This window comes from Salmo trutta, chromosome 7, assembly GCF_901001165.1.
Source record: "Salmo trutta chromosome 7, fSalTru1.1, whole genome shotgun sequence".
Taxonomy (NCBI): domain Eukaryota; kingdom Metazoa; phylum Chordata; class Actinopteri; order Salmoniformes; family Salmonidae; genus Salmo; species Salmo trutta.
In genome coordinates, this window is record NC_042963.1 from 10,672,683 (window position 1) to 10,743,846 (window position 71,164).

At 43.8% G+C, this 71,164-nt stretch overlaps 1 protein-coding gene across 1 annotated transcript; it reads right to left on the reverse strand.

Annotated features, from left to right (window-relative positions):
• Positions 1 to 1,895: 1,895 nt before the first annotated feature.
• On the reverse strand, positions 1,896 to 57,937 carry LOC115196924 (junctophilin-3). The gene is given in 7 exon segments (XM_075074286.1): positions 1,896 to 3,267; positions 4,942 to 5,924; positions 14,054 to 14,178; positions 36,594 to 37,177; positions 37,179 to 37,396; positions 56,141 to 57,363; positions 57,420 to 57,937. Coding segments are annotated over 6 exon segments (2,373 nt in total). The 5' UTR covers positions 56,523 to 57,363; positions 57,420 to 57,937; the 3' UTR covers positions 1,896 to 3,186.
• Positions 57,938 to 71,164: the final 13,227 nt, after the last annotated feature.

Here is a 71,164-nt window from a genome sequence, read left to right on the forward strand (position 1 = left end):
CTGTCACTCTGTCACATGTGCTCAGTGTGAACCTGCTTTCATCTGTGAAGAGCACAGGGTGCCAGTGGCGAATTTGCCAATCTTGGTGTTCTCTGGCAAATGCCAAATGTCCTGCACGGTGTTGGGCTGTAAGCACAACCCCCACCTGTGGACGTCGGGCCCTCATACCACCCTCATGGAGTCCGTTTCTGACCGTTTGAGCAGACACATGCACATTTGTGGCCTGCTGGAGGTCATTTTGCAGGGCTCTGGCAGTGCTCCTCCTGCTCCTCCTTGCACAAAGGTGGAGGTAGCGGTCCTGCTGCTGGGTTGTTGCCCTCCTACGGCCTCCTCCACGTCTCCTGATGTACTGGCCTGTCTCCTGGTAGCGCCTCCATGCTCTGGACACTACGCTGACAGACACAGCAAACCTTCTTGCCACAGCTCGCATTGATGTGCCATCCTGGATGAGCTGCACTACCTGAGCCACTTGTGTGGGTTGTAGACTCCGTCTCGTGCTACCACTAGAGTGAAAGCACCGCCAGCATTCAAAAGTGACCAAAACATCAGCCAGGAAGCATAGGAACTCAGAAGTGGTCTGTGGTCACCACCTGCAGAACCACTCCTTAATTGGGGGTGTCTTGCTAATTGCCTATAATTTCCACCTGTTGTCTATTCCATTTGAACTACAGCATGTGAAATTTATTGTCAATCAGTGTTGCTTCCCAAGTGGACAGTTTGATTTCACAGAAGTGTGATTGACTTGGAATTACATTGTGTTGTTTAAGTGTTCCCTTTATTTTTTTGAGCAGTATATGTATATATATATATATATATATATAAACAAATATAGTTTTATTTTGTTGCCTCAGGGCAACATTGTGCAGTTAGGCTACTTTTCAGGGCAATATCATGCTCAATGAAAGACATGTAATTTGATGGATATGGATATTTTTGGCAAAATATCCACTGACATTCACAGGCAATGGACACAGCGACATTCTATGGGCGAAAGTATCCTAATGGAGCAGTTAGGATCACCCTCTGATAGTGAGGACAGTGAGCTGGAGGACAGTGACAGCGAGGAAGAATCAGATTTGAGAGGCAGTGAAATACTAGTTTATGCCCCCAACTTGTATTTCCTGATGACAACAGTGTTTTTTTCTACTATGTTCCTCTTAATAAATGTTCTAAATATATCAGATTTTCCTTGGTGTTTTAGCGACAAAGAAATCTGGGTGGAGGAGGAGAAAAGCCTAAATCTTCCAAACAATAGGATGGAATATTAGCAGTAGAGGGCTAGAGGAGACATTTATATTTTTCCCCAAAAAGGTTTATCTATACAAAACTAAAACATACATGAGCATGCATTTTAGATATTTTTTTTCAACTTTATAAAACAAGGCAGTAGGCGTTTTTTCAGAAGTCTTGCAAATAGCTCAAAAATATTCTTTTTTTCTGTCTTGGTAAATCATTTGTTTTGAAAGCAGCAGTTTTAAACATAACAGTCTCTGAACTTGCACTAGGCCTCTTACAGTACGACCAGCCAGTGCCTCCAGACCAGACCAGGTGTGTGGGGTAAGGTTTGGGTAGAAACCTTTAGACATGATACTGTAGAGAGAGAGAGAGAGAGAGAGAGAGAGAGAGAGAGCGAGAGAGAGAACGGCTCTGTAGGGGACAGAGGAGCAGATAGATGAGAACTGACAGAATGTTATGCGCTAGTCCTCATATAAAGTTCAACCTGTGCGTTAAAGGCCAGAGAGACATTGAGAACGTTTTTTTGGAATGTCAATATTTTCTATGAATATAGCTTATCATCATTCACATACCACTGTATGTGTGGGAGTATTGTACCTGTTGTGTACATGGTATTGTACAATGTGTGTGTGTGTTTGAGAGTTCTTTCCTTTAGATAATTTGTTCATTTTGTTGTATGTTGACTATAAAGAGAATCTTTCACATTAGAAGCCCTTTCAGACAAAACTATTCCTACTCCAGTTGCAGACAGATTAGAGTTGATATACAGTCGTTCTTTGCACATGGCTCAATCTTGGTAACCCAAGTTGCTAAATTTGCAACAGGTTTACTAACATAGATAGGTTTTATGGTGCTATAGTTGTTAGAGGCAATTTTGTGTTGGTCATCCCGGTTTTTCAGATTGTAAACATGTCCTGTTGCTAACTAGGATCTGTAGTTGCAAAAGTGTTTTTGTAGCCCTATTTTATTTAATCATATCTATATATATGGTGTTTCATTGTTCATGAAACACCTGCTTGGACATTCTCTGGTCTATTTGGGGAAGTCTTGGTTAAAATGGTTGGTTGTAGGAACAGGGGAGCATGGTGTGGTATTAAATAAAAGGAGAGTTACATGAAACAAATAAAGGGGGTAACAGGATATGGCGTGATGTCATGAGGGGACAACCGGGAAGGGAGGAAGGGGGGGATGAGAGACTGAATTAATAATTGGGAAGGGTAACAACGTGTCAGGAGGGAGAGAAGGGGGAGGGTTTGGAGGGCAGTGGGTAGGACAGGGGTCCGTTTCCCATCCCTGTAACCTTGTATTACCTGGGTGGACAACACACCTGGGTTCAAATACTACTTGAAATCTTTCAAATACTTTCAGCATTTGCTTAAGCCTGCCTCGACATTGCAACAGACAAGCCCAATCAAGCACAGCTAAAGTATTTTAAATGATGTCAAATAGTTTTTGAACCCAGGTCAGGTGGACACAGCCATAACCAGACTAGATACATTATATCCTGTCTCATTCGACCCGCTACACCATTATACAAGAAGTGCTCATCTGAGTCTACCATTCCAAACAAACTAAACCAAAAGAACATCAGCAATATTAACAGAGAAAAGGCAAGTAAGGAATAAAAAATGATTTAAATGAATATATCATGTTAGCAAATTAATAAGTTAAATTATAAGTTACAAACCTTTTTTAAACAATGATTTAAGATGAAAAACAGGTAATGTCAGGGAGAGAAAGAATTACATTTTTTTTTTCATTTTTTTTTTGCAGATCACTGCTTATCTGAAATCTGGGCATTGGGAACCAGCTTTATCCCCATATTGTTAATCCTCTTACTGTACTCTTTACATAGTGTCAAATGGCCAAGGGCTGTATAGTCATGATAATACTCATAATATGTTATAATAATAGCATAGATAATAATAGGAATTAATAGGCAATCCATTTTTAAATAAAAAAGTGAATAAACAAAATTGCGACTCCAATGTTGAGCAAAATCACCATGGCGACCAGAATTGAGCTGGAGCCCTGTGGAGGAGGGAGGGAGAGAATAGAATGTGTTAATTCAGACTTCACACACACAGCTCTACCTGTACACACACACATAGCTCTACCTGTACACACACACATAGCTCTACCTGTACACACACACACATAGCTCTACCTGTACACACACACACACACACACACACACACACACACACACACACACACACAAACACACACACACACACACACACACACATAGCTCTACCTGTACACACACACACACACACACACACACACACACACACACACACACACACACACACACACACACACACACACACACACATAGCTCTACCTGTACACACACACACACACACACACACACACACACATACACACACACACACACACACACACACACACACATAGCTCTACCTGTACACACACAAAAGCAAAGGCACAGCTAATGTATACTTTATTTAATGTTGGCATTTACTCTGTATAATTAGGTTCATTTGAGAGATACTGCCTTTTTCATGTACTGTAAATGAGTCTCTCAGTGTTATTGAGAGCCAGCATGTTAAAACAGCAGACGATTAGGGACATCTAACTGATGGGCTTTTGTAACTCTGCCATGGAAAATGTATAGGACTGGAACACTCATAAAAGGGAAAGAGCATTACCTATGTAATTATCAAAGCAATTACTTAAGTTGAGTCCATAGTATGACATCTAAAATACTTTAAACTGTAATTCACATGCTCATTGGTAGCCTCGAACAACAGCTATGTTTACTCTACACCATGCAACTGAATGATCATTCCCGAAGGATATGTACGTTGTGTATAATTGATGCATTTCATATGCCAGTGACCCTGTCTTTATGGTGATGCACTCTCCATGCCAGACATGTTGTGTAGATGTCTCAGTTCACTGATCCCATTTGTCTGTGTGATACGTGGACATTAGCTCCATGTGCCCTGTTGGAGTATCCTCGTGGATATCTGTATGTTTAACTGTGCTGCTGGAATAGATTATAGGGGAGAGCTTTGTGCAAAAGTGTTCTACAACGCGATCACTTGCAGAATCTGTGTCTGCTTATGCATGAATGTATCTGTGTTTCATGTGAACCTGTCTTACACAAGTCAGCTGCATTACTCGCCTCTCTGCGGCTGCAACCCCCCCCCCCCTCCAGTCACCATCACACGCCCACTGATTGGCTACTGCTGAAGCAAGGCATAAGCTGTTTCCTAGCAACAGAGCGTGGGGCAGCCAATGCGGGGATGCTTTGTGGAAGGAGCTACTTTGCCAATCTGCTGTTACTAAGGTGCAGTGGGAGATAGCTAGCTGAGGCTGTGTGGTGCGGTGGAGGGGATGTGGGAGGTTAGTGTGTCCAACCATAGCGTCTGTGTTGTGTAGAGCACCTGCCTATCAGGAGACTACACCATGGCCCCGGATGCTCCTACTTACTACTGTACATAGCTACTGTATGAGTTCATTGTATTATTATGTCTGTACATGGCACAGTGATGATACATTCATAGCTCTTCTATCATTGATTACAGTACAATTGTGTCTGAATGCTGTGTAAATGCAGTTAACATCTGCATGCAAGTGGTTACTCAGGCGTGTGTGATTTTCTGCATGTGTGCACAAGCAAATTATATGACTAAGTGTGGCTATGAATGTGTGGGTGAGAGGAGGCGTCCTTACCGAGTTTGCTTTGAGCTGGGTTAGTTTCTTGTCGTCGTCGTGTTCTAGTGCAATGGGTGAGGATTTCTGTGGGGGGGAGAGGGTGAGATCCCTGCGCAGAGGCCGAGCCTCCAACTTGTCCCCCTTGCTCAGACTGTCCAGCTTTTGCATTGAGTCTGGGGCCGGTCCCTCCTTTCTCTCTTTGCCCTCCCGTGCTCCTGACGGCCGTGCCGCCTCCCTTTCCCTGGCCTCCCGGGTCTTAGAAGGCCGCTGTCTCTGCAGCGTGTGGGAGCGGGCCTCGCCACTGTGACCATGGCGCTCCTCTCCCAACCCATAGGGCTTCTGGGAGTTGGAGTCCATGGGCTGCAGAGGCCTCATCTCCATCTCGTAGTTGCTCAGCTTCTCCTCATCCTGCTCCAGCAGCCTCGTGTCACCGCTGTGCGTCCGCTGGGACCTCCACGATGCCGACGGGCAGTCCGACCATCGGTCCCTGGAGGCCTTGTGATTGGACGAGCCATGCTCTCGAGACTTGTGACTGGAGGAGGCGTGCTTATGGCCGTTGGTGCGGCCCCTGGCCTCGTCCTGGACAGAGGGGGTGGTGGAGCGACTGCTGCCCCTGCTGCCCCCCCTGCTGCCCTCTTTAGAAGAGCGTTTGTCCTCGCTCCAGCTGTTGGCCCTTAGATACTCCCCCCCTCCACGGCCCTCCATCAGCACCTGGATCTCCTGGCCACCACTGCCCCCTCCCCCACCGCCCCCTCCCCCAGCGTCGTCCACAGCACTCTGCCGCAGGAAGCGTGCGTTCTTGGTGCGGTATGGCTTGGAGGTGGTGGGGCTGCAGGGGGGCGAGGAGGGGTGGCTGGCCTCAGGGCTAATTTCAGGGGTCAGGTTGGGAGATGTGGTGCCCTTTATGTAGAGTTCAGGACTGTCTGGCCCCGTGCCACTGGAGATCACCTCAATGTCGTTCTCACTGGAGTTCTGATGCTTTGGCCTTTGGACCTCTACTCCTGACCAACAGCAAAGAGACACAGAGAGAGAGACCCACAGAGAGAGAGACAGAGACACAGAGAGAGACAGACAGAGAGAGAGAGAGACACACAGGGAGAGAGACAAAGAGTCAGGACAGCATGACACACAACTTTGGGATAGACACATTTCAAAACATTGGCATAGTTCCATTTCAAAGTGAATGATTTAGAGTTATTTAGCTATTCTCTGTTTTGCATGCATGTACTCCAACATCTGCTTTATGGGCGAGACCAACTTACCCCATAAATGCCATGAACAACTGTACTGCTAATGTCAACCAGATGATGTCAGTATAATGTTAAGGAAATCAAAGGGACGTGCATCTGGAAGGAACCGTTACCCCACACATTGACTTTAATTAAATGACCTAATTTCCTTTCCAGGGATGCGTGTAGTTGTCGTCCCCATTCTATTATGCAATCATGCACACAGCACGTAATACCTCTTTAAATTAGACAGACTATTCGTGACCACCCTTGTCCTGTCTGTAGACTAGACTCTGCCTCTTTTCAAGTCAGCAGAACCAGAGTGAGACCGGGAGCTGGTTAAGCATTCTACTCAGTTACTCTAATCAACCCTGTCTTTCTCTACATTGCCTACCTTACCTTGCTGTCTCCTAGACATCTGCACCCAGACAGTCACAGCACTTACACAATCTTTATCTTCTGCAACACATCACAGTACACGCATAGAAGAAAATGACCCTTGAAGAACCTTTTGGGGTTCAAAACGATTGCCACTGTGGGAGAACCTTTTCAATTCAAAAAGGTTCTTAGAGGAACCCCTCTGAAAAGGTTCTTAGAGGAACCCCTCTGAAAAGTTTCAAACATTAACCTTTTTGTGATCAGAAGATGGGAGACGTGGCATATTGGCGTGGCTTTCAGATAGTTGTTTTTAGCCACCTGTGACAGTAAATGATATACCTATTCATGTGTTCTGTTGTATTGTCAATGTAGGTTAAGATTGTATACTGACAGTTCTGAAGCCTTGTTAAAATACTAACAAAATGGTAACTATCTGAAAAATGTAATGCTATTTGGCTCTTAGTATCACATTCACTTATGTAAGCCTTTACAAGTCTTCGGAACTGATAGTGTACAAGCTTGGCCTTTAATAACAGTATAACAGAACAGGCATGACATTTACTTTCACGGGTGGACAAAAATAACTATATGAAAGCCATGCCTCCAATAAGCCAAGCCTCCAATCTTCTGATTGGCTGCCACCACTACAATATTATTTCTGTTACTCTTACAGAGAGCAGCTAGCTAGCTAAAAGCTAGGCTGAAGATACTGTAGCTAGCTAGCGACCTAAGCCAAAACCCAATCAAATCATCAGTCATCAATCTTCATAAACAAAAGTTATTACCATCACTTTTTGGAATAAGCAGTCATATAATATAATTGGCTTTACAGCCAATGTTGTATTACTTAATATTGCTATTGAGATAGTAATCTCATGCATGCTTCAGATATAGGAATGGGTAATTGTTTGTACAAGTTGCTAGCTATCCCATGAAGACATCGCCGAAAACCACAGATTTTCATCTTCTTCTGAGTCTGGCAGCACAACTAATCCAACAGCTAAATAAATTGCTCTGCATGCGCCAGCAAAAATAGTTCCTCCAGGAACCCTGTGCTATATTGAAACATTAAAGGTTCCTCTACGAACCCCTCAACTAACCAAAGGTGCAAATATGAACCCATTGACTGCAATGGTTACTTGAGGAACTCCAGGTGTCCTTGAGGATCTCCAAGGTTCCATGAGTCACCCCTAATTCTAACAGTGCACAGCATAACCCACTATAACTCAGAACAGTGCTCAATGGGCTAATTTATCATGTACACATGCACAAATAATGTATGCAAAGGGTACGAGTGGCGAATGAAGTTAGCCCCCCATCATCAAGAGAGACTTGCCCGCCCTCTGATCATTCTCACCTCTCTTCCTCACAGAAGAGTCCTACTTTAAACTTTCCTCAGCACGACTTGACCTGTTTTCCTGTTCAACTGTTCGCAGGTGTGCCGCGAGGTTACACTGCCGAACACAGGTTTTCTGTGTCGGGTGACTTTACCAAAACAAAAGTTTTCGTTTCAGGTAAGAATGAGCTTTTCTGCTTTTTCTTACCTTTGTCTCACGGTTAGCTACTGAGACTTGGCTAGCTTAGCTGCAAGGCTTAGCTAACCTGGCTAGCTTGCCGCAAGGCTAACTATCCTGCGGACTAGCTTTTCTACCTGGAAGGGTAGAATTACTAGCTCGCTCTCTCATTTAGTTCAACCCACTACAGTGCCACGTTGACAAGACCAACCGTCCTAGCTTCACTGCTTATCGGTTGAGAGCCACTCTTTTCTTTGTTTCGAGACCCACAAAGCGCTAGCTTTCTTTAGCTAACATTGTGCTAACTAACTAGGCTACTAGCCCACGAGCCAGATCAACTCAATCAACCTGCGCAACAGAAAGACATTATCGGCCAATGAGAGGAATGCATTATATATTCTGCAAAGAGATTCATGCTTATGATTGGACAAAACAGATGAAAAGGAGCTTCATGTCAAATTGAAAATCCATTGGTCTCATGTGGAATTCTAGTCTCGTTACATTTTCGTCAACAAAAATTTAAAGTAAATGATAATAGTTATCATATTTCTCAGTGCATCTGGTCTTGTTATCATCATTCGTTTTCGTCAGGAAAAATAGGTAGTTGCCGAGCATTTTTCATCATAGTTATTGTTGACAAAATGAACACTGGGTTGACGGCATTCACCAACTCAGTGGTGATTCTTGGCCTACGGAGGATGAGAGACTTCCAGTGCTGGGTGTATGCCCAATGTCTGTGTGCACTCCTGACCTCAATCGTCAGATAAAGGTGACCACCACCTCTACCTCCACCTCCACTACAATGCAAGTAGTCTAGGTAGCCATTTGATTAGCTCTTCAGGAGTCTTAAGGCTTGGGGGTAGAAGCTGTTAAATTAAGAAGCCTCTTGGACCTAGACTTGGCGCTCCGGTACCGCTTGCCGTGCGGTAGCAGAGAGAACAGTCTATGACTAGGGTGGCTGGAGTCTTTGGCTATATTTAGGGCCTTCCTCTGACAGCGCCTGATATAGAGGTCTGGGATGGCAGGAAGCTTGGTCCCAGTGATGTACTGGGCCATACACACTACCCTCTGTAGTGCCTTGCAGTCAGAGGCCGAGCAGTTGCCATACCAGGCGGTGATGCAACCAGTCTGGATGCTCTCGATGGTGCAGCTGTAGAACTTTCTAAGGATCTGAGGACCGAGGCCAAATCTTTTCAGTCTCCTGAGGGGGAATAGGCATTGTCGTGCCCTCTTCGTGTGTGTTTGGACCCTGATGGTGTGTTGGTGATGTGGACACCAAGGAACTTGAAGATCTCAACCTGCTCCACTACAACCCGGTCGATGAGAATGGGGGTGTGCTCGGTCCAACGTTTCCTGTACTCCACAATTATCTCCTTTGTCTTGATCATGTTGAGGGAGAGGTTGTTATCCTGTCACCACACTGCCAGGTCTCGAACCTCCTCCCTATAGGCTGTCTCATCGTTGTCGGTGATGAGGCCTACTACTGTTGTGTTTTCGGGCAAATTTAATGATGGTGTTGGAGTCGTGCTTGGCCATGCAGTCATGGGTGAACAGGGAGTACAGGAGGGAACTGAGTATGCACCCCTGAGGGGCCCAGCATGGCAGATGTGTTGTTACCTACCCTAACCACCTGGGGATGGCCCGTCAGGAAGTCCAGGATCCAGTTGCAGAGAGAGGTGTTTAGTCCCAGGTTCCTTAGCTTAGTGATGAGCATTGAGGGCACTATGGTGTTGAACGCTGAGCTGTAGTCAATTAATAGCATTCTCACGCAGGTGTTCCTTTTGTCCTTGTGGGAAAGGGCAGTGTGGAGTGCAATAGAGATTGCATAATCTGTGGATCTGTTGGGGCGGTATGCAAATTGGAGTGGGTCTAGTGTTTCTGGAATACTGGTGTTGATGTGAGCCATGATCAGCCTTTCAAAGCACTTCATGGCTACAGACGTGAGTGCTACGGGTTGGTAGTCATTTAGGCAGGTTACCTTAGTGTTCTTGGGCACAGGGACTATGGTCGTCTGCTTGAAACATATAGATATTACAGACTCGATCAGGGACAGGTTGAAAATGTCAGTGAAGACACTTGCCAGTTGGTCAGCGCATGCTCAGAGTACACGTTCTGGTAATCCGTCTGGCCCTGCGGCCTTGTGAATGTTGACCTGTTTAAAGGTCTTACTCACATCGGCTATGGATAGCGTGATCACACAGTCGTCTGGAACAGCTGATGCTCTCATGCATGCTTCAGTGTTGCTTGCCTCGAAGCGAGCATAGAAGTTATTTAGCTCATCTGGTAAGCTTGTGTCACTGGGCAGCTCGCGGTTGTGCTTCCCTTTGTAGTCTCTAATAGTTTGCAAGTCCTGTCTCATCCAACGAGCGTCAGAGCCGGTGTAGTACGATTCAATCTTAGTCCTGTATTGACGCTTTGCCTGTTTGATGGTTCGTCAGAGGGCATAGAGGGATTTCTTATAAGCGTCCGGGTTAGAGTCCCACTTCTTGAAAGCGGCAGCTCTACCCTTTAGCTCAGTGCGGATGTTGCCTGTAATCCATGGCTTCTGGTTGAGGTATGTATGTACGGTCATTGTGGGGACGACGTCATCAATGCACTTATTGATGAAGCCAGTGACTGATGTGGTGTACTCCTCAATGCCATCGGAAGAATCCCAGAACATATTCCAGTCTGTGGTAGCAAAACAGTCCTGTAGCTTAGCATCTGCGTCATCTGACCACTTCCTTATTGAGAGAGTCACTGGTACTTCCTGCTTTAGTTTTTGCTTGTAAGCAGGAATCAGGAGGATAGAGTTATGTTCAGATTTGCCAAATGGAGGGCGAGGGAGAGCTTTGTATGCGTCTCTGTGTGTGGAGTAAAGGTGGTCTAGAGTTTTTTTCCTCTGGTTGCACATGTAACATGCTGGTAGAAATAAGGTAAAACTGATTTAAGTTTCCCTGCATTAAAGTCTCCCGGACACTAGTAGCGCCGCCTCTGGATGAGCATTTTCTTGTTTGCTTATGGCCTTATACACCTCGTTGAGTGCCGTCTTAGTGCCAGTATCGGTTTGTGGTGGTAAATAGACAGCTATGAAAAATATAGATGGAAACTCTCAGGCGAGACTTCCTTAATATTAGATTTTGTGCACCTGCTGTTATTGACAAATAGACACATACCGCCACCCCTTGTCTTACCGGAGGCAGCTGTTCTATCTTGCCGATGGACAGAAAACCCAGCCAGCTGTATGTTATCCATGTCGTCATTCAGCCACGACTCTGTGAAACATAAGATATTACAGTTTTTAAATGTCCCATTGGTAGGATAGTCTTGATCAGAGCTCATCCATTTTATTATTCAATGATTGCACATTGGCTAATAGGACTGATGGTAGAGGCGGATTACTCACTCGCAATCGGATCCTTACAAGGCACCCCGACCTATGTCCTCGATATCTCTGTCTCTTCTTCATGCGAATGACAGGGATTTGGGCCTTGTCAGGTGTCTGAAGTAAAACCTTTGCGTCCGACTCGTTAAAGGAAAACTCTTTGTCCAGTATGAGGTGAGTAATCGCTGTCCTGATATCCAGAAGCTCTTTTTGGTCATAAGAGACGGTGGCAGAAACATTATGCACAAAATAAGTTTCAAATAACGCGAAAAAACACACAATAGCACAATTGGATAGGAACCCATAAAACAGCAGCCATCTCCTCCGCTGCCATCTTTAAGCATGTCTCTTGGCTCTCCGTCAGCGGAAGAGCCCCTCGATCTTCACCCCTGGCACTCCACTGAGGTAGTGGCAAAGAGGAAAGGGATGTCGACACATTCGTCACTCACAGGCTGGGGCGTAGGTCACGAGGGGAAGCCAATAAATGGAGTGTGGAACCCACAACTCTGCATTGTTCACATAAATGACCTTGAATTGCTGACAGTGTTTCTCTCTCTGAGACACTTTTGACCGTCCCTTCAGAATTTTCACGTCTTGATCAGAATGGCATTTGCTCCCGTCACTTACGCAGACTATCCGTCAGGATTATTCTGTGGCGCAGAGTACACCTACTGTCACTTTCTGCCACTCGACCTGCGTGATTGGTTCTTCGAGCTTCTGAGATTCTGGTGAATCCTCTTGTGAGATATCACACTCATAATATCAGTGAACCGGGGTTATGCAGTATAGTAACCTTACGTTTTATTCGCCCATAGCAGCTTGTTGAAATGAACTCTTTTTCAAAGAGCGGTTAGGACAATCTGCTGCCATGGCTCTGAGGATAAACCCAGCCTTATAGGGAATTTGTGACTGTGATTCTTTATAATGTCATGACATTAAAAACAGCTATCAAGGTATCGTCAAGTACGTGGACAAAAAAAACATGCTCGGGACAGTATATGTCAGGAAGTGTGTGTGTATGTTTGTGTGTGTGTTTGTGTGTCAGTCAGCCTGCCTTGCGTGGGCTTGTTGGAAAGGTCATTGTTGACCTCCCTCGAGCTTCCTGTTGCTGCCTCCATCACTCATGGCCTGTACTGCACTGTGGGTAACCGGTCCCATTGGGCCCGAGCACATACTCTACAGCAACCACATGCATGACACTGACATCTGATTTACTTTGTCACTCTCCTATCTCTCTCCATTAGTTACATGTTCCTCTCCATTAGTTACATGTTCCTCTCCATTAGTTACATGTTCCTCTCTCCATTAGTTACATGTTCCTCTCTCCATTAGTTACATGTTCCTCTCCATTAGTTACATGTTCCTCTCCATTAGTTACATGTTCCTCTCTCCATTAGTTACATGTTCCTCTCTCCATTAGTTACATGTTCCTCTCCATTAGTTACATGTTCCTCTCCATTAGTTACATGTTCCTCTCGCCATTAGTTACATGTTCCTCTCTCCATTAGTTACACGTTCCTCTCCATTAGTTCCACGTTCCTCTCCATTAGTTCCACGTTCCACTCTCCATTAGTTCCACGTTCCTTTCTCCAATAGTTACACGTTCCTCTCTCCATTAGTTACATGTTCCTCTCTCCATTAGTTACACGTTCCTCTCTCCATTAGTTACATGTTCCTCTCCATTAGTTACATGTTCCTCTCTCCATTAGTTACATGTTCCTCTCCATTAGTTATATGTTCCTCTCCATTAGTTACATGTTCCTCTCCATTAGTTACATGTTCCTCTCTCCATTAGTTACATGTTCCTCTTCATTAGTTACATGTTCTTCTCCATTAGTTCCACGTTCCTCTCTCCATTAGTTACATGTTCCTCTCCATTAGTTCCACGTTCCTCTCTCCATTAGTTCCACGTTCCTCTCTCCATTAGTTACACGTTCCTCTCTCCATTAGTTACATGTTCCTCTCTCCATTAGTTACATGTTCCTCTCTCCATTAGTTCCATGTTCCTCTCCATTAGTTACACGTTCCTCTCCATTAGTTACACATTCCTCTCCATTAGTTCCACGTTCCTCTCCATTAGTTCCACGTTCCTCTTTCCATTAGTTACATGTTCCTTTCTCCAATAGTTACATGTTCCTCTCTCCATTAGTTACATGTTCCTCTCTCCATGAGTTACATGTTCCTCTCTCCATTAGTTGCATGTTCCTCTCCATTAGTTACATGTTCCTCTCCATTAGTTCCACGTTCCTCTCTCCATTAGTTACATGTTCCTCTCCATTAGTTACATGTTCCTGTCCATTAGTTACATGTTCCTCTCTCCATTAGTTACATGTTCCTCTCTCCATTAGTTACATGTTCCTCTCTCCATTAGTTACATGTTCCTCTCTCCATTAGTTACATGTTCAGGAGACATATGTGACAATGAGGTGGTTGCCTCCCTTTGATACAGTATTTTCTCTGAGCATTTCGAGTTGATAACATAAAGTGACGCACTGTAAGTGTCAAATAGACTAATAGCATTAGTGTATTGGCATTTGTGGTTATAAAAAGACTACTGTGTGTCTTCAAAACTGGTGCTTCTGGTGTATTGTATTGATGGTTGCCATGGGAATGGTGATCACGGCAGTGAGTGGTGGCTCACTCACCGTTTTCACGGTGCTGGAAGGAGGGGGAGAACCCTTTGGCGGTGACCCTGGCGAGGCGACACTCCTCCTGGGCCTTCTGGCTGGCTCCCATTGCCGCCTCCGCCTTCCCCCGTGCATGGGCCGTCCTGGGGGGATAATAATAATATTAATAAAAAATTGAAATAAATTCCAGACAGCAACTAAAGGGGGCATGTTGATATGACTGACTGTGATTGTACTGTAAGTGCATTGGAAAGTACAGATTTTTTGTTGTGCTTAAAATATAATAGATGGCCAATTTCCCTTTTCCTAAGACCCACTCTGTTTGAGGTCAGGCCCTCTAAGTAGTAAGAGGCTGGCCAGCTGGGATAGCCTAATAAATAATGCACCTGCAGAAACAATGAGCCCACCCTGTATCCCAGCCATAATCACTGTCTCCTCTCTGTTTTCATCTGGCTGCTCTCTCATTGATCTCTGCCATATTCTTTACCTACCTTCAATCCCACGTTAGACTCAGATTCCTCTCTGCAGTCTGGTGAGGTAGCCTACTGACTGTACAGTACATATGATGACAGACAGACAGCCCCAGGCTTTCATCTTTCTCTGTCATCCTACTGTGGTCTTATAAAAGAATGATAATGAGGCCTGATGCCTGATGATAATGTGCACTTACAATCCCTTCAAATGGATAGTTCTGTTTAAGCTCGCATGACATAATGCCGACATAAAGCCGTTTTGCTTTTACCATTCTTCCTAGTCTCTCTCTCTCTCTCTCTCTGTGTCTCTCTCTCTCCTTGTTTGTGCAGGAACTGTCTTGGTGCAGTATTGCATGTCGATGGTTATTGATTTTTTTTTTGCCTCTCTGTTTCTTTTTGCTTCTGGCTCTCTTCACCCTGGCAATAGAGCCATGCCGGACATGTCAGAGAACTAACTCACAGCACTGTCTGTGTCTGTGTGTGTGTGTGAGCGAGAGAGATATTGTATGAGTTATAGCGTGACTAATAGTCTGTACATTTTTCTGTTTATTAGGTTTAGTTAGCCATGTGTCGAAAGTGTTGCCTGGCTTGGTGTGTTTGGTAGGGACACATTAGTGGGTGTTGGAGAGGGGTGTGGTCAGGATGGGGGTGAGGAGGCAGCTGAGGTGAGGTGAGGTGAGATCCATTTCCTGCTCTACACTGGGAACTAGCCCTCTCCTGGACCGTTGTCCTAGCAACTGCAGGAACGAAGGATTGAGAAACAGCGAGAGAGAGAAAGGGAGAGAGAGCGAGAGAGAGAGAATGAGAGAGAAAGGGAAGGGAGGCAGCGTGAGGGAGGATAGGAATCTTCCATTCAGTGTTACTGTGCCCCAGAGCACTGCATGAGTTCATTTAGAGTTTCATGATTCAGACATAATGCAGTGATCATCGCTCTCTCAATTCAATTTCAATGTAAGAGCTTTATTAGCATGGGAAACGTACGTTTAGAAATAGATAATAAACAAACGTGAAATAAACAATAAAAATGAACAGCAAACATTACACTTAGAAAAGTTCCAAAAGAATAAAGACATTTCAAATGTCTTATTTTGTATATATACAGTGTTGTAATGATGTGCAAATAGTTAAAGTACGAAAGGGAAAATAAATAAACATAAATATAAATTGTATTTACAGTGGTATTTGTTCTTCACTGGTTGCCCTTTTCTTGTGGCAACAAGATGTCACACTGTGGTATTTCACCCAACAGATATGGGAGTTTATCAAAATTGCATTTGTTTCGAATTCTTTGTGGGTCTGTGTAATCAGAAGGAAATATGTGTCTCTAATATGGTCATACATTTGGCAGGAGGTTTCCACCTAATTTTGTGGGCAGTGTGCACATAGCCTGTCTAGTCTTTAGAGCCAGGTCTGCCTTCGGTGGCCTTTCTCATTAGGAAGGCTATGCTCACTGCGTCTGTACATAGTCAAAGATTTCCTTAATTTTGGGTCAGTCAAAGTGGTCAGGTATTCTGCCACTGTGTACTCTCTGTTTAGGGCCAAATAGCATTCTAGTTTGCTCTGTTTTGTGGTAAATTCTTTCCAATGTGTCAAGTAATTATCTTTTTGTTTCCTCATGATTTGGTTGGGTCTAATTGTGTTGCTGTCCTGGGGCTCTGTGGGGTCTGTTTGTGAACACAAACAGAATTCAAATAAAAATTCTCAAATTTGAATTCAGATTGCTTTATTGGCATGAAATACAATTTGTAGATATTGCCAAAGCAGTATAGTGGTACAGTATTTCAGTAAATACAGTTCAATGCAATGAGTTTACAGTTAATTTCACTAGTAATAATAATAATAATAATAGTACATATAATCATGTATACAGATACAACACTACTGCTGTTGTATTGTGGAATCGTCGGTCAATACATTTAATTAAAGAAAACTACGATTATAAAAAGAAAAGAAAGAATGGCTAATAAATAACAAAATATACACGGATGATGGTTACATTATGTATTACTTGTAAGTTATATACAATGTACATACTTTAGGGAATTAATGGTCATGGGATGTCCCTCAGGCTATGGCAATCATATACATATCTGACAGTAATATTTGCGGTTTCTCCTTCACCCAGAATAATTCCCAGCTTTATGTCATTAGTAAATGCACAAAAGTTGGGAATTGATTGAGACTCTCTCTCTCTCTCTCTCACACACAGAGTAGCACAGTAGGGATGGCGTATAAGGCAAATATGGATCTGATCTATATTTACTGTGGTACTGGGTTGAGGTGTACTGATTTTCTGTCTATTTACAGTGCATTCGGAAAGTATTCAGACCCCTTTACTTTTTCCACATGTTACGTTACAGCCTTATTCTAAAAATTGTTTAAATAGTTTTTCCCCCTCATCAACCTACACACAATACCCCATAACGACAAAGCAAAAACATGTTTTTAGAAATGTTTGCACATTTATAATTTAAAAAACAATATTACATTTACATAAGTATTCAGACCCTTTACTCAGTACTTTGTTGAAGCACCTTTGGCAGCGATTATAGCCTCGAGTCTTCTTGGGTATGACGCTACGAGCTTGGCACACCTGTATCTGGGGAGTTTCTCCCAGTCTTCTCTACAGATCCTCTCAAGCTCTGTCAGGTTGGATGGGGAGCGTCGCTGTACAGCTATTTTCAGGTCTCTCCAGAGTAGAGGTCGACCGATTTAATCGGAATGGCCGATTTAATTTGGGCCGATTTCAAGTTTTCATACCAATCGGTAATCGGTATTTTTGGCCACTGATTTGCCGATTCTTTTTATTAAATTTTTTTACACCTTTATTTAACTAGGCAAGTCAGATTAAGAACACATTCTTATTTTCAATGACGGCCTAGGAACGGGGGTTAACTGCCTTGTTCAGGGGCAGAACAACAGATTTTTACCTTGTCACCTCGGGGATTCGTTTTTGCAACCTTCCGGTTACTAGTCCAATGCTCTAACCACCTGCCTTACATTGCACTCCACGAGGAGCCTGCGTGGCAGGCTGACTACCTGTTACGCGAGGGCAGCAAGAAGCCAAGGTAAGTTGCTAGCAAGCATTAAACTTATCTTATAAAAACTATCAATCTTAACATAATCACAAGTTAACTACACATGGTTGATGATATTACTAGTTTATCTAACGTGTCCTGCGTTGCATATATACGATGCAGTGCCTGTTAATTTCTCATCAAATCACAGCCTACTTCAACAAACGGGTGATGATTTAACAAGCACATTTGCGAAAAAAGCACTGTCGTTGCACCAATGTACCTAACCATAAACATCAATGCCTTTCTTTAAAATCAATACACAAGTATATATTTTTAAACCTGCATATTTAGTTAATATTGCCTGCTAACATGAATTTCTTATAACGAGGGGAGCTGTGTCACTTTCCCTTGCATTCCCTGCAAGCAGTCAGGGTATATACAGCAGTTTGGGCCGCCTGGCTCATTGCGAACTGTGAAGTCCATTTATTCCTAACAAAGGCCGTAATTAATTTGCCAGAATTGTACATATTTATGACATAATATTGAAGGTTGTGCAATGTAACAGGAATATTTAGACTTAGGGATGCCACCCGTTAGATAAAATACGGAAGGGTTCCGTATTTCACTGAAATAATAAACGTTTCGTTTTCGAAATGATAGTTTCCGTATTCGACCATATTAATGACCAAAGGCTCGTATTTCTGTGTGTTATTATATTATAATTAAGTCTATGGTTTGATATTTGATAGAGCAGTCTGACTGAGCGATGGTAGGCAGCAGCAGGCTCGTAATCGTTCATTCAAACAGCACCTCCGTGCGTTTGCCAGCAGCTCTTCGCAATTCTTCAAGCATTGCGCTGTTTATGACTTCAAGCCTATCAACCCCCGAGATTAGGCTGGTGTAACCGATGTGAAATGGCTAGCTAGTTAGCCGGGTGCGCGGTAATAGCGTTTCAAACGTCACTTGCTCTGAGACTTGGGAGTGGTTGTTCCCTTTGCTCTACATGGGTAACGCTGCTTCGAGGGTGGCTGTTGTCGATGTGTTCCTGGTTTGAGCCCAGGTAGGAGCAAGGAGAGGGACGGAAGCTATACTGTTACACTGGCAATACTAAAGTGCCTATAAGAACATCCAATAGTCAAAGCTATATGAAATACAAATCATATAGAGAGAAATAGTCCTATAATTCCTATAATAACTACAACCTAAAACTTCTTACCTGGGAATATTGAAGACTCATGTTAAAAGGAACCACCAGCTTTCATAGGTTCTCATGTTCTGAGCAAGGAACTTAAACGTTAGCTTTTTTACATGGCACATATTGCACTTTTACTTTCTTCTCTAACACTTTGTTTTTGCATTATTTAAACCAAATTGAACATGTTTCATTATTTATTTGAGGCTAAATTGATAGTATTTATGTATTATATTAAATTAAAATAAGTGTTCATTCAGTATTGTTGTAATTGTCATTATTACGAATAAATAAAGAAACAAAAGTTGGCCGATTAATCGGTATCGGCCTTTTTTGGCCCTCCAATAATTGGTATCGGTATCAGCGTTGAAAAATCATAATCGGTCGACCTCTACTCCAGAGATGTTCAATCAGGTTCAAATCTCGGCTCTGGCTGGGCCACTCAAGTACATTGAGACTTGTCCACGAAGCCACTCCTGCGTTGTCTTGGCGTGTGCTTAGGGTCGTTGTCCTGTTGGATGTTGAACCTTCGCCCCAGTCTGAGGTCCTGAGTGCTCCGGAGCAGGTTTTCATCAAGGATCTCGCTCTACCAGTGGAGGCTCCTCAGAGGAGGAAGGGGAGGACCATCCTCCTCAGTGAAATTTCATAAAAATTAAATAGTGAAACACTAAGTTATCGATTTTTGATAAAACTATACTAAATATATTCATATGTCACCAAATAATTGATTAAAACAAACTGTTTTGTAATGAATGTCTATAGTAACTTCAACAGCACTCTTTGGGGTAGCACCATGGTGTAGCCAGAGGACAGCTAGCTTCTGTCCTCCTCTGGGTACAATGACTTCAATACAAAACCTGGGAGGCTCGTAGGCCTCACCCCCTTCTAAAGACCTACAGTACCAGTCAAAAGTTTGGACACACATACTCATTCATGGGTTTTTCTTTATTTTTACTATTTTCTACATTGTAGAATAATAGCGAAGGCATCAAAACTATGAAATAACACATGGAATCATGTAGTAACCAAAAAGGTGTTAAATAAATCTAAATCTATTTTATATTTGAGATTCTCCAAAGTAGCCACCCTTTGCCTTGATGACAGCTTTGCACAATCTTGGCATTCTCTCAACCAGCTTCATGAGGTAGTCACCTGGAATGCATTTCAATTAACAGGTGTGACTTGTTAAAAGTTAATTTGTGGAATTTCTTTCCTTCTTAATGAGTTTGAGCCAATCAGTTGTGTTGTGACAAGGTAGGGGTGGTATACAGAAGATAGCCCTATTTGGTAAAATACCAAGTCCATATTATGGCAAGAACAGCTCAAATAAGCAAAGAGAAACGACATCATTACTTTAAGACATGAAGGTCAGTACGGAACATTTCAAGAACTTTGAAAGATTCTTCAAGTGCAGTCGACAAAACCACCAAGCGCTATGATGAAACTGGCTCTCATGAGGACCGTCACAGGAAAGGAAGACCCAGAGTTACCTCGGCTGCAGAGGATAAGCTCATTAGAGTTATCAGCCTCAGAAATTGCAGCACAAATAAATGCTTCAGAGTTCAAGTAACAGACACAACTGTTCAGAGGAGACTGCGTGAATCAGGCCTTCATGGTCGATTTGCTGCAAAGAAGCCACTACGAAAGGACACCAATAAGAAGAAGAGAATTGCTTGGGACAAGAAACATGAGCAATGGAAATTAGACCGGTGGATATCTGTCCTCTGGTCTGATGAGTCCAAATGTGAGATTTTTGGTTCCAACCCATGTGCCTTTGTGAGACGCAGAGTAGGTGAACAAATGATCTCTGCATGTGTGGTTCCCACCGTGAAGCATGGAGGAGGAGGTGTGATGGTGTGGGGGTGCTTTGCTGGTTACACTGTCAGTGATTTATTTAGAATTCACGGCACACTTAACCAGCATGCCTACTACAGCATTCTGCAGCAATACGCCATCCCATCTGGTTTGCGCTTAGTGGGACTATCATTTGTTTTTCAACAGGACAATGAACCAACACATCCAGGCTGTGTAAGGGCTATTTGACCAAGAAGGAGAGTGATGGAGTGCTGCATCAGATGACCTGGCCTCCACAATCACCTGACCTCAACCCAATTAAGATGGTTTGGGATGAGTTGGACCGCAGAGTGAAGGAAAAGCAGCCAACAAGTGCTCAGCATATGTGGGAACTGCTTCAAGAATGTTGGAAAATCATTCCAGATGAAGCTAGTTGAGAGAATGCTAAGAGTGTGAAAAGCTGTCTTCAAGGCAAAGGGTAGCTACTTTGAAGAATCAAAAATATTGTCACGTCTACTCCCGCTCCTCCCCTCCAGCGTTCGACATCACCGGTTTACTAACCACCGGCCCTGGCAACCATCATTACACGTACCTGTGTCACATCATGAGACACACCTGGACTCCATCACTTCACTGATTATGTCCCCTATATCTGTCACTCCCTTAGTTCTATTCCCCAGGCAGGATTGACTATGTGTTTCATGTCTGTACACTACTCGTGGTTCTTGTATTGTTCTATGTTCCGTTTATTATTTAACTGCACTTGCTTTCCAACTCCCAGCGTATACGTTACAAATATAAAGTATATTTTGAGTTGTTTAACACTTTTTTGGATACTACATGATTCCATATGTGTAACCCTTGAATGAATAGGTGTGTCCAAACTATTGACTGGTACTGTACATGGTAATTATGACCACTCCCAGAGGACGACCTCCAACCAATCAAAGCTTATGCAGTATGAACTAACATGTTGTCCATCCAATCGTAGGATTAGGATCAGAGAATGAACCTAGTATGTTGTATTGGGGTTGTGCCACAGATCATTATGGGGGGGTTCTATGTGTTGAGAAGCTTGATGAGTTGGGGAAATGATTGGATAGAGATTGAAAAGTTATTGTTGAGTATTTTTGGGATATTATTCAATTCAAATTAGTTTCTTAAAATTACAGGAGATGGAGGAGGTAGATTATAAATAGTTTTCTTGGTTTTAGAACTTTATTTTTATGTCCAGTTAGTGCAATTTATTTCAATTTGCCTTGCTAACTTCAGTAGCAGTAGCTACCAGGTCGAGTGTGCAGTTTTCACCACCAACACAACTACAAATGTTGACTTTTTGTTGAAGAACCCCTTTTATTCTCAGGGGTACACAGAAAAGGTGTGAATTAAAACCGAGGGTCGACCTCTGTGTAACAATGTGCGCTGAGAGTCGGGAAGCAAGTTCAGGGAGTGAGTGTTTTAATAAATAAACGTAACTTAATACAAAACAAGAACCACAAACAACGCACAGACGTGATACTGGAACAGAAACAGCAACAATGACGACTGGGGAAGAAACCAAAGGGAGTGACATGTAAAGGGCAGGTAATCAAGGAGGTGATGGAGTCCAGGTGAGTGTCATTATGTGCGTAACGATGGTGACAGGTGTGCGCCATAACGAGCAGCCTGGTGACCTAGAGGCTGGAGAGGGAACACACGTGACACTCTGCCTGAGATTAGTTTCATGAAGAGGGATGAAAAGGTGAGGGTATTTAATACCAATTGGTATCAAATGTATAGATGGTTAACAGGGAGCCTTTCATCAAGCTGCCTGTATTGCTGGCCTTGCCTGCTTTCTGGAGTCTGAGCCTTGGGTGAAAGATTGATACAGTGACCTGAAGAACATAGATCGTTCAGCTAATCGGCAAAACAAAAGCAGGGAGCATATAAATGCCCACATCAAATTCAAGCTTCTGGAAAGAAGCCACATCGATCATGACGAAGGTTTGAGTATTCAAACTGGCAACACAACGAGAAAGTAAGAAGAAACAGGGATGTTCTCAAGCAGCTTATTAACACCACTGTGTTTTTGGGAATGCAAGAACTGGCTTTTAGAGGAAACGAGAGGGAAAGTTCTGCTAACAAGGGCAACTACAAGGAGCTTGCAGTGGTAATCACAGGTCACAATGCTTTACTTGCTGAACATAATGGAACTTTCTACTGTCTTTTCTGGGATGTCGAAATCAATTCAGAATGATTTAATGGCTTCCATCGCATCATCCATTAAAAGTTAGATTAAAGACAGAGGTTGACGCAGTGCATTTGTTTTCTGAATCTCTTTCCGAATGCACTGTATATCCCACTGAATGCACTGTATATCCCACTGAATGCACTGTATATCCCACTGAATGCACTGTATATCCCACTGAATGCACTGTATATCCCACTGAATGCACTGTATATCCCACTGAATGCACTGTATATCCCACTGAATGCACTGTATATCCCACTGAATGCACTGTATATCCCACTGAGCTGCAGCAGTAAGAACACCACTCTGGTTTCACAGAGACACTAATCATTCCATGACATCAGACACACAAAGGCCTTCCTGTCTACACCCTGTTAATACATCATCTTACACACACACACACACACACGCACGTGCACACGTATGCATACACACACTCAAATAAGTTATTCCACCCCTCTATGACTCTGACACTAACCCATGCACACTGTCTCTATACTTCTTGAACCCTCTTTCTCATGCAAACACAGCCATGTTTTCTCACGCAAACTGCACTCACCTTGTAACACCTCCTCTCTAGCACACGTTCAGAGAGCTAACTTCCTCTCACACCTTTATCTATCTAACACATGTATTCACACTGAATTAACACTGAGTGTACAAAACATTAAGAACACCTTCCCCATGTTGACTCCAATGTTTCCCACAGTTGTGTCAAGTTGGCTGGATGTCCTTTGGGTGGTGGACCATTCTTGATACACACGGGAAACTGTTGAGCGTGAAAAACCAGTGCGCCTGGCTAGGGCAGTGGTGGTCATGAGATTTTGTCAGCCAGTGATTGTCAAGCAAATAACTGCCGGTCTCACGGTAATTGACCGTTAATTAACATAAACACATTTAGCATCTCCTGGCTTCCCCACACAGTCTTCAAGCCACTGATGCAGTCCTTTGGAACATCTACATTTTAAAAAGTCTAATAAATCCATGTAATATAGCCTACACCATCACAATGAATCCCTTATTTATTTTAGACAGGTCTAAAGAAACATGATATGATGAAAATGTATTCTATTTCAGAAGAACAGAATAGCATAATCTGAGTTTAGGTCCTGATCTGGCTATGCCATATGGCTGTGGGCTACACTAGTTCATCTAGCAGACAAGATTTGCTTAGAATTCCGTGGCATTATTTTATATTATTTTATAGTATGAAGAATACAATTGAACATGGCTGAATAAAATAGAAAGGATTTTTTCTCCAACCGATTTGAGGAAGTGCATACATGCGGCTATTCTGTGTTCAGCAGTTAACAAAGAAACAGGAATTCCTATGCTTAATTTAGAGTTATTTATGTAAGTTGTGATATAAATGTTGGGCTATGTTTCGATTTTTAATACATTCTAAGTTTGCATGATGCGACTCTGATTTGAAAAAAGTCACATGAAAGGCATGAGCTCTGCTTTGTTTTTTTGCGCAGGCTGTACACACTTCATCAGTCTCTTATTCACAATTTGACAAGAACTTGATAATGCCTTGAATTTCCCGGCTGCATGCCAAAGCACCTCTTACTCACATGGCTCTCTGTCATGTGAACATGTCTTTCTCACAGGCTACAAGTGAAGACCACACATCGGGGATGCAACTGCGCGCGTCCTTATTCAATTCCGAGGCGCATATTGAAGATATTGGAAGAACTGTCCACATTTACTTTTCGTCGGCCAACAAGATGGGCTCTCATGAAGTGTTTGATTAGATTTTGGATTACACTGGCATTGAGGTCAGAGTGATTAGAAGGACAATAGCACAGGAGGTTGGTCAGAGCTTGGAAAAGCCTAATTACCGTGACTAAACGGTCACGTGGAATTTGACTGCCGTCATGACTCGTGACCACCGGTGTGGCGATAATATGGTCACCGTAACAGCCCTACGCCTGGTACCTATTACCATACCCTGTTCAAGGGCATTTAAATATTTTGTCTTGCCCATTCAAGCTCTGAATGGCACACATACACAATGCATGTCTCAATTGTCTCAAGGCTTAAAATTCCTTCTTTAACCTGTCTCCTTCCCTTCATCTACACTGATTGAAGTGGATTTTCACATCAATAAGGGATCATAGCTTTCACCTGGATTCACTTGGTCATGGAAAGAGTAGGTGTTCATCATCTTTTTTACACTCAGTGGATTTGTCTTGAGAAAAGCTGCTAACCTTATGTTACTGTAAAAGGGGCCATGCTTACAATCTTTAATTACCTAGAATGGCCTGACTAAGGCATAGCGAAGACACGGCAAGGCGTGAGAGGCTCCATCCCAAATGGCACGCTATTCCCTATATAGTGCATTACGTTTCACCAGAGCCCTATGGGGAAATTGGTGCCATTTGGAACACAAAGAGAGTCTGACTAATCCTCAGGATGACACATGTAAGCTGCCTCTTTTTAATAAGTTGCATCAAGATGGACTTGAGCGGAGCCAGAGATGATTCATGCTTGTTTCCGGTATCAGTGCCTCATCAGCAGCACATGTGTGAAAGACAGGATTCTGTTTTAAACATGACCTACATGACACAGGGACTCTGATAAGCTTATTTAACACATCTCACGAACATCTGTTTCTGCCTACTGTTACTTTGGTCTCCCTTTGCCCCTGTTTGTGAGTGTTTGTTTATGTGTCTGTGTCTGTGTCTGTGTGTGTGTGTGTGTGTGTGTGTGTGTGTGTGTGTGTGTGTGTGTGTGTGTGTGTGAGAGAGAGAGAGAGTTTGTTGTTGTCCAAAATATGTTGTCTATATTATTCTTTGACGATGCATTAGTGCTTGGTATCTTACCTCTTAAAGTAACTTTTGTCTTGGTGTTCTACAAGGAAAATACCTTCCCTCTCATAATATCTGGGTTAGCCTGAGTACTGCATGCACCAGAGAACTGCTCTAGAGGCAATTCCAATTTTTAACATAGAATGGCTGAGGTCAACCTCTGTGCTCCCCCGTCCTCTCTTCTCACAGACAGATAGACATATGCTACCGACATTCTCCTTACTGTATTTTAGCACAGCTGCAAAGTAAAGCAGTGTCTGCTATTGTTCCTGTATACAAAATAAAAACATTTCTCTGTCCTTCCCCCAGACAACTGCACAACAAATGCTGGGCTGTATGTGTCTTATTTGGGGTTCCTACTGAACCTTCATACAGCTCTGACCTCATTATTTTACTCCAGTTCTTCTCCTCTCCTCTCCCTCCATTCTACAACAGTGCCACACTGAGTCAGCTGACATGGGTTGCCATCTCCTGCTGTAGTGAGGACCTACAGTGCATTCGGAAAGTATTCTGACCGCTTTACTTTTTCCACATTTTGTTACGTTACAGCCTTATTCTAAAATGGATTACCGTAAATTCCGGACTATAAGCCGCAACTTTTTTCCCACACTTTGAACCCCGCGGCTTAAACAATGACGCGGCTAATATATGGATTTTTCCCGCTTTAAAAAAAATGTCTAAAAAAACCCACATTGTGACGTGCTCAGTTTTTTGGCGGGGTTAGAAGGATTACTTAATCCTATCCCAGGTATTCCTTAAAGAGGTTGTCACAGATGTTGTCATGGAGAGAAGAGGACCAAGGCGCAGCGGGATTGTGGACACTCATGTTTATTAAATAAAACACGTAAAGCATCCACTTGACAAAAACAATAAACAGTACTTACAACAGCAACAGTCTTGCAGGCACATACAATGCAGTGCAAGGACAACCACCCACAACCCCAAAGAAAAACACACACACCTATATAGGACTTCCAATCAAAGGCAACTCAACACACCTGCCTTCAATTGGAAGTCCCAATCACCAACACAACATTTAACAAACACAAACCACCTGCCACATCCTGACCAAGACTAACACAATTACGCCCTCTGCTGGTCAGGACGTGACAGAGGTGGGGTTTCAGGTGTCTCCGGAAGGTGGTGATTGACTCCGCTGTCCTGGCGTCGTGAGGGAGCTTGTTGCAGACATGTGCGGCTTATTTATGTTCAACATTTATGTTCAAAATAATAATATTTTTTAAATTCAGTGGGTGCGGCTTATATTAGTAGTCCGGAAATTACGGTAAATAAATACTCAATCTACACACATTAACCCATAATGACAAAGCGAAAGGTTACAGTACCAGTCATAACTTTGGACACACCTACTCATTATTTTTCTTTCTTTTTACTATTTACTACATTGTAGAATAATAGTGAAGACATCAAATCTATGAAATAACACATATGGAATCATGTAGTAAGCATTAAACAAATCTAAATATATTTGAGATTCTTCAAATAGCCACCCTTTGCCTTGATGACAGCTTTGCACACTCTTGGCATTCTCTCAACCAGCTTCACCTGGAATGCTTTTCTGACAGTCTTGAAGGAGTTCCCATATATGCTGAGCACTTGTTGGTTGCTTTTCCTTCACTCTGCGGTCCAACTTATCCCAAACCATCTCAATTGGTTGAGGTCGGGTGATTGTGGAGGCCAGGTCATCTGATGCAGCTCTCCATCACTCTCCTTCTTGGTCAAATAGCCCTTACACAGCCTGGAGGTGTGTTGGGTCATTGTCCTGTTGGGTCATTGTCCTGTTGAAAAACAAATGATAGCCCCACTAAGCGTAAACCAGATGGGATGGCGTATCGCTGCAGAATGCTGTCGTAGCCATGCTAGTTAAGTGTGCCTCAAATTCTAAATAAATCCCTGACAGTGTCACCAGCAAAGCACACACTCACACCTCCTCCTTTTCCATGCTTCCCGGTGGGAACCACACATGCAGAGATCATCCGTTCACCTACTCTCCTTCTCACAAAGACACCGTGGTTGGAACCAAAAATCTCACATTTGGACTCATCAGACCAAAGGACAGATTTCCACCGGTCTAATTTCCATTGCTCATGTTTCTTGACCCAAGCAAGTATATTTTTAATATTGGTGTCCTTTAGTAGTGGTTTCTTTGCAGCAATTCAACCATGAAGGCCTGATTCACACAGTCTCCTCTGAACAGTTGATGTTGAGATGTGTCTGTTACTTGAACTCTGTGAAGCATTTATTTGTGCTGCAATTTCTGAGGCTGATAACTCTAATGAACTTATCCTCTGCAGCAGAGGTAACTCTGGGTCTTCCTTTCCTGTGACGGTCCTCATGAGAGCCAGTTTCATCATAGCGCTTGATGGTTTTTGTGACTGCACTTGAAAAAACTTTAAAAGTTCTTGAAATGTTCCAAATTGACTGACCTTCATGTCTTAAAATAATGGTGGATTGTCGCTTCTCTTTTCTTATTTGAGCTGTTCTTTATCTTAATATCGTCCCATGTGGCTCAGTTGGTAGAGCATGGTGTTTGCAACGCCAGGGTTGTGGGTTTGATTCCCACGGGGGACCAGTACGGGAATTTTTTTTAAATGAAATGTATGCATTCACTACTGTAGGTCGCTCTAGATAAGAGCGTCTGCTAAATCGCTTAATTGTTAATATGGATTTGGTATTTTACCAAATAGGGCTACCTTCTGTATACCACCCCTACCCCTACCTTGTTCCCTACCTTGTCTCCTACCTTGACCCCTACCTTGTCACAACACAACTGATTGGCTCAAACACATTAAGAAGGAAAGAAATTCCACAAATTAACTTTTAACAAGGCACACCTGTTAATTGAAATGCATTCCAGGTGACTACCTCATGAAGCTGGTTGGGAGAATGCCATATGTCTTATTTCATAGTTTTGATGTCTTCACTATTATTCTACTGTGTAGAACATTTTAAAAATAAAGAAAAAACATTGAATGAGGTGTGTCCAAACTTTTGACTGGAACTGTATAAAAAAAAAAAAAACAGAAATACCTTATATACATACGTATTCAGACCCTTTGCTATGAGATGCAAAATTGAGCTCAGGTGCACCCTGTTTCCATTGAACATCCTTGAGATGTTTCTATAACTTGATTGGAGTTCACCTGTGGTAAGTTCAATTGATTGGACATGATTTGGAAAGGCACACACCTGTCTATATAAGGTCCCACAGTTGACAGTGTATGTCAGAGCAAAAACCAAGCCATAAGGTTGAAGGAATTGTCTGTAGAGCTCCGAGACAGGATCGTGTCGAGGTACAGATCTGGGGAAGGACACCAAAAAAAATCTGCAGAATTGAAGGTCCCCAAGAACACAGTGGCCTCCATCATTCTTAAATGGAAGAAGTTTGGAACCACCAAGACTCTTCCTAGAGCCGGCTGCCCGGGCCAAATTTAGCAATTGGGGGAGAAGGGCCTTGGTCAGGGAGGTGACCAAGAACCCGATGGTCACTCTAGAGTTCCTCTGTGGAGATGGGAGAACCTTCCAGAAGGACAACCATCTCTGCAGCACTCCACCAATCAGGCCTGTATGGTAGAATGGCCAGACGGAAGCCACTCCTCGGTAAAAGACACATGACAGCCAGCTTGGAGTTTGCCAAAAGGCACCTAAAGGACTCTCAGAACATGAGAAATAAGATTCTCTGGTGTGATGAAACCAAGATTGAACTCTTTGGCCTGAATGCTAAGCGTCACGTCTGGAGGAAATCTGGCACCATCCCTACAGTGAAGCATGGTGGTGGCAGCATCATGCTGTGGGGATGCCATTTAAGAATAAGGCTGTAACGTAACAAAATGTGGAAAAATTCAAGGGGTCTGAATACTTACCAAATGCACTGTAGATACGTACTTAGTGTGTGCCCTGTGCAGATACTTAGCTGTAGTCAGTGTTCCTTACGTAGAAACGTAGCTGTAGTCAGTGTTCCTTACGTAGAAGCGTAGCTGTAGTCAGTGTTCCTTACGTAGAAACGTAGCTGTAGTCAGTGTTCCTTACGTAGAAACTTAGCTGTAGTCAGTGTGCCTTACGTAGAAACTTAGCTGTAGTCAGTAAGCCTTACGTAGATACTTAGCTGTAGTCAGTGTGCCTTATGTAGATACTTAGCTGTAGTCAGTGTGCCTTACGTAGATACTTAGCTGTAGTCAGTGTGCCTTACGTAGATACTTAGCTGTAGTCAGTGTGCCTTACGTAGATACTTAGCTGTAGTCAGTAAGCCTTACGTAGATACTTAGCTGTAGTCAGTGTTCCTTACGTAGATACTTAGCTGTAGTCAGTGTTCCTTACGTAGATACTTAGCTGTAGTCAGAGTTCCCTTACGTAGATACTTAGCTGTAGTCAGTGTGCCTTACGTAGATACTTAGCTGTAGTCAGTACTCCTTACGTAGATACTTAGCTGTAGTCAGTGTTCCTTACGTAGATACTTAGCTGTAGTCAGTGTTCCTTACGTAGAAACTTAGCTGTAGTCAGTAAGCCTTACGTAGAAACTTAGCTGTAGTCAGTAAGCCTTACGTAGATACTTAGCTGTAGTCAGTGTGCCTTACGTAGAAACTTAGCTGTAGTCAGTAAGCCTTACGTAGATACTTAGCTGTAGTCAGTGTGCCTTACGTAGATACTTAGCTGTAGTCAGTGTGCCTTACGTAGATACTTAGCTGTAGTCAGTAAGCCTTACGTAGATACTTAGCTGTAGTCAGTAAGCCTTACGTAGATACTTAGCTGTAGTCAGTGTGCCTTACGTAGATACTTAGCTGTAGTCAGTAAGCCTTACGTAGATACTTAGCTGTAGTCAGTGTGCCTTACGTAGATACTTAGCTGTAGTCAGTACTCCTTACGTAGATACTTAGCTGTAGTCAGTGTGCCTTACGTAGATACTTAGCTGTAGTCAGTAAGCCTTACGTAGATACTTAGCTGTAGTCAGTGTTCCTTACGTAGATACTTAGCTGTAGTCAGTGTTCCTTACGTAGATACTTAGCTGTAGTCAGTAAGCCTTACATAGATACTTAGCTATAGTCAGTGTGCCTTACGTAGATACTTAGCTGTAGTCAGTGTGCCTTACGTAGATACTTAGCTGTAGTCAGTGTTCCTTACGTAGATACTTAGCTGTAGTCAGTGTTCCTTACATAGATACTTAGCTGTAGTCAGAGTTCCTTACGTAGATACTTAGCTGTAGTCAGTGTGCCTTACGTAGATACTTAGCTGTAGTCAGTACTCCTTACGTAGATACTTAGCTGTAGTCAGTGTGCCTTACGTAGATACTTAGCTGTAGTCAGTAAGCCTTACGTAGATACTTAGCTGTAGTCAGTGTGCCTTACGTAGATACTTAGCTGTAGTCAGTGTGCCTTACGTATATACTTAGCTGTAGTCAGTACTCCTTACGTAGATACTTAGCTGTAGTCAGTGTGCCTTACGTAGATACTTAGCTGTAGTCAGTAAGCCTTACGTAGATACTTAGCTGTAGTCAGTGTTCCTTACATAGATACTTAGCTGTAGTCAGTAAGCCTTACGTAGATACTTAGCTGTAGTCAGTGTGCCTTACGTAGATACTTAGCTGTAGTCAGTAAGCCTTACGTAGATACTTAGCTGTAGTCAGTGTGCCTTACGTAGATACTTAGCTATAGTCAGTGTGCCTTACGTAGATACTTAGCTGTAGTCAGTGTGCCTTACGTAGATACTTAGCTGTAGTCAGTGTTCCTTACATAGATACTTAGCTGTAGTCAGTGTGCCTTACGTAGATACTTAGCTGTGGTCAGTGTTCCTTACATAGATACTTAGCTGTAGTCAGTGTTCCTTACATAGATACTTAGCTGTAGTCAGTGTTCCTTACGTAGATACTTAGCTGTAGTCAGTACTCCTTACATAGATACTTAGCTGTAGTCAGTGTGCCTTACGTAGATACTTAGCTGTAGTCAGTACTCCTTACGTAGATACTTAGCTGTAGTCAGTGTGCCTTACGTAGATACTTAGCTTTGGCGAATGTGTCCGGAAGAGTTTGATGAGCTTAAATAGGATTTGAGTTTTAGAGAGGGACCAAATATAGCAAATGCATACCCTTGCATGTACAGTGTCTTCGGAAAGTATTTATACCCCTTGACTTATTCCACATTTTGTTGTGTTACAGCCTGAATTCAAATTTGATTAAATATATTTTTTATCCGGACACACAACAAAATGTGATAAAGTCAAGGGAATATGAATACTTTCTGAAGGCACTGTAAGTATGTGTACAAACACAGACACGAAAACACAAAAGTGGCAGAATTGCCCTTTAAGACTTTGGAGCTCTTGGAAGAGTTTGCTGGGTATGAATGTTGTAAGCATGGGTGTTTGAACATTTGTTGGCTGCAAAGTGTGTGTGTGTGTGTGTGTGTGTGTGTGTGTGTGCGTGTGTGTGCGTGTGTGTGCGTGTGTGTGCGTGTGTGTGTGTGCGTGCGTGTGTGTGTGTTCAGTCTTCCTGGTCTCTTTCCGGCTGTCCGCCAACACTGTTGGCATAATGCGGAAATCGCTCCCTCCCTCTTCTCTCTCTCTCGCTTGTTTTCTCTCTCTCTTCCTCTCATAATGCCTTTCTCCCACATCCCTCCAGGAGTAGGCCAGGCCTACATGGCCCACACATCCCTCTAGGAGTAGGCCAGGCCTCCATGGCCCAACACATCTCTCTAGGAGTAGGCCATGCGTCCATGGCCCAACACATCCCTCTAGGAGTAGGCCAGGCCTCCATGGCCCAACACATCCCTCTAGGAGTAGGCCAGGCCTCCATGGCCCAACACATCCCTCTAGGAGTAGGCCAGGCCTCCATGGCCCAACATATCCCTCTAGGAGTAGGCCATGCCTCCATGGCCCAACACATCCCTCTAGGAGTAGGCCAGGCGTCCATGGCCCAACACATCCCTCTAGGAGTAGGCCATGCGTCCATGGCCCAACACATCCCTCTAGGAGTAGGCCAGGCGTCCATGGCCCAACACATCCCTCTAGGAGTAGGCCATGCCTCCATGGCCCAACACATCCCTCTAGGAGTAGGCCATGCCTCCATGGCCCAACACATCCCTCTAGGAGTAGGCCAGGCGTCCATGGCCCAACACATCCCTCTAGGAGTAGGCCATGCGTCCATGGCCCAACACATCCCTCTAGGAGTAGGCCAGGCGTCCATGGCCCAACACATCCCTCTAGGAGTAGGCCAGGCCTCCATGGCCCAACATATCCCTCTAGGAGTAGGCCATGCCTCCATGGCCCAACACATCCCTCCAGGAGTAGGCCATGCCTCCATGGCCCAACACATCCCTCTAGGAGTAGGCCAGGCCCCCATGGCCCAACACAGGAGTAGAGAACTAAGTGAATTAACAGGCAGATCACACACAGATATTCTGTTATGAAAGCTTATGGCCTAGTTACACTTTCTATTTATCTCCCTCTGTCAACCACACACAAACACTGACAAACAGACAGGCAAGCACGCACCTACACACACACACATTATTTATCTATCTCTCTGCATTGTTAGGAAGGACCCGTATGTAAGTATTTCACTGTTAGTCTACACCTGTCGTTTACGAAGCATGTGACACATATAATTCGATTTGATTTGACATGCACACGCACATACAAACAAATGCAGACATGGTTTGAAAGAGGGACGTACTGTTTATATAGCCTTGACACCATTCAAATGTCCACATCCATGTGTGATATCGAAGAACAACCATCTATGTGGTCCAACCATTGTTTATCACTAAATAAATTCTCCCTGAAGATATTTACTTCAAAGAAACACAATGTGATATATAGCGCAATGTTACCATAGTCTTTAATTCTGATAAAATACGTAAACGCAACATGCAACAATTCAAAGATTTTACTGAGTTACAGTTCATATAAGGAAATCAGTCAATTAAAATGAATTCATTAGGCTCTAATCTATGGATTTCACATGACTGGGAAAACAGATATGCCTCTGTTGGTCACAGATACCTTAAAAAAAGAAAGGTAGGGGCGTGGATCAGAAAACCAGTCAGTATCTGGTGTGACCACCATTTGCCTCCTGCAGCGCAACACATCTCCTTCGCATAGAGTTGATCAAGCTGTTCATTGTGGCCTGTGGAATGTTGTCCCACTCCTCTTCAATGGCTTTGTGAAGTTGCTGAATATTGGCGGGAACTGGAACACGTTGTCGTACATGTCGATTCAGAGTATCACAAACATGCTCAATAGGTGACATGTCTGGTGAGTATGCAGAACTGGGACATTTTCAGCTTCTAAGAATTGTGTACACATCTTTTGATGGCGGCGGATGAATGGAACGACAATGGGCCTCAGGATCTCATCACGGTAACTCTGCATTCAAATTGCCATCGATAAAATGCAATTGTGTTCGTTGTCCGTAACTTATGCATGCCCATACCATAACCCCACCGCCACCATGGGGCACTCTGTTCACAGTGTTGACGTCAGCAAACGGCTCAATCACACAACACCATACATATCGTCTGAGGTTGTGAGGCCGTTTGGACATACTGCCAAATTTTCTAAAACAACGTTGGAGGCGGCTTATGGTTGAGAAATTAACATTTAATTCTCTAGCAACAGGTCTGGAGAACATTCCTGCAGTCATCTTGCCTTTTGCATGCTCCATCAAAACAAGGTGCACCTGTGTAATGATCATGCTGTTTATTCAGCTTCTGGATATACCACAGCTGTCAGGTGGATGGATTATCTTGGCAGAGGAGAAATGCTCACTAACTGGGATGTAAACAAATTTGTGCACAAAATTTGAGAGAAATAAGCTTTTTGTGCACTTGGAAATTTTTTGGGGATCTTTTATTTAAGCTCATGCAACATGGGAGCAACACTTTACATGTTGTGTTTATATTTTTGTTCCGTGTATTTTGTCAGTCTAATCAGAAAGTGAAAGCCAGTTTTCATCCAGTAGGGGATACATCCACAAACTAAGCCCTAGTAAATGCTATTTGGAGATACTATAAGCTCTCCATCCATCCAGCTTAACCCAAAGCTGACCCTCTACCAGCCTCCTGAGAATGCTGTGTGTATGCTGTGTGTATGTGAGAATGCTGTTAATTGACTACAGCTCAGCATTTAACACGCACCATAGTCCTCTCCAAGCTCGTCACCAATCTCAGGATCCTGGGACTGAACACCTCCCACTGCAGCTGGGTTGGCAACAACACATCCGCCACGCTGACCCTCGACACGGGGCCCCCCAGGGGTGTGTACTTAGTCCTGTCCTGTACTCCCTGTTCACCCACGACCGCGTGGCCAAGCACGGCTCCAACTCCATCATCACGTTTGATGACGACACAACGGTAGTAGGCCTGATGTGGTGCCAGGACTACATCTCCACCTCAATGTCAGCAAGACCAAGGAACTGATCGTGGACAACAAAGGGGGGGGGGGGGGAAGCCCCATTGAGAGCATCTTGACTGGCTACATCACTGCCTGGTATGGCAACTGCAACGCCCTCGTACGCAAGGCCCTACAGAGGGGGGTGCGGACGGCTCAGCACATCACTGGGGGCAAGCTTCCAGCCATTCAGGACATACACACCAGGCTGTGTCTGAGGAAGGCCAGAAAAAAAGACTCCAGCCACCCCTGCCATAGACTGTTCTCTCTGCTTCCGTCCGGCAGGCGGTACCAGAGTATCAGGTCTCGGACCAACAGGCTCTGAGACAGCTTCTAACCCCAAGCAATGGGACTTTTAAACAGATAGACGATAGCTACCCACTCACACACACCTACACTGACACTGTTGCAGACTCACATACTCACACTAACACCCACACACATACACTCACACACACACATTCAGCACCACACACCCACCCACCCACTGCTTATCCTCCTGCCATATTGTTCACTATAATTATTATTTCTCCAGCTACTAGTAACTTTCTCCTAATCCCTGCCTACATGTACATACAGGTAACTTCCCAATTAAAGAAAACTATGTAAAGTGTCTTAGGGTGTTGGGCCACCACGAGACAGAACAGTGTGTCTGGAACTCTATCGGAGGGATGCAAAACCATTCTTCCACGAGAAATTCCATCATTTTGTGTTTTGTTGATGGCGGGGGAAAGCGCTGTTTCAGGCGCCATTTCAGAATCTCGCATAAGTGTTCAATTCGGTTGAGATCTGGTGACTGAGACGGCCATGGCATATGGTTTAAATAATTGTCATCCTCATCAAACCATTCAGTGTCCACTCGAGCCCTGTAATTGGTGGCATTGTCATGGTAGCAGAATAATGACCAAAATAATGGCCTTCCCAGCATTTTCATACATGATCCTAAGCATGATGCTTAATTAACTCTGGAACCACACCTGTGTAGAAGCATCTAATTTCAATAAACTTTTTATCCCTCATTTACTCAAGTATTTTCATTATTTTGGCAGTTACCTGTATCTACCTCAGCCACTCCAGTATCCCTGCACATTGTAAATGTGGTTCTTCCTCTCTTAGTTCCTATTTCTTTTTGTGTTGCTATACTATCTTGATATTGAGTACTGCACTGTTGGGAAGGGCTTGTAAGTTAAACATTTCACTGTACTTGTGCATGTGACAAATAAAACTTGAAACTTAAACACAGACTACTGTAGTAAGGCCTACACATGGACCTGCTGCTAGTAAGATCTACTAGTAAGGCCTACACATGGACCTGCTGCTAGTAAGATCTACTAGTAAGGCCTACACATGGACCTGCTGCTAGTAAGATCTACTAGTAAGGCCTACACATGGACCTGCTGCTAGTTAGGCCTACTAGTGAGGCCTCATTTACACCTTCCACTTAAGTCCGCCCCTTTCCACACAGTTGTCCAAATCCTCATCAGGGCAACTCCCTTGAAAAGTGTTTTGTGGACGCAGAGATTTAGGGACTGGACGTACGAATTGGATAATTTAATTTGAGTTGACCTAGAGGACAGCGTGGAAGTGGAAGGTGTAAATTAGGCTTAAGGCCTATACATGGACCTGCTGCTGGGTCTTACCTGGACATGGCAATCTCAGCCTTCTGATTGGCGATGTCCGCAGCCTTTTCGGCCGCATCCACAGCCCGGTCCACCTTCTCTCTGATCTTACTGGCTCGGAGGGGGATCAGGTTCTTCCTTTTGCCGCTCACCAGGACGTTCTGCTTGTACTTGCCCTCCTCCTTGGTCCCGTCAGGGAAGGTGGTGCAGCCGTACCCGTGCCGCTTGTTTCCCACCCACTCACCCTCATAGTGCAGGCCGTCCGAGCGCCGGCTCACCCCACAGCCCGTGCGCTTGTCGTTCTTCCACTCGCCGCAGTAGGTCTCTGTTGCCGTGGCGTCCACGTCGTCCTCGACAACGGCCAGCTCGGCTTCGCCCTCTCCCAGGCTGATGGTGGAGTTGATGTCAGAGTTGACCGAGCTGACTGTGCTCATGCCTGCCTCGCTGCGGAACGAGCTCTGCTTGGAGCGCTGGCTGGCCAGGGAGCTCTTGGACTCGGACTTCCTCAGTTTGAGTCCGCTGAGGATGGAGCGACCTCGGAACAGACCCTTTTTCTTGCCCTTCAGCAGCTCTGCCTCGCTGTGTGCAGTGAGCACGAAGCCCCCCCCGCGACACTGCCGGACTGCCGGTGGAGCCTGTCCCACCCACACTCCCCACGCCGGCCCGGTCCGCTAGCAGAGCCGTCCCGTTACTGTGCTCCGAGCGCAGGGAGTTTATGGAGGTACGCAGCGGAGAGCGGATGACGGCTGCCATGCCGTATGGCACACTCTGCCGCATGCCGTATCCATGCCGCATCCCCCCCACCCACTGGCCTTGGTACGTACCTGCAGAAAGACACAGAGACAAATGTTACAATGCATGCCACTATGATATAACAGCATATCAATAAATAATTGATTTTCATATATTTCAAGGACAACCACAACACTAGTGAGGGCGAAATGGGCCTAAGGTGTCTGGGGGTCATGAACATACTGCACAAAGGACCTGCGATATATGATGTTTGTTCACCCTCACAGTGAGACCTTGTTGTATCACATTGTTAACATTGAGACACCAGACCACCAGTAACAGGTCAGCTGTAGGGCTGAACTCCTGGGCAGAGAGCAATGATATTATCCCCTTAGACTCATACCCACTCTTTAGGTTCTTCAAAGGGGAATGGTATCATTGCTAGCAGACAACAAAATACACTACATGACAACCGTCCTCTCACTTAATGCGTTATAGAACAATACCAAAAGCTCCCTCTATGTCTGCTCTCCCTTTCATTCCCTGTTTATAGAACAAACCAATCAATCCTTTTCTTCTCCAATCTTTTTAGCACCCAAGTCAAAGCTCTTCCTTCACTTTCTCTGAACACTGCACATACAGTGAGCTCCAAAAGTATTGGGACAGTGACAATTTGTGTTGTTGTTTTGGCTCTGTACTCCTCTGTACACTCTGTATTTTGAAATGCTGACGGTCAGCTTAAATTTGAGGGTATTTTCATCCATATCGGGTGAACTGTTTAGAAATTATAACTGTTTAGAAATTATACTCGTTTTAGGGGACCAAAAGTATTGGGACAAATTCACTTACAGTTCACTTTCATTAATGCAACACCATTAAATGTTTTTCCCCACAAGTTCCTGAAAGTCATATTCGGGGAAAAATGTGATGACATGCTTTTAATGTGCTTCAGCCATTGTGAGAGAGTGAGAGTGAGTGAGTGAGTGAGTGAGTGAGTGAGTGAGTGAGTGAGTGAGTGAGTGAGTGAGTGAGTGAGAGAGAGAGCTGTGGAGGGAGGATTCGTTTCATATCTCAACAAAGACTCTACCATGTGTAAATCCCTCTGTCGGGACTCAGCTGATGGAACTACAGTAATACTCGCTGCCCAGCATTGTCTGCATCTTACCTGAGACAATGAGTGCTTCAACTAAGGATTAAAACATTGTGTATTTTTTATTTAACTAGGTAAGTCAGATAAGAACAAAGTATTATTTACAATGACAGCCTACCGAGGAACAGTGGGTTAACTGCCTTGTTCAGGGGGAGAACGACACATTTTTACCTTTCGGTTACTGGCCCAATACTCTAACCAAAACTACCATATTAACAATAACCAAACATACTACCAGTACCACCACTACTACTACCAGTAACACCACTACTACTACTACCTGTAACAACACTACTACTACTACCAGAACCACGACCACTACCAGTACCAACACCACTACTACTACCAGTACTACTACTACTACCAGTACCACCACTACTACTACAACCAGTACTACAACTACCAGTACCATCACTACTACAACTACTACCAGTACCACCAAACTACCAGTACTACTACTCCTACCAGTACCAACACCACTACTACTCCCAGTACCAACACCCCTACTACTAACAGTACCACTACTACTACTACTACCAGTGCCACCACTACTACCAGTACCAACACCACTACTACCAGTACCAACACTACTACCAGTAACACCACTACTATTAATACCAGTACCACCACTACTACTACTACCAGTACCAAAACTACTACCACCACTACTACCAGGACCAACACTGTCACTACCACCAGTACCAACACTACTACTACTACTACCAGTACCACCACTACTACCAGTACCAACACTACTACAACTACCAGTACCAACACCACTACTACTACCAGTACAACCACTACTACTACTACTACTACCAGTACCACCACTACTACCAGTACCAACACTACTACAACTACCAGTACCAACACCACTACTACTACTACTACCAGTACCAACACTACTACCACCACTACTACCAGTACCAACACTGTCACTACCACCAGTACCAACACCACTACTACTACTACCACTACCACCACTACTACCAGTACCAACACTACTACTACTACTACCAGTACCAACACCACTACTACTACCAGTACCAACACTACTAACACTACCAGTACCACCACTACTACTACTACCAGTACCACCACTAGTCCTACTACCAGTACCACCACTACTCCTACTACCAGTACCAACACTACTACTACTACTACTACCAGTACCAACACTACTACTACTACCAGTACCACTACCAGTACCACTACTACTACTACTACTACCAGTACCAACACCACTGCTACTACCAGTACAACCACTACTACCAGTACCAACACTACTACTACTACCAGTACCAACACCACTACTACTACCAGTACCACCACCACTACTACCAGTGCCAACACTACTACTACTACTACCAGTACCAACACTACTACTACTACTACCAGTATCACCACTACTAATACTACCAGTACCAACACTACTACAACTACCAGTACCACCACCACTACTACTACCAGAACCAACACCACTACTACTACCAGTACTACTACCAGTAGCAACACCACTGCTACTACCAGTACAACCACTACTACCAGTACCAACACTACTACTACTACAAGTACCACCACTACTACCAGTACCAACACTACCACTACTACTACTACCAGTACTAACACCACTACTACTACCAGTACCAACACCACTACTACTACCAGTACCACCACTACTACTACTACCAGTACCAACACCACTACTACTACTACCAGTACCACCAATACTACCAGTACCAACACTACTACTACTACCAGTACCACCACTACTACTACTACCAGTACCAACACTACTACCACTACCAGTACTACCAGTACCAACACCACCACTACCACCAGTACCAACACTACTACCACTACTACCAGTACCACCACTACTACTAGTACTACCAGTACCACCACTACTACTAGTACTACCAGTACCAACACCACTACCACTACTACCACTACCACCACTACTACTACTACCAGTACCAACACCACTACTACTACCAGTACCAACACCACTACTACTAACAGTACCACTACTACTACTACTACTACTACTACCAGTACCACCACTACTACCAGTACCACCATTACTAGTACTACCAGTACCAACACCACTACTACTACTACCACTACTACCACTACTACCGGTACCACCACTACTACTACTACCAGTACCACCACTACTCCTACTACCAGTACCAACACTACTACTACTACTACTACCAGTACCAACACAACTACTACTACTACCAGTACCACTATTACTACTACTACCAGTACCAACACTACTACTACTACCAGTACATCCACCACTACTACTACCAGTACCAACACCACTGCTACTACCAGTACAACCACTACTACCAGTACCAACACTACTACTACTACCAGTACCAACACCACTACTACTACCAGTACCACCACCACTACTACCAGTGCCAACACTACTACTCCTACTACCAGTACCAACACTACTACTACTACTACTACCAGTACAAACACCACTACTACTACCAGTATCACCACTACTAATACTACCAGTACCAACACTACTACAACTACCAGTACCACCACCACTACTACTACCAGTACCAACACCACTACTACTACCAGTACCACTACTACTACCAGTACAAACACCACTGCTACTACCAGTACAACCACTACTACAAGTACCAACACTACTACTACAAGTACCACCACTACTACCAGTACCAACACCACTACTACTAACAGTACCACTACTACTACTACTACTACCAGTACCACCACTACTACCAGTACCAACACTACTACTACCAGTACCACCACTACTACCAGTACCACCATTACTAGTACTACCAGTACCAACACCACTACTACTACTACCACTACTACCAGTACCACCACTACTACTACTACCAGTACTACCAGCAGCACCACTACTACCAGTACCACCACTACTACCAGTACAACCACTACTACTACTACCAGTAGCAACACTACTACCAGTACCACCACTACTACTACTACCAGTACCACCACTACTACTACAAGTACCACCACTACTACCACTACCAGTACCACCACTACTACCAGTACCACTACTACTACCAGTACCACCATTAGTAGTACTACCAGTACTACCACTACGACTACTAACAGTACTACTACTAGTACTACCAGTACCAACACCACTACTACTACTACCACTACCACCACTACTACCAGTACCACCACTACTACCAGCAGCACCACTACTACCAGTACTACTACTACCAGTACCACCACTACTACTACTACCAGTACCAACACTACTACCAGCAGCACCACTACTACCAGTACCACCACTACTACTACTACCAGTACCACCACTACTACTACTACAAGTACCACCACTACTACTACTACCAGTACCAACACTACTACCAGTACCACTGCTACTACCAGTACCACCAATACTACCAGTACCAACACTACTACTACTACCAGTACCAACACTACTACCAGTACCACCAGTACTACCAGTACCAACACTACCACTACCACCAGTACCAACACTACTACTACTACTACTACCAGTACCACCACTACTACCAGAACCAACACTACTACTACTACTACTACCAGTACCACCACCACTACTACTACCAGTACCAACACCACTACTACTAACAGTACCACTACTACTACTACTACTACTACCAGTACCACCACTACTACCAGTACCAACACTACTACTACCAGTACCACCACTACTACCAGTACCACCACTACGACTACTAACAGTACCACCACTACTACTAGTACTACCAGTACCAACACCACTACTACTACTACCACTACCACCACTACTACCAGAACCAACACTACTACAACTACCAGTACCAACACCACTACTACTACCAGTACCAACACTACTACTACCAGTACCACCATTACTAGTACTACCAGTACCAACACCACTACTACTAACAGTACCACTACTACTACTACTACTACTACTACCAGTACCACCACTACTACCAGTACCAACACTACTACTACCAGTACCACCATTACTAGTACTACCAGTACCAACACCACTACTACTACTACCACTACCACCACTACTACCAGTACCACCACTACTACTACTACCAGTACCACCACTACTACCAGCAGCACCACTACTACCACTACGACTACTAACAGTACCACCACTTCTACTAGTACTACCAGTACCAACACCACTACTACTAACAGTGCCACTACTACTACTACTACTACTTCTACTACCAGTACCACCACTACTACCAGTACCAACACTACTACTACCAGTACCACCACTACTACCAGTACCACCATTACTAGTACTACCAGTACCAACACCACTACTACCACTACCACCACTACTACCAGTACCACCACTACTACTACTACCAGTACCACCACTACTACCAGCAGCACCACTACTACCAGTACCACCAGTACTACTACTACCAGTACCACCACTACTACCAGTACAACCACTACTACTACTACCAGTACCAACACTACTACCAGCAGCACCACTACTACCAGTACCAACACTACTACTACCAGTACGACCACTACTACCAGTACCACCATTACTAGTACTACCAGTACCAACACCACTACTACCACTACCACCACTACTACTACTACCAGTACCACCACTACTACCAGCAGCACCACTACTACCAGTACCACCACTACTACTACCACCAGTACCACCACTACTACAAGTACCACCACTACTACTACTACCAGTACCAACACTACTACCAGTACCACTACTACTACCAGTACCAACACTACTACTACTACTAGTACCACCACCACCACTACTACTACCAGTACCAACACCACTACTACTACCAGTACCACCACAACTACCAGTACCACCACTACTACTACTACTACTACTACCAGTACCAACACTACTACTACTACCAGTACCACCACTACTACCAGTACTACCACTAGCAGTACCACCACTACTACTACTACCAGTACCACCATTACTAATACTACTATTACCAGTACTACTACCAGTACCACCACTACTACTACTTCTACCAGTACCAACACTACTGCTAATACCAGTACCACCACTACTACTACTACCAGTACCACCACTACTACTACCAGTACCACCACTACTCCTACTACCAGTACCACTACTACTACTACTACCAGTACCAACACTACTACCAGTACCAACACTACTACTACTACCAGTACCACCACAATCAAATCAAATCAAATTTATGTATATAGCCCTTCGTACATCAGCTGATATCTCAAATTGCTGTACAGAAACCCAGCCTAAAACCCCAAACATCAAACAGCACCACTACTACTACTACTACCAGTACCAACACTACTACTACTACCAGTACCACCACTACTACTACTACCAGTACCAACACTACTACTATTAGCAGTACCACCACTACTACTACTACCAGTACTACCACTACCAGTACCAACACCACTACTACTACCAGTACCACCACTACTACTACTACCACCAGTACCACCACTACTACTACTACCAGTACCAGCACTACTACTACTACCAGTACTACCACTACCAGTACCACCACTACTACTACTACTACCAGTACCAACACCACTACTACCAGTACCACTACTACTACCAGTACTACCACTACTACTACTACTACTACCAGTACCACCACCACTACTACTACCAGTACCACCACTACTACTACCAGTACCACCACTACCAGTACCAACACCACTACTATTAGCAGTACCACCACTACTACTACTACTACCAGTACCAACACTACTACTATGACCAGTACTACCACTACCAGTACCACCACTACTACTACTACCAGTACAACCACTACTACCAGTACCAACACCACAACTACTACCAGTACCACCACTACTACTACTACCACCAGTACCACCACTACTACTACTACCAGTACCACCACTACTACTATTACCAGTACCAACACTACCACTACTACCAGTACCACCACTACTACTACTACCAGTACCACCACTACTACTACTACTACCAGTACCACTACTACTACTACTACCAGTACCACCACTACTACTATTACCAGTACCACCACTACTACCAGTACCACCAATACTACTACTACCAATACCACCACCACTACTACTACTACCAGTACCACTACTACTACTACTACCACTAACACCACTACTACTATTACCAGTACCACCACTACTACCAGTACCACCACTACTACTATTACCAGTACCACCACTACTACTATTACCAGTACCACCACTACTACCAGTACCACCACTACTACTACTACCAGTACCACCACTACTACTATTACCAGTACCACCACTACTACTAGTACCACCACTACTACTATTACCAGTACCACCACTACTACTACTACCAGTACCACCACTACTACTACTACTACCAGTACCACCACTACTACCAGTACCACCACTACTACTACTACCAGTACCAACACTACTATACTAAAGATAGAGTAATAATACTACATCCCAGACTGTATGCTAGTCATCAATATACACTGAGTGGACAAAACATTAAGAACCCATCCTAGACTGTATGCTAGTCATCAACATACACTGAGTGCACAAAACATTAAGAACACCATCCCAGACTGTATGCTAGTCATCAATATACACTGAGTGTACAAAACATTAAGAACATGGTTTGTCATCGAACAGCCTCAATTTGTTGGGATGGGCTCTACCAGGTGTAGAAAGCGTTCCACAGGGATGCTGGCCCATGTTGACTCAAATTGGCTGGGTGACCTTAGGGTGGTGGACCATTCTTGTTACACACAGGAAATGTGAAAAACCCAGCACCGTTGCAGTTCTTTACACAAACCGGTGTGCCTGGCACCTACTACCATACCCTGTTCAAAGGCACTTAAATATTTTGTCTTGCCCATTCACCCTCTGAATGGCAAACACACAATCCATGGCTCAATTGTTTCAAGGCTTAAAAAACCTTTAACCTCTCTCCTTCCCTTCATCTACACTGATTGAAGTGGATTTAACAAGTGACATCAATAAGGGATCATAGCTTTTACCTGGATTCTCCTGGTCAGTCTATGACATGGAAAGGGCAGTCCTTAATCTTTTGTACACTCAGTATATGTATGAGTGAAACTGTGGAGAGGTACTAAGTAAGTGAAGAGCACTCATAACATCTATCACCATGTCCATCCCGTTTCCTGTCAGCACCGTTATTTATGGGACATTTTACCAACAAAATAATGGAATGTTATTTTCCCTGAGACGTCCAGTATGGCAGCTGTTTATCATCTTGTCTGCCAACCCCTCTGGTAGATCACATCTCAGAATAGTCCTATAAACAGTGCATTCGGAAAGTATTCAGACCCTCGAAAATTGATTAAATTGTTTCTTTTTACACAAAATTATTCCATACACAATACCCCATAATGACAAAGCTAAAAACAGGTTTTTGACATTTTTGAAAATGTACAAAAAATACTAAAACTGAAATATCACATTTACATAAGTATTCAGACCCTTTACTCAGTACTTTGTTGAAGCACCTTTGGCAGCGATTACAGCCTCAAGTCTTCTTGGGTATGACGCTACTAGCTCGGCACACATGTATTTGGGGAGCTTCTCCCCTTCTTCTCTGCAGATCCTCTCAAGCTCTGCCAGGTTGGATGGGGAGCGTCAGTGCACAGCTATTTTCTTTTGGTTTTTGCTGTCATGCACTGTCAACTGTGGGACCTTATATAGACAGGTGTGTGCCTTTCCAAATCATGTCCAATCAATTGAATTTACCACAGGTGAACTCCAATCAAGTTGTAGAAACATCTCAAGGATGATCAATGGAAACAGGTGGCACCTGAGCTCAGTTTCGAGTCTCATAATGAAGGGTCTGAATACTTATGTAAATAAGGTATTTCTGTTTTTTATTTACAAAAATTTGCTAAAATTTCAAAAAAACTGTTTTCGCTTTGTCATTATGGGATATTGTGTGTAGATTGATGAGGAAAAACATGTATTTAATCCATTTTAGAATAAGGCTGTAACGTAACAAAATGTGGAGAAACTCAAGGGGTCTGAATACTTTACAAATGCACTGTAGAGGTAGCAAACTGATCCTGACTGGCTAGGGTCAAAGGTTAGGTTCCAATTGTCATTCCAAAACAATAATGCTTCACTCTGAGATTGACCCTCTCTCTGGATTCCGTAAATCAGTTCAGTGCTATACTATTATGTGAGGTTATGTGACAGATTTTCAGCCTGATGCGATACATGACATGATGTTTTGAGAGTTTTGAATCATTACAGGCCTTTCTTTAGAGATAGTAGCATGATTTCATAATGTGAACTACAATCTGAGTCTATTTTTTCTGTGAATAGGTGCAATCCAGCACTTTTCCTCTGTACACTGCCTTAGTAGCTGGTATTTTAGATGTAGCAGGATTTCTCCTCTATTTCCCAGTACAGCTTAGGTCCAACTGTGTGGTGCTGAAATCTAGGACAATTCACTGCCTATCTCTCTATCTGTCCCTCTCTCTCTCTCTATCCGTATCTTCCTCTCTTACACGCACACATACACACTACACACACATACACACACACTGCCGAATTGACGGATCTATGGGATCCATCTATGTACAGTAACAGCCTATCTAATCTATATTCTGTCCTTTCCGTGCTGCCAATGACTGAGCAAACCCTCTGATGTAACAGCTCCTCTTGCTCTGTGATTCAACGTGCCAAGCATTCTATAATATGCTGCTTATGTGTGGAATCAGCACATATAGGCCCCTATAAGGATTCCAACCAATCTCAGTATCTCTGTTTGTATCACTCCTTTTCCAAACCCCCTAACCCCAAGCACGCACACTCACACTCACACACACACATGCACACACACTCCCCTGTCCTCTTTGCCTTTATTGATCTCTGTGGGCTGGCATGTCAGTGAAATGCATAGGGTTGGATGGCTCAATAAGGCAACAGCAGAGAGAGTGTTGGATATCCCCACCCCCACAGCAACACACTGCTGCTGCTGATGCTACTAAAGGTGCTGCTGCTGCTACTAAAGGTGCTGCTGCTGCTGCTGCTAGTGGTGCTGCTGCTACTGCTGCTAGAGGTGCTGCTGCTACTGCTGCCAAAGGTGATGCTGCTACTGCTGCTAAAGGTGCTGCTCCTACTGCTGCTAAATGTACTGCTGCTACTGCTGCTAAAGGTGCTGCTGCTACTGCTGCTAAAGGTGCTGCTGCTACTGCTGCTAAAGGTGCTGCTGCTACTGCTGCTAGAGGTGCTGCTGCTACTGCTGATAAAGGTGCTGCTCCTACTGCTGCTAAAGGTGCTGCTGCTGCTAAAGGTGCTGCTGCTACTAAAGGTGCTGCTCCTACTGCTGCTAGAGGTGCTGCTGCTACTGCTGCTAAATGTGCTGCTGCTATTGCTGCTAAAGGTGCTGCTGCTACTAAAGGTGCTACTGCTGCTAAAGGTGCTGCTGCTACTGCTGCTAAAGGTGCTGCTGCTACTGCTGCTAAAGGTGCTGCTGCTACTAAAGGTGCTGCTGCTACTGCTGCTAAAGGTGCTACTGCTGCTAAAGGTGCTGCTGCTACTGCTGCTAAAGGTGCTACTGCTACTAAAGGTACTGCTGCTACTGCTGCTAAAGGTGCTGCTGCTACTGCTGATAAAGGTGCTGCTGCTACTGCTGCTGCTAGTGGTGCTGCTGATACTTCTACTACTGCTGCTAGTGGTGCTGCTGCTACTGCTCCTACTGCTGCTAGTGGTGCTGCTGATACTTCTACTACTGCTGCTAGAGGTGCTGCTGCTGATACTGCTGCTGCTCGAGGTGCTGCTGCTACTGCTGCTAGAGGTGCTGCTGCTACTAAAGGTGCTGCTGCTACTGCTGCTAAAGGTGCTGCTGATACTTCTACTACTGCTGCTAGAGGTGCTGCTGCTGATACTGCTGCTGCTAGAGGTGCTGCTGATACTGCTGCTGCTAGTGGTGCTGCTGATACTGCTGCTGCTAGAGGTGCTGCTGCTACTGCTGCTAGTGGTACTGCTGATACTACTGCTGCTAGTGGTGCTGCTGATACTGCTGCTAGTGATGCTGCTGATACTTCTACTACTGCTGCTAGTGGTGCTGCTGATACTGCTGCTGCTAGAGGTGCTGCTGCTACTGCTGCTGCTAGTGGTGCTGCTGATACTTCTACTACTGCTGATAAAGGTGCTGCTGCTACTGCTGCTAAAGGTGCTGCTGCTACTGCTGCTGCTACTAAAGGTGCTGCTGCTACTGCTGCTAGAGGTGCTGCTGCTACTGCTGCTACTGCTGCTAAAGGTGCTGCTGATACTGCTGCTGCTAGTGGTGCTGCTGATACTTCTACTACTGCTGATAAAGGTGCTGCTGCTACTGCTGCTAAAGGTGCTGCTGCTACTGCTGCTGCTACTAAAGGTGCTGCTGCTACTGCTGCTAGAGGTGCTGCTGCTACTGCTGCTACTGCTGCTAAAGGTGCTGCTGATACTGCTGCCGCCACAGTTAGAATAGAAACCTATTGAAACCTACTACTCTTCAGAACAGGCCTGGCAGTCTGACTGAAGCTGGGTGGGCATCTGCACTATCTTCTCTGGGCTGTGTATGTGTATATATATATATATATATATATATATATATATATATATACACAGTGGGGGGGTTTTGGAGAAGACAGACTGGTAGATGAAGATGGAAAAGCATGAGGTATACTATAGAATAGTGTACTATTTTCGAATGAGAGACACTCCAGAGAAACTTCAAATCTACAGTGTTCATTATGTAACACTTCAATGTGTCCGTAAATCAGTCAATGTCTTTAAAATACTCCAGTATACTCTTCCTGTCACAGACAGCTGGCCGACATCTGGCCACACCCGCCTGATCAGTCAAAAGCTGTGTGACATATGATGGATCAAACACAGGCCTCAATTGATAGGATTACATTTATATTCCCACAGAGAAAGACAGTGACAGCGAGACAGACAGAGTGAAATTAGCCAGCGCCTTCCAGCTCTATTTCTATCCAGGATCACTTCCTGTTCTTCAGCTCTCTGCTCCTCACCTTCACCCACTGTCTCGAATCCAAGCACAGACACTCCAAAGGTAGAGAGAGAAATACAGAGGGAGAGAAAAAGAGAGAAAGAGAATGAGAGATGGGGGGGGGGTTGAGAATGTGTGAGTGTGTGTCTGTGTGTGAGTATGAGTGCTTCTTCCATGTGTCTCTGAAAATGTAGTATTTTTACAGCTTTTGCTGACACAGCTGAAATAAAGTCCTGACTGAAATAACGTGGGTTATGTCTGGCTTGAACAGAGTCCACATACACAGAGAAGTGACTTCTCCTCTCTTGAAAATTTGTTCAGGTCCATGACACAGCATATTATATTGTTGTTATAGTTTGCAGACACATTAACTAGAATCAGGCCGCAATGAAAGACTGGTGTGTTCCAGACCTGCAACAGCAGATTTTCTCAGTGAAAGAGGTCAAGAATAAAGAAAGTAGGGAAGGGATGTCTCTCTCTCTCTCTCTCTCTCTCTCAGGAGAGGGCAGCATGGGTAACTGAGTCTTAGGGGGTCCATCGACTCCATGGTAATCTCCCCACTAGTCTGACTGAAGCTGGGTGGGCATCTGCACTATCTTCTCTGGGCTGTATATATATATATATATATATATATTAGGACTTATATTAGTCCCCATTAGGACTTGTATCTCACTACAGTCGTTAGTCAAGCATTGCTAGGCTAGGCTATAATGTCTGGTGCAACACACATGAGCATGGATTATAGACATAAATTAAATCCAATGTCACATCTAGCAAAGACAAATGCAGTATCTGTATAAACTTTTAACAAATGCGTGTTGATTTAATTAAAAGTATTAAGTGCCCCTGAAATGTCCGTGACATTTTCCTTTTCCTTTCATTGACATTGACATAAAAAGCATGTCATGAATCATTCCACATCAAGCGAAACATGTTATAGGCAGGCCTACTTGAATCGTGTCATCCGCACAGTACGTAGCCGTTATAGACTCCATGGTGCTTAATAAACGTTCTCTTTGTGGGGGGTGGGTGGATGGAAGTCGGAAAGCCTATTTCATTTCAGAATGAAGCTACAGTAGTTTCATCGGTTAACTCGGGCGTAGTAGAAATTCTGCATTGTGGAGGCATCTCTCGGTTGAGTTAATAATCAGGGAGCATATTATTTCATTTCCCCACAGCCATGAAAACAGCTAACATTTTGAAAGAAACGCACCCGAAAACACTTTCCGTCGTTTTCATGCACAGCTTGTTCACGTTAAGGCCTAGTATGTAATGCTTTTAGCCTACAATAATCTTCTAAGAATCTTTAGTTTTCTATGGACTCTGCAACTCACATGTCAAAACGAATTCGATGGAGGTTTTCATCTGGAGTGCTGCGAGATGCGTTAGAACAGCAGTACAGGCGGCAGCACAAATGGTTAAACGCGGAAAGGTCAGAGACGCGGACACATCACAGCAACCCTGATTTGATTACGCGCCAATACATCATTTATTATAGTGTATTTAACAATGTGCGTTGTTCTGTTTTTAGGTTGAACTTGCCTGTTTGTATATCCCTTCCAATCGAGATTGCATTACGTTTTCCAAGTTTACTCAACCTGTAATCAAATGATGGCTCTCATTTTGATATTATAGGCCGCATACAGGCGCATGACTTGCGAGGGGGACAGGAGGTTCATGATCGTAATAAATGAAAGGCTTTTAAATAAGAGTGCTTTGACTACTTCTGGAAGTTTGTTTACACAGAGGCTGTTCCGCAGTGTTTACTATCCAGCAGCAACTTCTTTTTGTTCTATAGTATTACATCCCATGATCAAAGAGCACCTCATGAATTAATTATAAACCAAAGAAACGCTCCTCTGCTGTGCCACTATATTGTGAGTTGTATTTCTCAAAATGAGTGATAACTGGTAAAGGTTATATTTGTTCAAAGATATTTGTTCAAAGAGTTCAAAGACAAATTTGGTAGTATTATAAACTTTGAAACAACTGGTTTCTAGAAGGCTACAGAATTAGAGAAGGGCTGTTTCTCTGAACATCAAGCAGCAGGCTCCAGCAAGCCTGTTTCATGTACATGTCCCTCAAATACCTCGTACCTCTCTGCACATTGATCTGGTACTGGTACTTCCTGTATATAGCTCCACATTGATCTGGTACTGGTACTCCCTGTATATAGCTCCACATTGATCTGGTACTGGTACTCCCTGTATATAGCTCCACATTGATCTGGTACTGGTACTTCCTGTATATAGCTCCACATTGATCTGGTACTCCCTGTATATAGCTCCACATTGATCTGGTACTGGTACTCCCTGTATATAGCTCCATTCTTGTGTATCTTAATTTATATCTAATGTGTTACTATTTTTATTACTATATTTAAACTCTGCCTAGTTGGAAAGGGTTCATAAGCAAGCATTTCATGGAAAAGTCGACACCAGTTGTATTCCGCTCATGTGACAAATACAATTTGATTTTGATTTTGATTATCTCCCCAGTCAGAGGCAGCATGCCTGTCTCACAGACTCTGACCATCAGCAGCAGCAACCTATCTTCCATATTTATGTTGAGAAAGCACATTTGAAGGCCAACATTTAGGGGTGGAAAGCACTCATCATGTTAATGCAACCTAATAATCACCCTGAGAATGCTTCCAGAACCACCTTTGTATTTTATTTCAACTGAGAAAATCTACAAAATAAATTGGCCCAACCTAGTTTTCATTGATAGGGATGCGTGTGACATTGCACAGCGGTTAGCTGGTTTATTTCTCCTTTATAATATTTTTCAGCAGATGCTGTTCCCCCATGATGAAGGCCGTGACTGAAAAGGTCTAGGAAGCACTGATCTAGCTAATGATTAGCGCAAATACAGATGGGCAACCCCATGGTTCAGCCACTATGCTGCATCAGTTGGGCTACAGGTGATCATGCTTATATGTTGTTAGCCTCATTTTTGGAGGGGGAAAGGTCTTTTAATGGCCTTACCATCATATTATTTTCATTCATTTTGGAGTAGAAAAGACACCAGAGCTGTGTTCAGTACAAATTGTTTTAATGCAACGTTCAATTAAAGGGAAACAGTGCTGTTCTGAACGACCAGTTGAAAAACAGGGGAGGGGTTGGGCTGTGGGTTCAAAATACACCGCTGCCCTTCAAATACGTCACTCATTGGTTCAAGTCACACCCCGCCACACCCACCAGACAGAGCAAACGTAGGCTACCTCGAAGTCTACCCCTGAACCCCCAGGGTGTTGACCCTGGAACCAATTGACCTGGACCCCCCCCCCCCCCCAATATGCAACACAAAGCCCTCGACCGCATAGTGTGTACAATTCATAACAGAGGATATTCAAACTGGAGTAAGGTTGGCAGAAAGTGTGTTTGGATTGACTCTTTCATGAATTATTAATATTTTTATATTTCATCAAGTCAGCACTTGCACTTCAGATTTGAGTGTGTTTGTGTGTGAGTGTGTGAGAGAGAGCTAGACAGAGTAATGTGCATGGGTCAGAACAAGAGACATGCTACAGCACTGTTGTAAGATAGGTCTGGACTGTAAGCAGGTGCTGCTTTCGTAATGTTTGTGTCATCTTCTGAAACAGGAGCCTCATGTGGCTATGGGAATGTTTGATGTCACTCTGCTTGCAAGACAACCATAGAAGAGCTGGCTAGAACAGACACAGACAGACTGCAATCCAGGACAGACTACAGCTAGCGAAACTGCTGCAGAAACGCCAACATTCAAAATGAGCTGCAGTTAAAAGCTAAATCTCTCAGTAAGCTTAAATCGACTACGGATGTTATCCGGTTAAGGGATTTCGTTTTTGATTTTTTTTCTGTCGCAGAGAGGCGATGATGTGCCCCAGTCTTAGATTTGTCCATTTAAGGATTATTTAACTCATAGAAACATCCTAAAAATTGAATTATCATTTCAACGTTAATTCCCCCCAAAATTGAATTGGGGCATCACAAACATTGGTTCACATCGTGCTCATCATTTTGAGGAACTACGCTTGCTGTCTCTTTGGTCTCATTAACATAATCTGTTTCAACAGCAAAAAGATGACCTCAATAACTTAGATAACACACCTTGCACAAGGATACGGTAACCTAAATCTCCCGGCCATCTACAAAATTAGGCCCCTCCTTATCTCTACATGGTACAAACCATTTCTAAACAACCATGTTGGTTCAGTATGTAGGTCAGGGGTCAAATCATACAGGCTACCGCACTGTAATATTGACTCATATCCAGAAACAACTGTCAGGACAGTTTCCTGTAGCTCCCAGTACAGTGAGTTTGCTTTACTCCCAAACACAGATGTGCTAATCAGCAAATAAGGTGGAGTGTCAACAACCATCAAAAACACTACGTGACATGTAGTAACTTCTCTTTTACACGCACTGTTGAAGTGTTCTCCTTAGATAGCTCCTTGGATGGGTTCCTCATTCCATGGCCGTTGACAGTATAGCATTTCTAACTACCTGAGAGGAAAGACAATGCTACTGTAGCCTCTCGGTATCTTTGTCTCCCCCTCTCTGTCACTTTCTACTGTGATTATGATGTAGCAGCCAGATAAGCGCTCACTGCTCAAGTAGGTAAACAACATTAGCAGAGTCAGCCAGCCTATCAGAGTGAGCAACACTGAGTCCCCTGTGACACGCAGCCCTGCTGCATGTCTGTGTGCGTTCCCACAGCAACTTGCTGTACAGAGACAGAGGCGCCACTGCTGTAATGCAGTGAAACGAGGTAGACAGATATAAATATAGAGGAAAACAACTTCTCAGAGCATAGATCCTTCTCCTGAGGAGTGGTATGATAAGCATGGTGTGCAGGGTGTGAGCAAAGTTTGGGGGTAGAATGCAAGACTTTCTTATTGTCAATGTTAGATGGTGTAATCAACTGATAAGAATTGTTGCTGGGCATAAAATGCTGACGCCTTCAGACAGGAAGAGTATACTGGAGTATTTTAAAGACACTGACTGATTTACGGACACATTGAAGTGTTACATAATGAACACTGTAGATTTGAAGTTTCTCTGGAGTGTCTCTCATTCGAAAATAGTACACTATTCTATAGTATACCACATGCTTTTCCATCTTCATCTACCAGTCTGTCTTCTCCAAATCCCTTTCTTTATCTTATGCCTCATACTCATTTCATTATAACAAAGCCTTGCTGGCCTGGTGCTCACTTCAGAGCGGACACTGTAACTGTTATCATTTTGGATATCGTCTGTGTCATATCTGTTCTGCATATTCTGTCCTCATTAACCTCCTCTCCTGACTCAGCCAGTGTTCATTGGGCTGTTGGTTGGGTGCATAGTTGTGTAAGGTTCTGGTGCTAGAGAGTTATATAACTTTAACAATGCACTCTTAGAAAAAAGGGTTCCAAAAGGGTTCCTCGTTGTTTCCATAGGTTAACACTTTTTGGTTCCAGCCAGAACCCTTTTGGTTCCAGGTAGAACACTTTTTTGTTCTATGTAGAACCCTCTGTGAAAATGGTTCTACTATTTTCAACAAGGACACCCATTGAGACCAAGGTCTGTTTCTTAAGGGAGCCCTGCATTTTACAATTTATAAATATAAAATACAAGAGAATTCAAAACCAAATTAGAGAAAAAACAACCTTACACGTAGACCACAGGAGGCTGGTGGCACCTTCATTTGGGAGGACGGTCTCGTGGTAATGGCTGGTTTCTATGTGTTTGATGCCATTCGTTCCGTTCCAGCCATCATTATGAGCCGTCCTCCCCTCAGCAGCCTACACTGATGTAGAACCTTTTTGGCTTCATGGAACCCAAAAAGGATTCTTCAAAGGGTTCTCCTATGGGGACAGCCATTGGACAACCCTTTTAGGTTCTAGATAGCACCTTCTGTTCAAAGAGTATGGTGTTGCACCAGGAGGTTTCACCAGAAGAAATCAAAATATTCTACAGATCGTCATGCCCTTTGACTGTTTGATTGTTTTAAGTACCTTTGCCTTGCTAAAGGAAGTGTTTTGATAAATATATCTGAATGGATCTGAAATCCACCTCAGTAGAGAGAGAGTGTGTGTGAATTTGAGTAAGGACTTCCAGACTCTCATCACTGTCAGCTTCAAGGTGCGTATTTATGGCCTCCCAGCCAGGTTTACCATGATTCTGTCTGTCTGCTTGTTCCCTATGCTTTAGGGGTGACCTGAAATCTCTCTCTCATGCTGCATGCGGAGTCCGGTGGCCTTAATTTGGGCTTCGAAATGTCTCTCCCACTGCAGCATGAGCAGCGGAGAGGGAACTGCTTTCCCAATTGACAGATGGACGGAGAAAGAGAGATTAGAGAGTGTCTGAGAGATAGGAGAAGAAGGAAGCAGGAGACAGTTAGATTGTGTGTGTGTGTGTGTGTGTGTGTGTGTGTGTGTGTGTGTGTGTGTGTGTGTGTGTGTGGTGGAGGGAGGTGGGGTGGGGGGTGGTGACCTCATGGAACACCTAGCACCTAGGTTTCCCCCAATACTGTCAACTCACTATGAAGAATGGGCCTCCTGGTCTGTATCTCAATATCCATATGTTGATGCTTTACACAGAGGGTACTCATCCATTAAACATGGATCAGTCTGGGTCTGGGTCTGGGACTGGGTCTTACCTCCATCGGAGTAGGTCTCAGTGCCGTATCCGTCCTGAAGACCGTTGTTCCAGGTCCCCTCGTACTTCCCGCTGGTGCCGGTGCTCTCCCTGAGGCCGTAGCGTCCCTTAAATCCACTTGTCCACTCCCCCTTATACACCCACTTGCCCTTGTTCTCCATTCCAATCCCATGGCGCTTGCCCTGCGCCCAGGTGCCCTGGTAGGTGTTCCCACTGGGCCATGTGTACACCCCCACCACCTCAAAGCCATGGCTCCAGGACCCTGAGTACTCGCCTTGGCCCTTCGGCCCAGTACAGATGCCATGGCCGTGGGCTTTGCCTTCCTCCCACCCCCCACAGTATGACCCCCCATCATCAAAGTTGAACCTGCCCCCAGTGGACATGCATGAAATAGGTTTTGGCAAATCCCCCAAATCTCAAAAAAGAAAACAAACTAAAAACAGAGTTGGAGGTAGGGTTAGTGATGATGATGAGGTGTGGGGGGAGGAAGACACCCAAACAAATCCCCCGGGTTGACCTAAAGAGAAAAATAAAAAGAGGAAAAAGCAAAATAGACCCCCAGAGTGTGGGGTCCCTCCTGTCAGGCCAGGGAGGAGCAGCGGGAACCTCTTCAAACCATTATCCTGGAGGTTTGGTTCACTGTCACTCCCGGTCCAATCTCCTACAGCTGCAGCTCACAGAAGGGGGAAGGCCCACGCCAGCCATGCGTCCTCCCTGCCAACACAAACGCAGCAAACTCCTTTTCTTTGGGGTTTAGGTTCTGGCCCCCTCCCTCCACGCAGGGCCCCACCGCCGGCACACTCCCAGCTGCTTGTGCCTCCTCCTCTCTGGGGCTTTTAGCTTTAACTCTCCCTAGCAGCTAAAGACCACCAGGCTCCACCTAGAAACCTGGGATCCCACACAGCTACCAGTCAGCTGAAGACCACCAGGCTCCACCTAGAAACCTGGGATCCCACACAGCTACCCGTCAGCTGAAGACCACCAGGCTCCACCTAGAAACCTGGGATCCCACACAGCTACCAGTCAGCTGAAGACCACCAGGCTCCACCTAGAAACCTGGGATCCCACACAGCTACCAGTCAGCTGAAGACCACCAGGCTCCACCTAGAAACCTGGGATCCCACACAGCTACCAGTCAGCTGAAGACCACCAGGCTCCACCTAGAAACCTGGGATCCCACACAGCTACCAGTCAGCTGAAGACCACCAGGCTCCACCTAGAAACCTGAGATCCCACACAGCTACCAGTCAGCTGAAGACCACCAGGCTCCACCTAGAAACCTGGGATCCCACACAGCTACCAGTCAGCCACTGGCCAGATTCAACAGCATTTACAGCGTTACAGGTCCATCTCTTTTGGCTAGCTCAGCTTGTCTTTTGTACTCAACCCACCCAACATGCTCCTGCCACACAGTGCAACACAGAAATAGAGAGAGAGAGAAAGAAAAAAGAGGGATTCAGCTTGGTTCTCTCCTGATGCCTCTGCTAGTGAACAGCAATGCAGTCTCTTCCCATATGCGCACACACATATGCACACTCTCACAGACAGCAAGTGCGCACACAGACCATGAAAATAAACAAGTGATCTGATTATTTTCCTCCTCTCCTTTCCCTTTCCCTCTCTCTTTTTTAATCCACGTCCTTAAGTGGTTTAGCGATACTGATGCTTTTATTCTTGCTCCCTTGCCGGTGAGAAATCCAGATTTATTTATCCTTTTCCTCTGATTCAATACATCATGCTCTTTTATGTATCACAGCCTGCATTCTGTTGTCATCTCATTTCCCCCTTTCTCCTTATGGTTGGGTCTCTCTCTCGCTCTCTCTCTCTCTTCGGTGTCTCTCAAATCTCCTCATTAGAGGAGGACTGTTCCAACTAGCCAACACCCCCTCCCCCTCACATGCGTGCTCCTGTTTTTAAAGAGACAGAGGCAGCATAAGATCCAAGCCTCTCTCTCCTCTCTCTTTTGCTGCCCTGAAGAGCAGAGATTGCATGCTCCTGTTTTTAAAGAGACAGAGGCAGCATAAGATCCATGCCTCTCTTCTCTCTCTTTTGCTGCCCTGAAGAGCAGAGATGTTTTTTTATTTTCTTTCTTAAGCCTTTAGCCCCTTTGACCTCTCCATCTCTGGTCTGTGCATAAAAACATGATTCATCAACATGTAAGCAAATTATAAGGTAATAGATAGATCTGTTTATACGATAGTTTATAAGATAGCATTCGTATTTGTGGTAAGATTGTATTCACCACAATTCTGTTTCATTATGAGATTCGGGGACTACAGGAAATGGACGGCTGAGCATGCCCCCATCCACATCGAAGGGGCTGTAGTGGAGCGGTTCCAGAGCTTCAAGTTCCTTGGTGTCCACATCAGTAAGAAATTAACATGGTCCACACCAGTACTGCCATTCATATCCCACTCACCCAGCTCAATGTAACATCAATAGGTTTAGGCTACTACATGATACTAACATTTTCCCTATACCCATCATGAGGTTGCTACAACCTAGCCTACAAATTAAAGTTTATAACGTAAGTGCACAGGTCGAGAGAAATTTGAGTAATCAATGAGACAGACATTGACACATTCAATACCGCCTTGCACACTCTTGCCTGCATCTAGCTGATTTAGGGTGTAATCATTAGTTCTACAGTTGCAAAGAAGAGTTTCTACTGGACAAATTCAGGTATGTTTATCACCGTTTCGTTCCGTTTATGAAATGGTTTTCAACAGAATCGGCAGAATGAATACACCCCTGATCACATGCAAACACAGTTCACTTTCATAGCAGCTGCATAACAGCATTATCCCTTTGTTTGTTGCATTCCTTCTCGCATCTATGCACTTTCCTCCTCTCACCTTTTCCCTTCACTTGTGGGAACTCCTTAGACTCATCACATATGCTGCTGCTACTGCTTATTATCTGTCCTATTGCCTAGTCACTTTACCCCTACCTATATGTACATACTGTACATACTTTATTTAACTCAATTACCTCATACCCCTGCACATCGACTCAGTACTTGTACCCTGTGTATGGGGCGGCAGGTAGCCTAGTGGTTAGAGTGTTGGACCAGTTACCAAAAGGTTGCTAGATTGAATCCCCGAGCTGACAAGGTAAAAATCTGTCATTCTGTCCCTGAACAAGGCAGTTAACCCACTGTTCCTAGGCTGTCATTTTAAACAAGAATTTGTTCTTAACTGACTTGCCTGGTTAAATAAAGGTAAAAAATAATAATAATAATAATAATAAAAAAAAAATAATAATAAAAAAAATATATATATATATAGCCAAGTTATCATTACTCATTGTAGCCCTCACCTCTGTCATCATGAATTGCTTTGAGAGACTAGTCAAGGATCATATCACCTCCACCTTACCTGCCACCCTAGAACCCCTTCAATTTGCTTACCGCCCCAATAGATCCACAGACGATGTAATTGCCTGCACACTGCCCTGTCCCATCTGGGCAAGAGGCATACCTATGTAAGAATGCTGTTCATTGACTATAGCTCAGCATTCAACAACATAGTACCCTCAAGCTCATCATCAAGCTCGAGGCCCTGGGTCTCAACCCTGCCCTGTGCAACTGGGTCCTGTACTTCCTGACAGGCCACCCTCAGGTGGTGAAGGTAGGAAACAACACCTCTTCACTGGTCCTCAACACTGGGGCCCCACAAGGGTGCATGCTCAGCCCCTCCTGTACTCCCTCTTCACCTATGACTGCGTGGCCAAGCACGCCTCCAACTCAATCATCAAGTTTGCAGACAACAACAGTAGTAGGCTTGATTACCAACAGCGATGAGACAGCCTACAGGGAGGAGGTGAAGGCTCTGGGAGTGTGGTGCCAGGAAAATAACCTCTCACTCAACGTCAACAAACCTAAGGAGATGATCTTGGACTTCAGGAAACAGCAGAGGGTGCACCCCCCATCTACATCAACGGGACCGCAGTGGAGGTGGAAAGCTTCAAGTTCTTTGGCGTACACATCACTGACAAACTGAAATGGACCACCCACACAGACAGTGTGGCAAAGAAGGCGCAACAGTGCCTATTCAACCTCAGGAGGCTAAAGAAATTTGGCTTAACACCTAAAACCCTCACAAACTTTTACAGATGCACAATTGAGAGCATCCTATTGGGCTGTACCACCGCCTGGTACGGTAACTGCACCGCCCACAACCACAGGGCTCTCCAGAGGGGGGTGCGGTCTGACCAACGCATTACCGGGGGAAAACTTCTCACCCTCCTGGACACCTACAGCCCCCGATGCCATAGGAAGGCCAAAAAGATCATCAAGGACATCAACCACCCTAGCCACTGCCTGTTCACCCTGTTATCATCCAGAAGGCGAGGTCAGTACAGGTGCATCAAAGTTGGGACCGAGAGACAGCTTCTTTCTCAAGGCCATCAGACTGCTAGACAGCCATCACTAGCACATCATAGGCGGCTGCTTAAGACATAGATCAGGAATCACTGGCCACTTTAAGGAAATGGAACGCTAGCCACTTTAATAATGTCTCTGTATCTTGCATTACTCATCTCATATGTGTAAACTGCACACTATACTACTCTACGGTATCTTAGTCACTTTAATTGTTTGTAAATATTGCATACTTTGCCACTGTATCTTATTCCAATGCTGCTCTGACAAATAATGCTGCTCTCTCTGCGTTGTTGGGAAGGGCCCGTAGTCTACCTGTTGTTTACGATGCATGTGACAAATAAAAATGTATGTGGATCACCTTCAGTAAAAACACATAGTACTAATAATAATAATATATGGACATTGGTTTGATATGACATCAGATTAATATCATTGACATACGATACTTAAATGAGAAAACAGGTCTTCTTAAATCCCCATTTTGAACCTACGTTTAATGTCAGGACATGATATACATTTTAACATCCAAAGTTGCCATTCATTGAAAGATATATAGAGAGAGGATGCTGAGTTAAACATCTCTGTGAAACAGTGAAGGTGAATTGCCTTACACATTGTCCTCCTTTAGTCTCTCTTTAGTTGCGCCCAGTGTTTCGCCGACTCCGCCCTCCCGCTTATCCAATCGCCATGTCTCTCCCTATCACACACTCAGCTGGCGTGTTGGCGATGTGTTTATCCAGTCAATTACCTGGGATGAGATCAGACTGAGCTGAGCTGGGAATAAATAGACTGAGAGGACTGACACCCCCCCCCCCCCACCCACCACCACATTGCGAGCAAAACATTTCAGCAGCCCCCCTCTTGACAGCAGAGAGAATTTTTTAATTTTGTGTAATTCTACACATTTTGCCATGGGGCGTAGAGAAAATGTTGCAGTTTTAAAGCAAGTTGCATCAATTCTACACATTCTTCCATGAGAGAAGATTTTACAACCCATTTTATGCAATTCTACTAATTTTGCCATGGAGTGGAGAGGAAAATTATCTGTTTTACAGCAAATTTCACGCAATTTTACACATTTTGCCATAGGGTGGAGTGAAATGTTTGCAGTTTATAATGTGATATCTGACTGAGACTGACTAACAAAATCAACAGTGGCCCCCCGGCCGGTAATTCGACCATGATTACTCAATTTAGATAGCTGGCCGCTAGACTAATTTAGCAATCTAAAAATCTTTGCCGACATGGACTAATTGAAATTGCACCTTGTGTATTCTACACTCTTACAAAAAATTGTTTCAAAAGGGTTGTTCTGCTGTCCCCATAGGAAAGGGTTCTACATGGAAACCCAGAAGGGTTCTTCAAAGGGTTATCCTATGTGGACAGCCAAAGAACCCTTTTAGGTTCAAGATAGCACCTTTTTTTCTAAAAGTGTACTATTCTAAGTTGAGACCCAAACTGAGTTTAAAAAAAAACAAGTATATACAGCATATATACATGATATATACAAAAGTATGTAAACACCCCTTTAAATTTGTGGATTCTGCTATTTCAGCCACACCATTTGCTGACGTGTATAAAATCGAGCACACAGCCATGTAATCTCCATAGACAAACATTGTAAGTAGAATGACCTTACTGAAAAGCTCAGTGACTTTCAATGTGGCAATGTCATAGGATGCCACGTTTCCAACTAGTCAGTTCATCAAATGTCTTCCCTGCTAAAGCTGCCCCAGTCATCTATATATACAGTACGTGACAGAAATTGTAGGCAGGTGTGAAAAAATTCTGTAAAGTAAGAATGCTTTCAAAAATAGACATGTTAATAGTTTGTATTTATCAATTAACAAAATCCAAAGTGAGTGAACAGAAGAAAAAAAATACATCAAATCAATATTTGATGTGACCACCCTTTGCCTTCAAAACAGCATCAATTCTTCTAGGTACACTTGCACACAGTTTTTGAAGGAACTCGGCAGGTAGGTTGGCCCAAACATCTTGGAGAACTAACCACAGTTCTTCTGTGGATTTAGGCAGCCTCCGATGCTTCTCTCTCTCCATGTAATCCCAGACAGACTCAATGATGTTGAGATCAGGGCTCTGTGGGGGCCATACCATCACTTCCAGGACTCCTTGTTCTTCTTTACGCTGAAGATAGTTCTTAATGACTTTCGCTGTATGTTTGGGGTTGTTGTCATGCTGCAGAATACATTTGGGGCCAATCAGATGCCTCCCTGATGGTATTGCATGATGGATAAGTATCTGCCTGTACTTTTCAGCATTGAGGAGACCATTAATTCTGACCAAATCCCCCACTTCTTTTGCAGAAATGCAGCCCCAAACTTGCAAGGAACCTCCACCATGCTTCACTGTTGCCTGCAGACACTCATTCGTGTACCGCTCTCCAGCCCTTCGGCAAACAAACTGCCTTCTGCTACAGCAAAATATTTCACATTTTTACTCATCAGTCCAGAGCACCTGCTGCCATTTTTCTGCACCCCCGTTCCTGTGTTTTCGTGCATAGTTGAGTTGCTTGGCCTTGTTTCCACGCCGGAGGTATGGCTTTTTGGCCGCAAGTCTTCCATGAAGGCCACTTCTGACCAGACTTCTCCAGACGGTAGATGGGTGTACCAGGGTCCCACTGTTTTCTGCCAATTCTGAGCTGATGGCACTGCTGGACATCTTCCGATTGCGAAGGGAAGTAAGCATGATATGCCTTTCATCTGCTACAGTAAGTTTCCTTGGCCGACCACTGCGTCTACGGTCCTCAACGTTGCCCGTTTCTTTGTGCTTCTTAAAAAGAGCTTGGACAGCACATCTGGAAACCCCTGTCTGCCTTGAAATTTCTGCCTGGGAAAGACCTTGCTGATGCAGTATAACTATCTTGCGTCTTGTTGCTGTGCTCAGTCTTGCCATGGTGTGTGACTTTTGACAGTAAACTGTCTTTAGCAACCTCATCTTGTTAGCTGAGTTTGGCTGTTCCTCACCCAGTTATATTCCTCCTACACAGCTGTTTCTGTTTCAGTTAATGATTGTGTTTCAACCTACATATTGAATTGATGATCATTAGCACCTGTTTGGTATAATTGTTTAATCATACACCTGACTATATGCCTACAAAATCCCTGACTTTCTACAAGTGTACCTACAAGAATTGATGCTGTTTTGAAGGCAAAGGGTGGTCACACCAAATATGGATTTGATTTTTCTTCTGTTCACTCACTTTGCGTTTAGTTAAATGATAAATATAATCTATTAACATGTCTATTTTTGAAAGCATTCTTACTTTACAGCATTTTTTCACAACTGCCTAAAACTTTTACACAGTACTGTATATATGTGTACTGTATGTATATATGCCAAGAGTGTGCAAAGCTGTCATCAAGGCAAAGGGGGGCTACTTTGAAGAATCTCAAATATAAAATATATTTTCATTTGTTTAAAAAAATGTTTGGTTACTACATGCTTCCTGGATGGCGTGGTGGTCTACGGCACTGCATCTCAGTGCTAGAGGCATCAATACAGACCCTGGTTCAATCCTGGGCTGTATCACAACTGGCTGTGATTGGGAGTGTCAGGGAAAGGGGATACCTAGTCAGTTGTACAACTGAATGCCTTCAACTGAAATGTGTCTTCCTCATTTAACGCAACCCCTCTGAATCAGAGTAAGGACAGACGCTGAGAGACGAGAAGCAAGTACAGGGAGTGAACATTTAATAAATAACGGATATGAAACAAAACACAGACAGCGTCTGGACAGGGGAAACAAAACGACATTAACGCTGACACGGGGATCAAACTGAGGAACAGACAGATATAGAGGGGTCAATAGAGGGGGCAATCAACAAAGTGAAGGAGTCCAGGTGAGTCCAGTGAAGCACTAATGCACATAATGATTGTCACAGGTGTGCGTAACGCCTAGGCGCCCTCGAGCGCTAGAGAGGGGGAGCGAGAGCAGGCGTGACAGTACCCGCAACTTGATCAGAGAGCCTTCAAATGGGGGGCAGTGGGCCGCATCCGCCAGTTGCTCATCCCTGGCCTATTGTGACATGCATTTTTTTAAGTACCCCCTGTGGATAGGCCAAGTACCCCCAGGAGTGCACTACCTCTGGTTCAGAAGAACTGCTCTAGTCTATACTCTGGAGCCAGGATAGTGTTATGGAAGGGTTGTCAATATTGATTACACAACTGCTTTTCCTTTTGCTGGTTTAGCTGATGTAGCTCCTTTGGTTCAGCCTACTGTCAACTGATAAGCATTAAGGAGGAAGAGGGAGAGGGGGGATTGTGGCAGTGATAGGCAGTGTAGGGAGTGTTTGAGTCACGATTGGTGCCTCCTTGGATTAAGAATGTTTCTGTACGGTAGGCCTCATCAAATAAATTGTGTAGTCTCTATCTCACCTTCTATCTCAGCTTCTCATCTTTATTGGGTGACTCGATCACACTTTATTTGGATACTCCAGAAAGTCCATTTGTAGATTCTCTACAGATGGTCATACTATCAACAAACTATCTGTTGATAAGCAACTGCTTGCTATGGTTATGTTTAGGATTAGGGTTTGGTTTAGAATAAGTGTAAGGGTTAAGGTTAGGGTAAGGGTAGATATCATCTCAAAATGGCTTCTAGGGCCCATGGGAGTCCTTATGTCCCAACATATTTGTCCTTGGATCCCTGAAACACAAATACACTCAAGTTACAATCCAGCACTCAGAGTTATTGTCACATACTTTCTGTTGTGCAGTATGCAAAATCGGGTCAACAGATGCCAAATGTGTGTGTGTGCCTGCCATGGGGCTGTGAAGGAATTTGAGCGATTTGTCAAAAGCATACAATACAACTTTACTAATCCCCAAAGGGGATCCCGAAGGGGCAAAATCATGATGCGCCTATGAGGCCCAGGTGGTCACACAGCTGATAGCTACACTCAATGACAGTCACCATCCTTCTCAGGGAAGACAGGCCACCCTGATTCATTCTCATCATCATCACCAAACATATAATGGATCCTCTCTGAAACGTATCTGTGGAACTTTACTAAAACATTCAACAGCAAAGAAGGGTTTTCCTATGTTGTCAAGTGAAATAACAGCAAGGAGAAATAGACCAGCATTAAACAGAAACCTACTCTCTTGGCCTTCCATCTGTTTAAAAGGATCATCATGTGCACATCTTAGTTGTAACCATCCCCTAACAAATACATCTAGATTTGTGAATGTGTGTTGGAATTTGGACACTAAAAGGGTTGGCAGCAGAACAAAAGTAGGATGATCGATCTGGGGAGATGAGTAACGCTGCTCTATCTACTGGTCATTAGAGTGCATTGACATTTGACCTCTGGTATTGTTAACACAGTCACAATTTACACTTCCCACATATCATTACAGTTATGCAAACCTTGTACTTTTGGAGGCCTACTTTTGCCTTTCATCCATAGTTTTATTCAGTCCATGAAATGTAATAATATGCAGTGCTTTCATGTTATAACATTTGGATTTTGGAGTATAATGGAGGGGGTACGCGCAGTGCCGTCGGGGGTACGTCAAATAAAAATGTGATTCACATTTAAAAAACACATGTTCAAACAGTCCATTTATATTTTACGTGGCTGTACATTTGGTTGAGGTTTTTTTCTCACCTGAGTAGCCTCGTTTCACTGCCAAAAATAAAATGACACCATCTAGTGTTCAGCAAAATAACAACACAATGTCAAATACAGGTAGCCTAGCCAAATAATTAACATTCAATCACATTAACCATTACTCTCTTGTGGGAATTCCACTAACGGTCCGTATGTAGCCAAAGTAGCTACTTGGACCATCAAAGAGGTGCAAATATGATGAGAACTACAGTGATGTGGGGTTCACTTATATTGGGAGTAGTGCCTTTCCTCAGCCACGGTGTGTCAAGTGCAAAAGTACCTCACAATATCTCACAACTCAAAGAAACCTTCACTCTTGTGCAGACATTTAGAAACAAAATATGCCAATTTGAAAAATTGCTTTTGTGGGGAGAATTAAGAGTAGTAAGAGATGTATTAAAGCAACATATACCATTAATAATAAGGGGCTAGAAGAGTCTAACACGGTGAGCTACCGAGTGGCTAGGACAGGCAAGCCCCATACTATTGTGGAAGACTTAATTCTTCCTGCTGCCGCAGATATGGCTGGGACAATGCTGGGGGAAAACGCCCACAAAACTATACAGACAATGACTTCATCAAACAACACTGTTTCACGACGCATCAGTGACATGGCAGGAGATGTTCTGAAACAATTACTGCTTCGCATAAAAGCTAGTGAATTATATGCGTTACAGCTGGATGAGTCAACAGATGTGGCGGGCCTGGCACTGCTCCTGGTATATGTCCATTACATTTATGGGGGGTCAATTAAGGACGACATCCTCTTCTGCAAACCACAGGACAACAGGAGAGGATATTTTTAAAGTACTGGACAGCTTTGTGACATCAAATGGACTTTGGTGGTCAAGATGTGTTGGTATCTGTACTGATGGCGCAAAAGCCATGACAGGGAGACATAGTGGAGGGGTAACGTGTGTGCAAGTAGTTGCTCCTGACACCACTTGGGTACACTGCAGCATCCACCGAGAGGCTCTTGCTGCCAAAGGAATGCCTGACAGCTTGAAAGTCGTTTTGGACACTACAGTGAAAATGGTTAGCTTTGTTCAAGCAATGCCTGTGAACTCTCGTGTATTTTCTGCACTATGCAATGATATGGGCAGCGACCATGTAACACTTTTACAACCTACAGAAGTGCACTGGTTATCAAGGGGCAAAGTATTAACATGTTTTTTTTAATTGAGAGATAAGATTACATTTTTCTTTACTTAAAGAAAACTTTCTTTACTTTCTTTACTTAGATTAACAAGGACAACACACTGGTCTTTCCATCAATGTATGATTTTTGTGTGTGCAGATGAACTCAAGCTTACGGACAATGTCAAATGTGATATAGCGAAGCACCTCAGTGAGTTGGGTGCGCAATTATGCAAGTACTTTCCCAAAACGGATGACAGAAACAACTGGATTCATTATCCCTTTCATGCCCTGCCTCCAGTCCACTTACCGATATCTGAACAAGAGAGCCTCATCGAAATTGCAACAAGCGGTTCTGTGAAAATTGAATTTAATCAGAAGCCACTGACAGATTTCTGGATTGGGCTGTGCTCAGAGTATCCTGCCTTGGCAAATCGCGCTGTTAAAACATTGATGCCCTTTGCAACCACGTACCTATGCGAGAGTGGATTCTCGGCCCTCACTAGCATGAAAACTAAATACATGCACAGACTGTGTGTGGAAAATGATTTAAGACTGAGACTCTCTCCAATACAACCAAACATTGCAGAGTTATATGCATCCTTTCAAGCATACCCTTCTCATTAACCGGTGGTGAGTTATTCACAATTTTAGATGAACAAATAAGGTTTTATATGTAAGATGGCTAAATAAAGAGCAAAATTGTTGATTATTTGTCAGAGACAACGAAAAACAGCTGCCTCTGATTGGGAACCATACTAGGGCAACAAAGAAATAGAAACATAAGATATGCCCACCCAAGACAAACCCTGACCTAACAAAATAGAGAATAAAAAAGGCTCTAAGGTCAGGGCGTGACATTATTATAATATTATTATTTGTGCCCTGGTCCTATAAGAGCTCTTTATCACTTCCCACGAGCCAGGTTGTGACAAAAACTCACACTCATTCTTATGTTTAATAAATGTATCGTATAGTGTGTGTGTGACAAGCTTACAATGATGGCAAAAATCTAAATTTGAGAGTGCTAGCTAGTGGCTGTTAGATTTGGGTATGTCATTTCAGGCAAAATTTTCAAAAAAGGGTTCGATCCTTAAGAGGTTTTAACCAGAGTGTGTGTGTGTGCTGCCAAATCAGGCTGTTGGTACTACAGTGCATCAAAGCATTAACTAATGTGGACATCTACTGGTTGTTTATGGGAAGTGCAAGGTCATATATAAGAGGTAAAAATGCTTTACAACAAGCTCAGAAAACTTTAAATTCTCATTAGGTGAAATTCAAGATTACCATATGCAAATAGCACTCAATGTTTATGATCACAGCCTGTATGAGGTTGCAGGTTAGTTTTTTGTTGTTGTGAATCTTGTTCTGGAGGCAGCTCTGCAGAGTGGTCACTAGCTGGCACAGCCACAAAGTCATAAAATCTGATTTGAAATATAACCATAACTTTAACCATACTGTTAACCCTAACCTTAACCACACTGCTAACCCTAATGCCTAATCCTAACCTTAAATTAAGACCAAAAACCACATTTTAGTTTTAATGAATTTTTACAATATTGCCAATTTAGACTTTGCAGCTGGCCAAATTAAGGGGAAATCAGGCCCAACTGGGCACAGACTGGGCACAGAAAGTTCAAATCAAATCAAGTTTTACAGGTTGCATACACATATTTTGCAGATGTTATTACAGTTGTAGCGAAATGCTTATGTTCCTAGCTCCAACAGTGCAGTAATAACAATACACGCAAATCCCCAAAATAAAAAGTAGGCTAAGGAATTAAGAAATATAGAAATATTAAAGCAAGCAATGTCAGACTCCTGAATATAAATATACAGTGCATTCGGAAAGTATTCAGACCCTTTCCCTTTTTCCACATTTTGTTATTTTACAGCCTTACTTAAATACATGTTTTCCTCATCAATCTACACACAATATACCATAATGACAAAGCAAAAATACGTTTTTAGAAATGTTTGCAAATGTTTGTTTTTTAAAATACAGAAATAACTTATTTATATAAGTATTCAGACGTTTCGTTATGAGACTCGAAATGAGCTCAGGTGCATCCTGTTTCCATTGATCATCCTTGAGATGTTTCTACAACTTGATTGGAGTCCACCTGTGTTAAATTCAATTGATTAGACATGATTTGGAAAGGCACACACACCTGTCTATATAAGGCCCCACAGTTGACAGCGCATGTAAGAGCAAAAACCAGCCATGAGGGTACCAAAACATTTCTGCAGCACTGAAGATCCCCAAGAACACAGTGCCCTCCATCATTCTTAAACGGAAGAAGTTTGGAACCACCAAGACTCTTTCTTTCTGGCCGGCCGGTCAAACTGAGCAATTGGGGGAGAAGGGCCTTGGTCAGGGAGGTGACCAAGAACCCGATGTTCACTCTAGAGTTCCTCTGTGGAGATGGGTGAACCCTCCAGAAGGACAACCATCTCTGCAGCACTCCACTAATCAGGCCTTTGTGGTAGAGTGGCCAGACAGAAGCCACTCCTCAGTAAAATTCATATGACAGCCCTTTGGAGTTTGCCGAAAGGCACCTAAAGGACTCTCAGACCTTGAGAAACAAGATTCTCTGGTCTGATGAAACCAAGATTGAACTCTTTGGCCTGAATGCCAAGGGTCACATCTGGTGGAAACCTGGCACCATCGTTATGGTGAAATCATGGTGGTGGCAGCATCATGCTGTGGGGATGTTTTTCAGCGGCAGGGACTGGGAGACTAGTCAGGATCGAGGGAAAGATGAACAATGCAAAGTACAGAGAGATCCTTGATGAAAACCTGCTCCAGAGCGCTCAGGACCTCAGACTGGGGCGAAGGTTCACCTTCCAACAGGACAACAACCCTAAGCACACAGCCATGACAACACAATAGTTGCTTCGGGACAAGTCTCTGAAAATCCTTGAGTGGTCCAGCCAGAGCCCGGACTTGAACCCGATCGAACATCTTTGGAGAGACTTGAAAATAGCTGTGCACCAACGCTCCCCATCCAACCTGACAGAGCTTGAGAGGATTTGCAGAGAAGAATGGGAAACTCCCCAAATACAGGTGTGCCAAGCTTGTAGGTTCATACCCAAGAATACTTGAGGCTGTAATCGCTGACAAAGGTGCTTCAACAAAGTACTGAGTAAAGAGTCTGAATACTTATATAAATGTGATATTTCTGTTTTTTTGCAAACAAAATCGAAAAACCAGTTTTTGCTTTGTCATTATGGGGTATTGTGTGTAGATTGATGAGGGGAAAAAACAATTTCATAAATTTTGGAATAAGGCTGTAATGTAACAAAATGTGGAAAAAGTCAAGGGGTCTGAATACTTCCAAATGCACTGAATACGTATATGATGGTGTGTATAGACACTATGGACAGTATATGAATAGAAAATGTTTGTACAGCAGTAGATATATAGGATGAGTCTTTTCTAGGATACAGTATATACATATGAAGTGGGCAAAACAGTATGTAAACATTATTAAAGTGTTCAATGACTATGTAAATATGGTAGTAGTTTCTAAGGTGCAGGGTTGAGGACCGGGTCGAAGCTGGCTAGTGGTGTCTATTTAACAGTCCGATGGCCTGGAGATAGAAGCTGTTTTTCAGTCTCTCGGTCCCAGCTTTGATGCACGTGTAGTGTCAACTGTTCAACTTCTAGTTTTGATTTACATTGTATTGAGTTTTCAATAATTGTGAGTTTGAAGTAAAATCAACAAAACATTTCACAATGCCATTGGATTTAGGTTAAAAGCTAGGTGAACAAAAATACAAAATGCCCTTACAATGATGACAAGGCTTCCCTGTGGCTCAGTTGGTAGAGCATGGTGTTTGCAATGCCAGCATGGTGTGTGCAATG